At 44.8% G+C, this 71,937-nt stretch overlaps 1 protein-coding gene across 1 annotated transcript; it reads right to left on the reverse strand.

The window, feature by feature from the left end:
- Positions 1–32,470: 32,470 nt before the first annotated feature.
- Nalf2 (NALCN channel auxiliary factor 2) lies at positions 32,471–56,195 on the reverse strand. The gene is made up of 3 exons (XM_042694831.1): positions 55,338–56,195; positions 33,269–33,440; positions 32,471–32,856 (listed from the first exon to the last, which is right to left on the reverse strand). The coding sequence occupies exons 1-3, from the start codon at positions 56,193–56,195 to the stop codon at positions 32,471–32,473; spliced, it is 1,416 nt and encodes a 471-aa protein (XP_042550765.1).
- Positions 56,196–71,937: the final 15,742 nt, after the last annotated feature.

Raw genomic sequence — 71,937 nt, forward strand, 5'->3', positions numbered from 1 at the left:
TTCTTTCCCTCTTAACTACCACTGCTATTTTCTAAATTCCTATTTCATGTTCAGATTCCCTTCTTAGTTGCCTATGAACATCTCCACATGAATACCCCACAAACACTTCAATCTAACATTTCAAAGTACAACTCCCTATCTTCTCCCTGCCCCACACTGTTCCCTCCCTTTCCCACATTTCCTATCCTCCAGAGCAATACTAGCCTCTTCCCTCTTACTTGCCTTCCACATCCAATTCGATTCTCAGGTTCTGTCTTCGCTATAACTGTCTAATCTGTCTCCTCTTTAGCTCCATTTCCAATTAAGATTGTTAGACTTTCATCTAACCTCTCATCTTCAGGACCCTTCATATCAGCTTAAATATGTCTGCTATCACAAATAAATTACTTTCTTCATCAAAATCCTTCCAAAGCTGTGTACTGGTACCTCACGCCTGCAATACTAGCTACTCTTGAGGTTGAAATCTGAGGACCATGATTCAAAGCCATCTCAAGCAGAAAAGCCCATGAGACTTATCTCTAATTAACTAGCAAAAAACGGAATTAGAGATGTGACTCAAATGGTAGAGCTCCAGCCTTGAGTGAATAAAAGCCAAGGAAGAGCACAAGGCCCTGAGTTCAAGTTCTAGTACTGGCATATACACACACAAAAAAATCCTTCCACAATATGATCCAGAAGAAATATGTCTTCTTTGATTAAAAGAATACACATAATGTTATGGCAGTATTGAAGTAGATAGGCCTCTCATCCCTGTAGGGCTTGTACATGCTATTTCCTCAGCCCTAAATCCTTCCCAGAACTTTTCCACTGAGTAAACAAACCCTTTCTCCTCCTTCAGAGCCCAGATCAAAGCTACTTCCTCACTGAAGCCTTCCCAGACTTAGACTTGGTCACTCTTCTCCCATATGCTCATTGAGTCTACACACACACACCCTTACTACAGGCTTTCCTGTAAATGATGCTCCCGAACGTAGCTTCTTTTCTAGACTATAAGATTCTTGAAGGCAGCTCTGAATATATTATACAAAGGTGTGTATAGAGGATACTCAAGGACAACCTTTATGGCGTTTTTGACTTTGACCACCTACTCTGGACCAAAGATGTTAAATACTTTGCTTATTATCTCTAACCCTCTTAATCTTCTACTTGACATCATATTGAAATTAGGATGATAGGGTTTATGAACTTTAGGGAATTTTCACAATACCAGCCCCTCTGGAGTCAGTGTTTTCTTAGAGGTGAACCCCAACCTAAATCTTCACCAGTTCCACCTTGCATCCAGGCTAAAGCCCTGGAACAGAGACCACAGCGATCTCCATTCCCTGTCTAAGAAGCAAAAATCCGGGAAGAAACTTTGTTATCTGATAGAAATGTCACCACATATATTATTGGTACTGGGGCTTGAAATCAAGGCCTCACACTCAAGCTCAGTGTTTTGGTTCAAGGCTCACACTCTACAACTTGAGCCATAGCTCCCCTTCTGGCTTTTTGGTAGTTAGAGATAAACAACTCCCAGATTTTCCTGCCTGAGTTGTCTTTGAACCATTGTCCTCCAATCTCAGCCTCCTGAGTAGCTAGGATTAAAGGTGTGAGTCACTGGTTCCCAGCTATCATCTATGGATCTGACATGGCTCCATCCGTTTAATCTGAACTTTCATCTGAGCTCATCCTATCCTTTTTCATTCCTCCTCTCTGGGTGTTTGATAATCTTAGTTATCTTGATTCTCCTAGGGATGAATGCTTTGCACTGGAATTGATCTAAAATGAGACGACAATTTAAAAAAAAAAAAAAGAACTTTTCTCCAAAGCTGAGGGGAATACCACAACTTAAAAAAAATTAAACGCTAGAAGTAAATGCATTTACAAAGCACTGACTCTTTTTGCCTAATGGATCTCAGATCTTTCCACTGATGGCCTTGGTTGGCACAGACGATAGGGCACTCAATCCCTGTTCCTGTTCTTGGCCTCAGTCCTGTCTTAGTTGGATGATCTACCACGTTACTCAGACTCTGCCTGGAATGTTTGGGTTGGTGCCACATTAGAGCTGGTGGGATTCTTTGTTCTTTTCAGACTGTGCTTTATTTATCTTTGCAAGGGGAGATGGGAGCACTGAGCCTGGGAAACTGCACTTTTTCTGAGAAGCTTTACTGGACCCTGAGGGAAATTACCCTGGATCCTAGTCCCATGAGTATGGAAGGCACTACTTTATGAAGCCTTTCTTGCACTTCAGGTTGCCTAGCAGGTGTTTCTGCCACTCCTCAATGGTCTTAGTGGCTATCTTCCTCCAATCTATTTCTCTTGTCCCACTTGGGGTTGCCACATGTCTCTTTCAGTAGTGGCCTACAACAACACCCCAGGGGGCTGCCCCTGTTGATTATATTTTCAACAGCCATTGCCCATTGGACAAGTAAAACTAGTGGAAATACGTTAAGGCCTTGATGATTTTCCCAATCCCATGTCTCCCTAACCCCAGGGTGTGTTATTGATGAGACCAATGGATTTTCCTTGTAGTGTGCATTGCGTCATGGTATATGTTCAAATGCTCTTGGCTGAAAGCATCTTGATTTCTACTCAATGGAAATATCCCCATTCATAGACCCAGCCTGCAGTGACCTGTTATGTGATCTTGTCTTGTCTCCATAATTTATTCTTCTAGTATTTTAAAGTCCATTCCAGGTTAGCTCAATAGACTTTCCAGGTAACTTGAAACTGGTACTAGGAGATAAAGTGAGGCAACCAGGCACTGCAGCTGACTCTCATGAGAAGGAAGGACACTAATTTGTGTCATGTCTACAGATCAATTCTGGTTCTTACTCTTCCTGAAAGCAAGTCTTCTTTCTGTTGTTTGTACCCAAATGAACTTAAAGCCAATTAGATGTGAGAACTATAAATGGTCCTTGACTTGGGATGATTCAGCTTCCCATGGTTCAGTTTTCCATGACTTCTCAGCTTCGCAATGGGGCAGAAGTAATATGCATCCAGTGGAAACTGGATTTTGAATTTTGACCCTCTCTGGAGCTGATGACACGTAGTATGTTACTCTCTAGTGGTGCTGGGCAATGCTATAGTTTTCAGTCGCCAGGCTATTACAAAGGGAAGACAACCCATAATATTCCAAAGTGTACTGTGGCATACATGGCTGGCTATCTTTTCGTTGGTTAGATATATTAAATATATTTTCAACTGGCACTATTTTTAAATTAAGATGGGTTCAATCAAGATGGAATCCCATCATAATTTGTGCAATCCCCACTTAAGTCTACCTTCCTGTGACATGATATCTTAGGCTTGAAAATACAGATAATTTCCATTTTCCAGGGCAGGGCTGGCCCACTGAGAGTGGTTGCCTGTGTAATCTGTTAAGAAGGACTTTGAAGTAGACTTAGCTCAGAAATTAGCGTGCAATGTCCCCTCTGTTTGCCAAGAATTTCCAGACCCTATATAAGCTCTTACCTGAGCCTTATTGTCTCTAGTAGCCTGAATGGCCTCTTTCTGAAGCCTGTTTATCTGCTTCATTCATTAACTCTGTGACCTTGGAAAAATGACTTCCCTCCTCTGCAGTACAGTTCTTTGAGTGTAAAACAGAAGTTGGATCAGATGATCACAAGATCCTTTCTAGTTTTGAGACTCAGTTTAGCCCCCTTCAAAGTGCAGACTTCCTGCCTCTTACTATTTCAAAACTCCCTCCCCCTATGGCAGCACTCACTGAGTCCCAGTGTCTCAGGGATATGTTCAGTTCTAAGTCCATTGGCAGAGTGGAGAAGATAGACAGATCTTTTTATTTTATTTATTTATTTATTTATTTTTTTGGGTCCGGTGTTGGCGCCTGAACTCTGGGCCTGGGCGCTGTCCCTCAGCTCTTCAGCTCAAGGCTAGCGCTCTACCACTTGAGCCACAGTGCCACTTCCGGCTTTTTTCTTTTTGCTTATGTGGTGCTAAGGAATTGAACCCAGGGCCTCATGCATGCAAGGCAAGCACTCTACCACTGAGCCACCTTCCCAGCCCAAGATAGACAGATCTTGAGCCCAATGAATTTCTAGACCCTTCCCAGTTCAGATTATAAACTCCACCTGCTTCTGCAGGATTTTTCTGATGATTCATTCAGGTGCACCTCTCTTATCCTTGAGAATGACCTTCCAGAAGTTTCTCCCCAGTTTTGCAATTCAAAAACATATGTCACTTGCTGAGTTGTTATAACAGACACAATATCCATCAACAAAAAAAGCTTTGTTCTCTTCTACCTTCTCCCCTCTGCCCTACACAATGTGTGATTCCAACTAGGCCTCTCTCCCCACCCCTCAGCTGTCCCTATCCTTCCCCATAATTTTACTCTAGGAGGCCCTAACTGCCTACATCTCATACCCTGTCCTCACTAGGCTCTGGTCTTCCATCCTCTGTAGAAACCCAGCCATTATCATCTCCCCACCCTGCCACCCAGCTCCCTACTCATCATCCCCTCTTGTGGGCCTCTCCCTCTGCAGCTGCTGCAGTCTAATAAGCACCAAAAAAATTACCACATGTATTAAAGTGAAGCGCTTGTTGGACAACTGTGGATTTCCCTGGGCAGGATTTCAGTTTGATTTCCTCAGGGTTCCTACAGAGCCTGAGTTCTTGCCCAGACCAACCCTGCCCCCACCCCAGATGTCCAGGCCTGCAAGGAACCAGAGCGTCTTGCTTCCCTGGCTAGTTCTTCAGGACCAGACTCCCCCCCGCCTTCTAAGCCCCTTCCTTGTCTTTCTGTCAGGGGCCTAAGGAACAGAGGGCAGAGGAAAGTCAGCCAAATGGGGCAGTGTATCTCTCATGTGGGGTGTTGAACTCAGACCTGGGGCCTCAAGGGCAAGGAGCCAAGCTCCCCCTCATTGAAGCAGAAACCAGTCTTACAAATAAACACATAAACTGATTACCAGTGAGTCAAGAAAGGCTGCTATGGAGCTGGAGAACTGAACTGTACCTGGCCCCACCCCTGGCATTTTCCTCAAAGCTCAGGCTCCAGAGTTGCCCAGGAGGGCCTGAAAGAGGGACTGGATCTCCACAGACTAGGCCCCACCCCAGCATCTCTGCTGAGCTGAGCAGAGTTGGGACTTCTCCTTTTGCCTTTCCCCTTTCTCCCTGGCCTCTCCACGCAAAACACACTCTAGCTCTTTCTGCTTTACAGACCTGGGCTCTTACTCCTGTTGAATACCTCTCTCATTCTTGCCAAGCACATTCGTTACCATAAGCCTCCCCTGTCTTGGCTTCCTTTTCAAATGCCCACTTCAAAACTTGAAAATAGCTCCAAGTGATACTGACTTCAATCCTACCCAACCCTTGGCCCTCAACTCCCTCTTCTACTCCTCTTTCAGAAGCCCAAGCAGATCTTTCGATTTAAGTTGTTCGTACTTCAGCCTGTCCCAAGATGTTGAAAACACTGCTCAATCCCCACCACAATGCTTCTGGGGAATATCTACAACATGTAGACTTTTGGCTTTCTTCTCTCTCTCTCTCCCCCCCCCTCTCTCTCTGCCTCTCTCTCTCTTTCTCTCTCTCTCTCCCCCCTTCCTCCTCTCTCTTTTGTCAGCCATGGGGCTTGAACTCTGGGCCTGGGCGCTGTCCCTGAGCTCTTCAGCTCAAAGCTAGTGCTCTACCTCTTTGAGCTACAATGCCACTTCCAGTTTTCTGGTGGTTAATTTGAGATAAGAGTCTCATAGGCTTTGCTGTCTGGTCTGGCTTTGAACTGCAATCCTCAGATCTCAGCCTCCTGAGTAGCTAGGATTACAGGTGTGATCCACCAGTGCCCTGTGCCTTCTTGTCTTTATCTTCCTGCCACTCCTAGTATAGACATTAGAGGGTAGAATCAAGCATTTGGAGACTTAGAGAGACCAAAGGGGTCCTTAGAACAGGTCAGAGCACTCTACTGGAAATCAGGCTGCCCTTGGGTAAACAGAGAAAACACTGGCCCAGTCCTCGGGCTAGGCTGGATATTTCATAGATCCACCTATAACATAGGAGCCCTCAACAAATACGCTGAATTTGTTGGTACAGAAATAAATCTCATGGGAACATATTTTTAGGAATCTGCCATGGTTCTAAAATCCTAAATCTATGTGTTTGTTTTGTAGGCCTGCTGTAATACATTATCATAACGTTCAAAACTTAAAACACTTACTGATTGAAGTTCTATAGAGCAGGGGTCTGGGTGAGCTTAGCTGGTTTCTCTGCTCAGACTTGTTAATACTAAGGTTTCAGCTGGAAGCTGAATGAGAATCGTCTTGCAAGTTTATTTAAGTGGTTAGCAGAATCCTCTTCCCTCTTCCCTTTGGCTAAGGCTCCATTTCCTTGTGGGCTGGCGGGGCGGGGGGGGGGGGGGGCACTGACTGCTTTGACAGAGGTCACCTGCATTTCTTCTCAGACGTCCTTCTTTATCTTCAGAGCAACAACCATGCCTCGGGCAGTTGATGTCTCTCTGGCTTTCCCTTCTGCCCTTCTCTTCTGCTACCAGCTAGAGGAAAGTTTACTGCTTTTAAGGGATCCTCTGATTACATTAGATCCACCCAGATAATCTCCTATTTTTTGTGACAAAATACTGAAACTATATCATTAAATACCTATGTGTGTATGTGTATGGGTGTACATGCACGTGTATACATGTGTGTTGGTACTAGATCTTGAACTCAAGACAACATGCTCTCACTTAGCTTTTTTGCTCAAAACTGATGCTTTACTACTTGAGCCACACATCTACTTCTAGCTTTTTGGTGGTTTATTGAAGATAAGTGTCCCACTGCCCAGGCTGGCTTTGAACCATGATCTTCAAGCCTCAGCCTTCTGAGTAGCTAGGATTACAGGCTTGAGTCACTAGCACCATTAAAACATTTTGAAGTGTATAGTTCAATGGTATAGGCTTTTTCTATATTGTTAGGTAACCATCATCACCATTTGTTTCCAGAACTTTCTCATCTTCCTTCCCCCAATGTGAAACTCAGTAGTCTTTAAACAAGAATTCCTATTCCCCATTCCCTAGTGTGCCTGGCAACTACTGTTCTACTTTTAAGCCTTGTCAATTACACTATTCTATATAGCTCATATAAGTGGAATCAAATCATAACTATTGGTTTTATGACTGGCTTCTTTTACCTAGTATAATATTTTAAAGGCTTATTCATGTTGTAGCATGTGTCAGAATTTCCTTCTGTTTAAGGTTGAATGGTATTCCACTGTATCTCCTTTTTATAAGGTCAGCTGGACTATAAAACATAACAGCTGTGAGAGAGATAGCTTATTACATTTACAGGTTCCAGAAATTAGGACATGGAATCCTGGGGTGATTCTTGGAAATTCTCTGCCTACAGTAGCCTCCAATATAAGGATTCTGGTCTGGGCTGAGCAAAGAAGTTCAGAGTGGGTCATAGTCAGAGGATGCATTGGACAGGTGTGGGGAATGGGTATGGGAAATAGCCTGAGTGGTCCAAGAGGGAAAGGCTACTAAACTGTACCATGTATTTACCCTGACCCAGATGCTGACAGTGACTTTCCAATGCACTATTTTATATTCTGAAACATATGCATCTGACAGATGATCAAACCAAGGTGTGGAAACTTAGCCAAGATCTCACAATCAGTAAGAGTAAACATTTATTTGACACCAAAGTCTGTGCTATAGATGGAATCATTACAAATGAGATTGCTCTTGAGATGGCTCCTGCTCATGCCTCTCACTAACCTCACCCACCTGTACTAGAACAGAATTTGCAACTGCTTGTAGCACAGTTGATGGTGAATAGGATGATTGAAATATTGTGTCCCACCCAAATTCATATGTTAAAGCTCTAACCCTAACGTGACTCTATTCAAAGACAGAGATTGTGAGGAGGTGATGATAAAAGTTAAGTGTTTTTGTAGAGGTGGGGCCCTGATTGGATAGGATTGTTGCCTACCAGAGCAACCTTTCTTACTACCATGTCAGGATGTATTGAGAGGACAGCCTGAAAGCCAGGAACAGAATCAGCCAACACATACATCACGGACTTTCACATTCCCCCAGAAGTGTGAGAAAAGAAATCACTCTTGTTTAAAGCTATGCAATCTGTGGTATTTTGTTGTGGCAGTCCTAGCTGACTATTACAGCCACCATGACACACAGCAGCCAAAGCTGAGATGGAAAGAAAGCTTCCAGCCTATTTATGCAATTCTACTCTGTCTTTTCCCTTTCTGGCATTCACTAAGAGCCAGGCTGGGTGTCCTGCTGGCCCAGATCATGGTGCCTACAAGAAAAGGAGAAAGTGCCAGGGTCTGAGGCTCAGGCTGGCTCAATACAACTGCCTGTGAACTGGGTAGAGCTGCTAAAGCAGCTGGGACTCTGGATGCAAGGCCACCTCCCCAACTGAGGCCAAGAAAGTTGCAAAAGGAATTAGATCCAGCTGAAACTCTGCAGCAAGAAGCAGGGCAAGTGCATAGTGCCATCAATGTGCAATTCATTTGAGATTGTGAACAGCATATTTGGGATGTGACAGCAGACTGCAGGGTCAAGCAGCCAATAGAGCTGGGTTAGTTTGGAGGCAGTTCAAAACTCTGAAACTGAAAAGTCAGTTTTTTGGTGTGGAGGGAAACCATGAGCATCTGTTTCAACTCTGAGACTGGCTCCTCTCTCCTAATGTGGCTGCTTTCTTTTGTCCCAAATATGGCCCCCAGAAGCAAAGTTCTCAGTTGCTAAATGAGTTGCACAGCCTTTAGGGTTATGCATTAGTTGTCTATTGCTAAGGTAGTAAATTGCCATAAATGTAATGGCTCAAAACAATGCAAATTTATTAGCTCATGGTTTTCATACATCAGGAGTCACAGCACAGTTTAGCTGAGTCCTCTGCTCAGAGTCATTTCCCTGGGCTTCAAGTCATCTGGCTTGAGATTTTCCCCCCAAGCTCATTGGTTGTTGGCAGAATTCATTTGCTTGTGGTTTTAGAATCTAAGCCCCCATATTTTTCCTGGGTATTGGCCAAGGATTACTCTCTACTGTTCAAGGCCAACCTGAGATCATTACCACACTATCCCATCCTTAAACAGTTACAGAATGATTGTTTCTGCAAAGTCAAAAGGAGAGCATCAGTTGGATGCAGTGTTGCATACCTGTAATCCTAGCTATTCTCGAAGTGGAGGCAAGAAGGATTGGAATTTGAAGCCAGTCAAGGCAAAAGTAATGTAGATCTTCTTTTAAAAAGACAAAATACAAAACAAAAGGGCTGGGGTTGTCATCTTCCAGTGGTTGTCTAGCGTATTCTAGACCCTGGGTTCCATTTCCAATATTGAAGAGAGAAGGAAGAAAGGAAGGAAGGAAGGAAGGAAGGAAGGAAGGAAGGAAGGAAGGAAGGAAGGAAGGAAGGAAGGAAGGAATTTTAAAATAATTAGAATCACAGGTAATTGTAAAAGTAGTACCAAGAACCTATGAATTCTTCATTTCAGGTTCCCCAGTAGCTGCGCCTTGTATATCTATAACATTTTTTTGTCAGTTGCGGGCCTGGGCACTGACCTTCAGCTCTTTTGCTCAAGGCTAACACTTTGAGTCACAGTTCCACTTCCAGTTTTCTGGTACTTAATTGGAGATAAGAATCTCACAGACTTTTCTGCCAGGGCTGGCTTTCAACTGTGATCCACAGATCTCAGTGCCCTGAGTAGCTAGGTTTACAGGTGTGAGTCACCAGCACCTGACTCCTATATCAAATTTTGAAGATGGTGCTATTTCCTGGCTTTGGAAATTTCCCTGGTACCATTTTGTTGTGCTCACAACTACCTCTGCCACCCTACCTTCCCTAACTCCTGCCCACTACTCACCTACTTCATCATTGCGTCATTTTGAGAATGTTCTATAACATGTACTATGAAACCTTTTGAGATTGGCGTTTTCATTTTTTCAAATATTTTTTTTTTTGTGAAAATACCATGCAGAGGGGTTACAATTACATGGGCAAGGTAATGACTACATTTCTTATCAAGCATTGATGCCTCCTCCTTTGTTTCCCCTCCCCATCCCTTCCCATCTCCCACCCTCTCATCCCCTCCTTTCCTTCCCCACTCCCCCCCCCCAAAGTTGTAAAGTTTGTTTTTCGACATAACGACTTGTTTATCTCATTGTTGCAATGCATCCACACTATTCAAACGATTTGTTTTTTCCCTTATGCTCCCGAAATTATACCAACATCAAATACAGTGAAAACATCAAATACAGTGAAAACAGGGGTTATACCGTGGGGGAGGGACATACAAAGCAGCAAAGAAATCATCTTATAAATATTTAGAAACAATCACAAGAAAGAAAAAACATTTTAATACTTATCTTGGGGTTCATTTCACCTAACATCAACTTATCTGACCTTTTCTGCTTGTCTCAGACATATACTAGTTACTGCAAATAAGGGAAACCATGAGGCCTATGTTTCTTTGGGCCTGGCTTACTTCACTTAATATAATTTTTTCCAAGTCTTTCCATTTCCTAACAAATGGGGCAATGTCATTCTTTCTGATGGAGGCATAGAATTCCATTGTGTATGTATACCACATTTTCTTGATCCATTCATCTACTGAGGGGCATCTGGGTTGGTTCCATATCTTAGCTATGGTAAATAATGCTGCAATAAACATAGTCATGCTGGTAGCCTTAGTGTGGCCTGTTTGTGAACATTTGGGTAAATGTCCAAAAGTGGGATTGCTGGGTCATAGGGGAGCTCTATGTGGAGTCTTTTGAGAAACCTCCATATTGCTTTCCAAAGTGGTTGAATAAGTTTACACTCCCACCAACAATGCAGTAAGGTTCCCTTTTGTCCACATCCCCTCCAGCATCTGTTGTTATTAGATTTCTTGATTATAGCCATTCTAACAGGGGTGAGGCGGTATCTCAATGTTGTTTTGATTTGCATTTCTTTTATTGCTAGGGAGGTTGAGCATTTCTTCAGGTGTCTATTGGCCATCCTTCTTTCTTCTTCAGAGAAGTTTCTCTTTAAGTCTTTAGCCCACTTATTTATTGGGCAGTTGTTTCTTTGAGGATTTAAACTCCTCCAAGCTTTTTTGTATATCAATAGTTCATTCCTTTTCTGTGCTATGTCATGTTCCATAGAAGGAATGTGGCAGTTGATTTAACTATTCATCTAGTGAGAGACATTTTGGTTGTTTTTAATTATGGCTATTACAAATGTAATTGCTATGAACAATCATGTGCCGATTTTGATGCCAGCATAGGTTTCCATTTCTGTGACATAAATGTTTAAGAATGTGTTTGCTGGGTGTTAAGGTAATACCTTTGATCGTCTCCAGAGTAGCTGTTCTGTGTCTATTCCCAAGAAGCATGATGTCCATCACATCCTCACCAGCATTTGGTGTTGTAACTATTTTTTCACCTTTTTGGATGGTGTGTGTGTGTGTGTGTGTGTGCGTGCACATGCGTGCGTGTGCACATGCTTATCCTGGGGCTTGAATTCAGGGCCTGGGCACTATTGCTGGATATGTCTTGCTCAATGTTAGCGGTCTACCAGGAGCCACAGTTCCACTTATGGCTTTTTTGGTAGTTAATTTGAAAAGGGTCCCAGAGACTTTCTTGCCTAGGCTGGCTTTGAACCATGAACCTCAGATCTCAGCCTCTTTAGTAGCTAGGAATACTGGCATGAGCCACTGGCACCTAGTTCATCTCTATTTTTATTGGTTATTTATAGGATAAGGCTCATTTCCTGTCATGGTGAGAGCCTGAGCCATGTTCCTTATATTTTAGGCTTCTTGTTGTCAGTAGATTCACAACCATGAGCCACTGTAACTATCTGTGGAGGTGAAGCCTTGAAGACTTTCCTGCTAGATGTGGCCTTGAACCATAATCCTCCTGTTTTCAGCTAGAATTATAGGCATGAGCCATCAGTGCATCTGCCTTGCAAATCTATTCTCTATACTTTATCAAACTCAGTGTTCTGTCAGCTAGTAAAGATGAGATGTCTCTTAGTTGTGATTTCTTTGAGCCCTGACATTCCTCCTGTCCTGAATGCCTCTCTGAGATTCTAAAACATCTTTTCTGCCTGAAAGGATCCTTCTTGTGGAAGAGAATGCCCAAGCACAGCATTGTAGCCAGTGGCTCTAACAGCTTCTCAGAATCTGCTAAAATCAGGCTCTTCTTGGACACAGACTTTCTGTATAACCTAGTCCCTCCCCTACCTCTGGCAGTACATTACTTGGAAATGTTGGCTGTACCCCTAGCACCATTGTGACTGTTTCCATACAAATTCTATCTGGGACTGTGTATAATCTCTTCTTCCAGCTGAGATGAGCATTGTTTATCCTCCTCTGTCCATCACTGTTCTCCACTTTGTCTTCATGTTCACGAGATTTCTCCATTCCAATTCCTATAGCCACAGTAAATGATTACTTTCTTTCATTGTTTTTGTTTATTTTTTGTTTGTTTTTATTTTGTGTTGGCACTGGGACTTCCAAGCTGGGTTTTCTACCACTTGAGCCACACCTCCACTTCCAGCTTTTTGTTGACTAAATGGACATGTGTCTCACAGACTTTTCTGACTGATCTGGGTTTGAATCATGATCCTCAGATCACAGCCTCCTAAGTAACTAGGATTACATGCATGAGCCAACAGCACATGGCATAGTGTAATTTCTATACGTAAGTGGATGATTCTACCCAGATTTTTTTTTCATTGTTTTTCCATCTCCAATCACTCAGAAAAGTTTTTTTAAATTACCAATGCTTAGGACCAGCTCAAACAGACTGAATCCTGTTCTCTGGGGTAATGATCTGATTGCAGGTTTTTAAAACCCCACATAATTCTTATGTGCCAAGAGTATCATAAAGAATTATAAGATTTTCACTGCTACGTCATCAAAAGCTAAGGTTGGGGTCTACTGTTCTGGTTTCACAGATTCATAGATCCTGGATACTAGCAACTCTAAAAAGCATTTGTGGACCTCTTTCACACTATATAAAACTGGTTTAAACCAAATTGTCAACTTTGAATCCATAAGGAAACTTACCTTCCCCACTCTTCTGCCAGGACTTTCTAGAGAAAAATTGAATGCCATTCAGATGAGTGCTGCTACAAATCTGTTGTTTCTAATTTTAGTTATTTTCTAAATACTGGTGACCCTTTGACTTCTATTTAACTCTCTCCCAGGTCCCTTAGCAGTTAGACTAAACCTTTGTCTCTTCTTAAAAAATAGAGGCCATAGGATATGAACTCCCTTCTCACAATGACAGGCTTGTTTGCATCTCCTATTGTCCTTTTGCTCTTCTCCTGAACAAGAGTAATTATTCTTTCTATGGTCTGAGTCCTACCAACTTCTCTTTCTTTATTAAATCTTCAACTTCTGCCAGCTTCTTTCCCCTGAAAATACACACACACACACACACACACACACACACTTGCACACAGAGACACACATGCACAAGTCTCCCATCTAAAGTTTCTCCATTGAGCTTGCATTTCCCTTCAGCTATGCAAGCAACTTTCTCTATCTCCTCACCTTCTCATTACCAATCAACCAATCAACAGTTCCCAGGATATTCCATTATTTCTCTAACCATAGCAACACTGTTCAGGGCAGTCTGTATGGATATTTCCATGTCTTTCTTTGATAGAATGCTACACTTCCTTTGCAAGCCATCACTGCCCTTTCAAAACCAGCCCTAGTTTCCATGATTTTCCTCTATCATACCTCACTTTCTACCTCCCTGACTGGTTGCTTCAAAGACTTCATTGTTGAAAAGAGGCTGGCAAATATGACAGTCCTCTCCTTTCGTCTCTGCCTTCCCCCTAGATGGCCTCAAAAGTAAGAATTCCTCAAACTCTAAGTCCAGCTACATGTTTCAAACCAATGTCCTTTTCTTTCAGAATCTTCTGTGTTTGTTGTCTTTATTAGTAGCATTTTCTACTCTGTCTCTCACAATAGAAACTAATACTGAGTTATCCTAGCCTGGCCTCCTTCCCTGAACCTTCACATCCAATTAGTCAAGTCCAATCAGTTATTTTCCTACTCTTAATGTGTCTCCTTCTCTCCATTGTTCCTGCTTTCTTCTCTCACACCTTGTCTTCAGTTCTCTTTCTTCATGATTCCTCACAGCCAGTGTCCAGAGTGTATATAGTAGATATTCTGTGAAGTTTTGTTGAAAGAATAGATGTTCAAATGCTCTCAAGAGTGACATACAAAGCCTGTTCCTGTTTCTGATCTCATTTCTCCCCTCTCTTGCAATTTAGATCCTACCCCCTGAGTACAAGAGAAGATCTTGAAGGAGGTCTTCTGCTTCCAGGTTCTGTGTTTCTTTACAGACCACATGGTTCCCTTCACCTTCATTTTATGAAAGTCTTAAAAAGAAACTTTGAACTGGGTGTGATAGCTCACATCTGTAATCCTGGCTACTTGGATGGCTGAGAGCTAGAGAATTACAGTTCAAAGTCAGCTGAGGAAAAAAGTTCATGGAGACGCTATCTCAAGAAATAAAAGTCTCGATGCAATGGTGCACGCATACCATCTTAGTGGGAAGTATAAGTAGGAGGATCACAGTGCAGGTCCACCTCAGCTTAAACGCAAGAACATAGTTGAAAAATAATGTAAACAAAATGGGCTAGGGGCATGTCTCAGGTGATAGATACACTTTCTGCCTAGCAAGCACAAAGCCTCGAGTACAAACTCCAGTACAGAGAGGAGGAGTGGAGAGGGGAGAGGAGAGAGGGAGAAAGGAAGGAAGCAGCGAAAGAGGAAGGGGGAGGGATGTTGAGGGCAGGATGATGAAGGAAGAAAGGAAGGAAAGGAGGGGAAGAAGGAAGAAATGGAAGGAAGGAAAAAAAGAGAAAGAGAGAGAAGGAGAACAAATTTCTGCTTTGGAACATTTTCACATAGTCCCAACCAGACTTAGGAGAGATCATATGACCTCCTTTTCTCTTTTCCCATGAGAGAATCCCATGATGTTAGACCCATGACAGATGGAAGGAGCTGGATTCTGTGGAGGCTGACTGTACAGGAAGATTCATACTATAACTACGTTTGCTAATTTATTCATTTACTCAGCAGGCATTTTCTTGGTGTCACACCTTGAGGGTATGATGGTGGCTCCACTCCCTTGCATTGATGGGCAGTGACAGATACTTCTGGCATGTTATGAAGTAGAAGAAGATGGGCCTGTGGAGCAGGACCTGTGTGGAGATGAGCCAGTGGTTTCCATATGCAGTGACAATGGCAAGGAGCTATACCAGGACATGTGTTGGACCACTGAAGTCAAGGTGATGGTGAACAGAGAGGGAATTCTGAGCCTGCCAAAGCATTACTCCCACAGTCCCTTGCTCCTTGCTCTAGCTCTGCCTTTGGGAACTAATTAACCTACCTCTCTGGAGGTCTAGGAGGTAGCCAATCCCACTTTTCTGGCTCTTCCAAGATGGCTGACAGCATAAATTTCTTTGGGAAAAAGATTTTATGTGGAAATTGTCCAGGATGCCCTTCATTCTGATTCCCCTTAACACACACACACACACACACACACACACACACACACACGAATCCCTAGCTCTTTTCGTAACTCACTCCAGTGTTCCCAAGGGAGTCTCTTTTATCCAGAATCCTACAACTTTGACAGTATTTGAAACAAAAAACACTTTACATGCCAGACAATTGCTGCCAACACACACAATTGCTGGAAGAAGGCTGTTCCCTCACACAGCTGCTAGCCTATGAGGGTGAAGCAGGTGGTTGCGACCCTGAATGTCCCATTCCAAGACCCTCTGCCTTCTCTCCGTGGGTCTACTGGGCTGTCCTCTTCTAGACTCTTCCTCACCTACCCCCTTTTGAGGGCAAGGCTGTACCAGACCAAGAAGACACTGCCCCAGGGGCTCATAATCTGAGCGAGACAGTCCAATTATCTACAATTTATGGAGCTCAATTGGAGTGAGTTCAGAAACGAGCAACCTGAACAATTAAGGGACCAGAGGGCTTGGCTTCTGGGGCAAGATAAAAGGCAGGTCTCCAACAGCAGTAGTGGTTTCAGCAGGGAGTGGGGACCAAGGGGGAGAGCCTGTTGAGGAGGATGTCTGCCAGCAAGGGAGTGTCAATGGGGCAAACACCTTCAAGGGAAGGAGTGAGCGAGCAGAAACAAGGCCTGAGATGTATACCCCCAGGAAGTGCTCACAGGAGGCACACAGCCTCTGGGAGTCAAGCCATGTTGAGCAAGTAGGAAATTTCAGTTTTCCTGGCCCAGGCCCTGGCTTGAGGGAGTCCCAGGAAGCCTCAGAGAGAAGATGCCAACCAGGTGGTGCCTCTGATAGAAGAAAGCCTGGATGTGGGGCCTAGTGAAAGTTTAGGTTCCATGACATATTTACGTGCTGATGAAAAATGGTGTCTTCATTGGAACTTCAGAGTACACTGGGACAGTCACTCCAGTTCTGCAAAGACCCTGCTGGGAAGAAGTCCTTCACCCAACTTAGCTCTTCCTTGAAACTTGGTGTTAATACTTGGGGTGTCTACAGGTTGGGAAAAGTCCCTGGTTAAAGGCCAGGCTCTACTTCTGTCAGCTTGAGTGACTTTGAGTAAGACAGTTCTTTTCTGTGGATCTGTTTTCTCATTCATCAAACAAGGGGATGTTGGGTGTTTTGGTGTGTGTGTGTGTGTGTGTGTGTGTGTGTGTGTGTGTGTGTGTGTGTGTGCACATGCAGACACACATGCAATCACACATGTACACATGCATGTGCATGGGTGCACTGGTCCCGGGACTTGAACTCAAGATCTGGGCACTGTCCCTGTGCTTTTTCACTCAGGGCAAGCACTCTACCACTTGAGCAACAACTCCACTTCTGGCTTGTTGATGGTGAATTGGAGAAAGGAGTCTTATAAGAGTCTCATGGACTTTCTTGCTCTGCTAGTCTGGCTCTCTTTGAATCACAATCCTCAGATCTCAGCCTCCTGAGTAGATAGGATTGCAGGTGTGAGACCAGGGAATGTTTTGAACCATTTGAACTCGCCCCTCTTTACATAGGATCTTACTACACAAAACAGAATTTTTAAAACCCATGCTTTATTAATGGAAATATTTGCTGAGTTGCAATTAACACCACTTACCTTATAAGGCAAATCAGCTGGGTGCCAATGGCTCTTGTCTGTAATCCTAGCTACTCAGGAGGCTGAGATCTAAGGATCTCAGTTCAATGCCAACCTGGATAGAAAAATCCAAGAGATTCTTATCTTCAATTAACCACCATAAAGCAGGCAGTAAGTAGAACTGTACCTCAAGTGGTAGAACACACCAACCTTGAGTGAAAAAGCTACTGGATAGTGTCCAAGTCCTTAGTCCAAGCCCCCTGTACTAGCATAATAAGCAAATTGAATCAACAGAATCAAAGGACAATTTTGGCCAAACAGTGGTTGAAAGCTAGAGCTCTAGTTCTTGCTCGGTGAGCTCGGCCAGCATGTGCCACAACTGCTGAGTTCCCAAAGTCTTCCATGAAGTCTGAGGCACCATAGAACTCCGGGCAGAAGCTACTTTGTCTCAATTTCTCCATATTTTCTCCAATTTAGATTTTTTCCAGAATCTAGTATGGGTGTCCCTGAAGGATAGTCACTGTATCATTTTAGCTTGTGTCCACTGTGCCCTGGGGCCTTTTATACCAGTCCTGGGAGTTTTCAGAGTAGGTTTGTCTTCAAGTTTGTTGCATAGAAATGAGCAACTTTGTTCAGGAGAAAGATCTGTGCCTTGGTTAGAAGAGTGCCCTACCCAGGTGCATGACTTCTGCCTGCTTCATATTTCACTCCCCACATTACTGGGAGAAGCAGTTTTAGAGAAAAAGGGCTTAAGATCTGGTGTTTGGGCATTCTGTCTTGCCCAAAGCTCCTTTCCCTTCCTCTGAAGTCTCCAGAAGGGGGACTGGTAGTTACTGTTGCTAGTCAAGTACATGGCCTATGCCAGGAATTTCTGGAGCATGAATGAAAGCAATCTGACCACAGCAGCAGAGGTGGCCTGGACAGGAAGCAGAAAAGCAAACCTGACTGAAGTGCACTTGCATGTGGAAGGCTGACAATTACTATAACCTTACAAATCAAGAGTTTGGGTAGGACACCCAGGTGCTCCTCATGCAGCTCTCCTTGGCTGTCATGTAAGGAATATGAAGTCATATAGTCAAGAAGAAGTATGTGTCCTTCCTTCTCCAGCTGCACAATCATTTCTCCTCATAGTCAGCAAGTTCTACTGCTTTCTTCATATATCTAATCCTGGATATGCTAAACCTGTATAATATTCATAAATCCTTTCAGAAACATTACATATAGATGAGTAAATGTTATCTCTATGTTTATAGTTCTTATCCCCCTTTCCATAGAAATGAAAGTATGTTGTATACACTGCTGTTCACATTCTTTTTAGTACTTGTATAGTATTCCATGAAAATTCATATAAGTTATCTTCACTTGATGATATTTGAGGTCTTCAGAGACTTTCAATTATTAATAATACTGCAATAACTGTTATTGTACATACATGTGGCTATGTATATCTTACTATTGAATCTATAAGTCAGATTATAAACCCCACTATGAGGCTTTAGGAGACAATGCTCTGGAAGGTCTCATTTTGCCTTCCTTTACAAACGTTTTTGTTGGTTTTCTTGACCTTCAAGCCACTACGGCTAAGTGCCATTGTTGAGACAGTAAGAAGGCAAGCAGAAGTTTGTGACTGGCCTGGTGGGGGTCCCCTGAGATGGACCCACTGGCTAACAACTTCTTGGTGACATATCATGCCCCTTGAGACACTCGAGAAGCCAGAGATGACAGACTAGTTTTAGAAGGCCAGCAGGTAATGAAACCTCTGAAGCTAGTTACATGTACAATGATAAATGGCAGTTGACACCTGGCTTCAGTGTCAGGGAGCAAATGGGAATTTAAGGAACAAGGCTGACAAGGAGTCTGCACATCCCATCCAAGAGCATGAGTATACTTCTAGCTGGCCATGATGGCCACTGTTGTCAGATCTTTGTGCAGATTATTTTATGAAGAAATTTGGGCATTATATGAGCTCTTGACTCATATACAACAATAATAACAGTAAATAAACACCCACAAAGCATTCATCACTGTGTGTCAGGCACTGTTTTAAGAACTAAAGATATAACTTAACATTCATGGTAACCCAATGACATAGAAAGTATTTTTTTTCAAGCCTGTATTTTCTTTGTTTTTTCTGTTTGGGTGCTGGGTAACAGACCCAGGATATTGCACTTTCTTTTTTTTTTTTTATTGTAAAGCTACTATACAGAGGGTTACAGTTACATGAGTGAGGTTATGAGTACACTTCCTCTTGAACATTGTTACCCCCTCCATTGTTTTCCCCCTACCATCCCCTCCCTCCCTCCCTTCCCCGAGGTTCTTTTTTTTCTTTTTTTTTTGATTGTGATTAAATGATTACATAATTTCAAAGTCACAAGTTCATTCTAACTTCCCTGGAGCAAATTGTCTACCACAGTCTGTAATATATAACAGTGTTCACATGTTATATACCATATTTGTGATCAGCAGCATGAGGATATTTAGTAGTGGTTCAACCAGATGAGCGGGAGTTCTTTGTTTCTTAAGTCCTGTTAGTTTTGTCGTATCACCTAACCTTTTGGATTTAGCATCCACTTATCAGGGAGACCATGTACCGTTTGTCTCTTCGTTCTTGGCTTACCTCGCTCAACATGATTCCTTCTAGCTCCATCCATTTCCCTGCAAATGCCATTATTTTGTCATTTCTAATGGCTGCATAATATTCCATTGTGTATAGATACCACAATTTTTGGATCCATTCATCTGTGGTGGGGCACCTAGGTTGTTTCCATATCCTAGCTATTGCGAACAGTGCTGCAATAAACATGGAGGTGCACGTGTCCTTGTATATTGGTTCCTGTTGTTCAGGGTAGATGCCTAGAAGTGGTATGACTGGGTCGTAAGGGAGGTCAATCTTTAGCTTTCTAAGGACCCTCCAGACTGCTTTCCAAAGTGGTTGTATAAGTGTACATTCCCACCAGCAGTGTAATAGGGTTCCTCTTTCTCCACATCCCCTCCAGCATTTGTCGTTGGCTGATTTGTGGATGTGGGACATTCTGACTGGGGTAAGGTGGTATCTCAGGGTTGTCTTTATTTGCATTTCCTTCACCACCAGGGATGATGAACATTTCCTCATGTGTTTCTTAGGATATTGCACTTTCTAGGCAAGCAATTTCCACTCAGCTACATCCCAGCCTGAAAGCTGTTGTTTTTAATGTTCATTTAACAGATGAGCACAGAGAGTTTATGTAACTTTCCCAGGCACACAGATCAAGGGACAGAGTAAGGATGCAATCTTGAGTTCTGCATTTTTTTTTTTTTGTTGGTCCTGGGGCTTGAACTCATGGTCTAGGCGCTATCCCTGAGCTTCTTTGTGCTCAAGGCTAGCGCTCTGCTGCTTGAGCCACAGTGCCACTTCTGGCTTTTTCTGAGTAGTTTATTGGAGATAAGACTTTCATGGACTTTCCTGCCTGGGCTGGCTTAGAATCGTGATCTCCAGATCTCAGCCTCCTTACTAGCTAGGATTACAGGCGTGAGCTGCCAGCACCAAGCCTGGATTTTACTCTTAATAACTACACTATGCAACCATTTATTAATGAAATATAGCTCAGATTTAAACACTGAATAGATCAATGCAACCAAGCCAAACCAGTTGGAGACTTTTGCCATAGAAGAGGTCACACATGAGGCTGGCTATCACTGTAAGCATCCTACAGACCTCAACACTGACTCGAGTTCCTTTTCCATCATTTCACCCAGACCAAGTCTGGCTCAGAAGCTAAGAAAAGCTCTTCACTTTGCTTCAGTTTATTGTCTGATTTTCAACTGCTCTTGAGAACAAGGTGAGGCTACATTTGGCTTAAGTTTTTGTCTTCAAGAAGTCAGGATACTGGAGCTCATAAAACTGGAGATTACAAAACTAGAGTTCACAAATCTGGGTGCTGGTCTTGGAACAGAATTCTTAGTTTGAAATTCTGGCTTTTTTCCCATTGTGCTGGACATTGAACCCAAGCCTGGCATTTGCTAGGTAAGCAGCCTAGAGATGTTTATTTAAACAATCTTTACTCATGAGCACTTTGTCCCCAAGCTGAAGAAATATACTTTATGCCTTCTCTAGAGCAAGGGAGTACATTCCTGCTTACTCCTTTACCTAGTTTCTTATTTACTGTCCTCAGGATTGCCCTCAGTTACCATCTCCAGCTACATCCCCTGCCATTGCTTTTTGTGTGATAAGGTCTAGCTATGTATCTCAGACTGGCCTTGAACACTCAATACTCCTGTCTTGGCCTCCAGAGTCCTAGGGTGATAGGCACATGCCATACCTAGCTAATTCTGGCTGCCTTCTCTGTGGCCTGTTTGAGGTGGGTGGATCTTTTGGCTTCTCTCAAGTTTTTTCACTTGCAAACCCAAACTAGTGATCTCTATTGCACAGGTGTATTGTGAGGCTCAGCAGGACCCTGTGTATATCTGTGCAGCACACATTGAAGAGGATATTCTTAGCAGTAAGGCTCATTTGGGGACAGGAAGCTGTCATTTTCCAGGCAAAGCTACCTTGAGGTGGAGCCAAGAAAGATGAGCTGTCATCACACCTTTCTCAAAGCTGTATGTTTGATTCCAATCTGTTTCATTCACCAGGTCACTTACAGGGCCATGAATGGACTATATCTGACCCTGGGCATTGAGCCCTGTGATCCAAAAGGCCTTGCCATCTTGAAATTCACTATAAATGCTTTGTTTCTGGATAAATCTGCCAAGTTTCTTGTTCACTTTTATGCTTTCCTGCTAATTTGGAGGTTTGCATGCTGGCCTCAACAATGCAGTATGTGTGTGTGTGTGTGTGTGTGTGTGTGTGTGTGTGTGTGTGTGTGTGTGTGTGTGTGTGTGTGTGTGCGTGTACCTGTATGTGTAATATATAGTCTTTATAAAACTTTTCCTCATGAAAAACTACCAATGGTTTTAGAATCTGTAAATATTAAGCTTTAAGAAAAACAAAGTAACCAACTGGTGAAACCTGGTCATGCATGTCATCAACTGCTTTGTGACAAAATGGTGTGTGCTTGTTAAGACTAAGCCTCCTATACTACCAAGAAGGTCAGAAAGGACAAAGCAGAGGGGAAGATTGGACAGGAAGGTGGCAGGAGGACAGATTCAGGGACAGGGAATAGGAGAGTAAGGGATAGGATAAGCAGTGATGGGCTCCTGTGGTTTAGAAAAGACACTCATATATTCCCCACATCTCTCAAATCTGAGGATTAGGTGCTCTGTAGTGATGACTGAACAAATAGATGCCTCTTCTGCTCAGGACAACCCACCAGGAGGTAGGCCTTTGACTCTGGATGTGAGTCAAAGGGTGCTAGCCAAAATGGTGAGGTAAGAGTGTGGGAGAGCCTTGAACGCTAAAATTTGCTTCCCTCCCCCCCTCCCACTCCCCAAGCACCAGGAGGCATTGCCCAGGCAGAAAGCCAGATAAGTGCTCCTGTTCCTGCTCTGGGAGCTCCTGGCCTTGTGCCAGGCTGTCTGGGCTGCAAGGGCAGGAGGCAAGGGCCACAACAGCAGCAGCGGTGGAGGCATCAATTTAGGATGTAAGACATATAAACAACGAGGGGGAAGGGGGATATCTGGGCCATAAGCTGGGAGACTGGAAGGGGCCAGAGGGCATCCCAGGCGATGGCTTCCGGCTCTACAGCCCCGGAGGAAAGCCAAGCTGTTAACCCAAACGGTGAATTGGTCCCTTAATGGCTCTGTTTCCTTGGCACCAAAAGGCTACCAGTGCATCCTAAGCCCCTTCGTTAGAGCCTGGCTGGACGGGGCGGGGAGGCCTACAACCTGTGGTCCTAGTGCAGCAGGAGCCCATTCGCGTATCCACAGAGGCTGAGGAGACAGGGGCTAGAAAGAGGGGGCATTGCTGCTCCTCCTGCACCCTGCTACTGGCCAGCCTTTGGCTTGAGAGAGGCGAAGGGGAGCAGGCCAGGGCGGTCGAGCTGCTGGTACAGTGCGGGCGAGAATGGGCCTAGACGTTGGGGAAGCGCACGAAGTGCCAGAAGGCGTCCCTGGGGAAGAGTCCGCTCCGCAGGCGCCCACAGACACAGACCCTGTGTCAGGCCGGGTTAGTCTGCGGCTCCTCCGCCTCACTGGCGCCTCCAACACGGGTAGGAGGGCCCACAGCGCCACCCAGCGGCCGGTGTCGAGGACTGGCAGTCAGGTCTCTTCTGTGACCCCAAAAGGACAGGGGAGCTGGGTGGAAAGTGAACTCCTGAGAGAAAGTGAATATGAAGGAGACCTTTAACTGGTTGGTGGGCTCTGAGACCAGGCCTCCTATTGACTTCACCCACTAATTTGTGTGGCACGTGCTACTACACGAATCTTAATATGTAATAAATATATCAGCTCATAATATTCCTCTAGAACTCAACAATCTTCGCGGCTCCCAGTGAGTCATGACATAAAAGCTCAAATTCCTTGGGCTAACATTCTATGTTTTGATCTCAATCTTGGTTCATCTCTTCATATCCATTCTACAAATCCTGTACCACTGACTCCTGCCCAAATGAACCAACCACTTCTATAGCCATTTCCTCACTGAACACTGACTAAGACACTGGAGAGACAGTGAACTTGACACATAAGGTCTTCATCAGATTGGAGCTAACATTAAAAGGGAGAGATGCATGCAACAAACAAGAAAATTAATGAAAAGCAAGATCATTGCCGGGCTCCAGTGGCTCACACCTGTAATCCTAGCTAATCAGGAGGCTGAGATCTGAGGATCTTGGTTCAAAGCCAGCCGGGGCAGGAAAGTCCGTAAGACTCTTATCTCCAATAAAACACCAGAAAACCAGGAGTATCGCTGTAGCTCAAGTGGTAGAGCACTAGCCTTGAGCTGAAGAGCTGAGGGACAGTGCCCAGGCCCAGAGTTCAAGCCTCATGACTGACAAAAAAAAAGCAAGATCATTGTGAGTACAACTGCTACACAGTATAAAAAGCAGGTGGTGCACTAGAGTACCTGAGTACTCTTCCTTCTTTTAGGAAGAGGAAAAGAAATCAGGCAGAGTAGCTGAGGAAAATAAAGGAAGTAGTGTACTGGGTGAGAGGGGCAAGGAAAGAAATTTACAGGCTGTGCACATGGGCCTTGTGGGCCATAGGAATTTAGATTTCATTCTGATTCAGGTACAATAGTATATGAGAGGGTGTTGGTAGAGGAAAGACATTATGGTCTGGTTTTGCAGTTTTAAAAGATTGCTCTAAACCAGTCACGAGTGACTCATGACTATAATCCTAGCTACAAATGAGGCTGAGATCTGAAAATTGTGGTTCAAAGCCAGGCTCGGTAAGGAACGTGCATTACATGCTCATTGCCAATTAATCAGGAAAACCAGAAGTGGAGCTGTGTCCCAAGTGATAGAGTATGAGCCTTGAGCTTTTGGAAAAGCTAAGCGACAAGGCCCAGGACTTGAGTTCCAGCCATTGATCTCCATCTTCCAAGTCCCCCCCCCCCCCACCTGTAGTGGGGCTTGAACTCTGGGTCTGGGTGCTGTCCCTGAGCTCTTCAGCTGAAGACAAGTGCTCTACCACTTGAGCCACAGTGCCACTTCTGGTTTTCTGGCAGTTAGTTGGAGATGAGTCTCACCGACTTCCTTGCCTGTAATGGCTTTGAACCATGATCCTCAGATCTCAACCTCCTGAGTAGCTAGGATTACAGGTGTGAGCCACCGGTGCCTAGCCAAGTTCATCTTTTGATACCCACTTTACACATCCTATGACACTGTCTCCTGCCCAGATGAACCAACCACTTCTATAGCCAGTTGCTCAGTGGACATTCACTAAGACATTGGAGAGAAAATGAACTTGACAAAGTTTCATCTGCTTGGTGCTAACATACCAGCACGCAAATACATACATACATACATACATACATACATATTTCTGTAAGTACAGTATAAGGCTGGAAGTGGGGAGACCACTTGGGATGCCATTGCTGGGCCCAGGAGTTGATGACTGCCTGGACTATGTGGCCATAATGTACAAATTCTCAGATTTGGGGGGGGGGGGGAGGATTGGGTGGAAGGGCGGGGGGAGGCTGGGAAGGGATGGGAAGGGGAAACAAAGGAGGAGGCTACAATAAAAAATTTAAAAAATTCTCAGATTCTCGATTCTCCAAGTATTTTGAGTGATCTTGTTTCAGTGTTTTCTCCCAGTCCAACCTCGAGTTTCTTGAGGGTAGGTACCATGTCTGAGTGATCTGGATTTCCATCTTAAACCCGTAGACAATCCCATAGGCATTCATTGTTCAATGAATACATTGTACGACCTGCCATGGTGAATGTGATAGACCATAATGGCAGTAGAGTAGAAACCTGAGCCTAGATCAGTTCTGGGACTTCCTTCTAGTTGTTCTCACGGGATTTTCCCTTTTCCTTTTACCCTTTTCCCTTTTTTTAATCCCTCATCATCTTTTAAAAGAACCTAAAATGTTTGGAAGGAAAAAAATCAGGAGTTTAGTAGTTGCTTTCTGAGTTATCAACTGAGCTCAATGCCTTTGCATACTTCATTTGAGTAAACATCTTCAATCTTCATAACAATAATCCTAGCCATTCATTTTAGAGATAATCCCCAAAGAAAATGGGCTTCACAAAGCTGGGCAAAAAGGCAAAGTTGTGGACTAGAACATAGCTCAAGTGTCCAGCATGCATAAGGCTCAGAGTTCAAATTCTAGTACCATCAAGAAAGGCTAAGTTGTCATAAAAAATGTTCACTTTTGTTGTTTCTTTTTGAATTCATAATATTTGATGTATATCCCATAAAACTAGGAAAATTGAGGGGAAGGGTTGGGTTGGGAGGGATGAGGAGAATGATAAAAGGGGTGATATCAATCAAGATGCATTGTACTTATAAACTGAGTTGTTGAACAATAAACTCTTTGTACAACTACTTAAAGATCATGAAAATAGTATTTTTAGAGCTGGGCAACAGTGGCTTAAGACTGTAATACTAGCTACTTAGGAGGCTGAGATCTGAGGATTATGATTCAAAGCCAGTCCAGGCAGGAAAATCCATGAGACCCTTATCTCTGGTAAGCTATCCCAAGAAAGTCAGAAATGGAAGTATGACTGAAGTGGTAGAGCACTAGCTTTGAGCCAAAAATCTCAGGGATGGTGCAACCCCCAGGACAGTGCTCTCCCCCTCTCCCTCTTTCTTTCTCTTTCTCTGTCTCTCTCTCTCTATATATATATGTAGTATAAATAGTATATGTAATTTTTAAGATAATGTTTTCATAACATAAAAACCCTCACTTTTTGTTGTTTTGTTGGAACCAAGGGCCTCACACATGTTAGGCAAGTGCTTCGCCACTGAGCTTTGTTCCCAGCGCAAATATTCACCTCTTTAGTCCTACATATGCCCCGCCCTCCTCCCACTTAACACCTGAATTTTGCTTATCTACATCCATTATACTAAGGTCATTTTTAGTCTCTTTTAATTGGTAGTATTATACACTGCAAATAAATCTCAGAGTGAAACTTTAGGTCTTGAAAAAGATTCAAGATGTTATGAAGTCAATGAAAGTGATGTTGAAGACCATTTTAATGTTATATAAAGTCCTTGATAAATGAGAGTTTGGCAGAGATGGACCAGTTACCACTGGCAGAAGAGAAAATTGACCTGGGTAATGACAGGATCAAGGCTTCAAAGAGAATGATTCAACTCTCAAAGGCTTACAAGAGGTCCTCGGGATAATTGAAGCAGCTCTCTAATTTTGGAAAAAATAAAACAAAAACTCTGGTTATGACTGTGTTGCAAAAGTCAATATTCTGCTCTCATGCATTTTGGTCAGGAAAATTACATTATCTTCTCCTGTTTGATTCATCCCTTATTCATTCTAAGAGTTAGTGCATGTTGGCAATTATTTACATATTGTCTAAATGACACTATTTTTCTCACATTTCCAGTTTTATGTTTCAAGGTAAAGTCCTAATAAAGTCCTAGTTTCCCCCATTCTCCTATGAAATATTAGGCCCCATTTCAAGTGGCTTCATGGTAAGTGGCCATTTCTAGTACCACTTATTCTGAAATCACAAGGACCTTGTGTAGCTGCAAGCCTTTCACCTGGCGATTGCCAAGCCTGACTGCACATTAGAGCCACTTGTGGCATTAACCAGTACTGAGGCTGGGACTCTCATTCAAACTTAATTCAGTCATACTCTGCTGGTGGGGATCCAGCTGAAACTCTCCGGGTGACTCTGATATACAGCCAGGTCTGTGAGCCACTGAAGTGCTCACTTCTCTTTCATGCTGAGCTGGAAGAGATGGAGGCTAGCAGCAGTTGAAATGACTTGAATGAAGGAAGGCTGTTGGGGTTTGGGCCTCGCTAGAGCAAGGAGCTCAAAGAAGTAGCTGTAAGGTAATATGATGCTAGCTTTGTACAGAGGTCAAAAGCATGACACAGGCTCTCATAGGCAGCAATTTGCTTGCCACAGCCATTGTATTCTCAACACTGTAGATATATACCTTCTACTTTTGTGAGACTTAGAGAAAGTCCTTAGATCCCTCAGCTCTCGCCACTATACCCAAGTCCAGGAGATTCTGGCTTATTTCTCTTGGAAATAGAGAGAACAAAATAGTACTGCTAAGTGAACACATCATGGTGGCCCAATGCTAAAGGTTATGTGATCTATGTCCTGCTGCACTGCCAGCACTCATCCCAGTGTTTGACATATCATAATTGCTCAATAGCTATATTTTTGAATAAATGAACACAGCAGTATATAAGAAATCTTATGATCAAAGTATAGAGGGAAAAATGATTGTTTACAGTTTGTGAGGAGGGAGAATGTAGAGGTGTTCATTGTAGAGTTGGTATTTGAGCTGGCCTTTTGAAACCTATCTAAGCCATGGACAGGCAGCAATGGAGAGAAAGCATTCCATGCAGAAGAAACAAGGGTGAGAGGGGAGTAAGCACAGGGTGCCTTCAGGGAACAAGAATCTGGGAGATGGGCTGAGACCTGAGTCCAGGAGTGCTATGGTGGAAGATGACACTGGTAAGATAGGACCAGAAACAAAGAGCCTTGAGTGTTATACTTAGAACATTCCACTTGGTTCTCCAGGCAGTGTGAAACCATCTGATTTTGTGTGTGTGTGTGTCTGTGTGTGTGTGTGTGTGTGAGAGAGAGAGAGAGAGAGAGAGAGAGAGAGAGAGAGAGAGAGAGAGTAGTGTAACACATTTGCTTTAGGAAGATTAACTATGTTCTTTAGGAAACTCAACCATGGCAGCAGTTCTTTTACAAAGTACCTATTGCCTGCAAAGTGCCTGGCACAATGGTAGGTGGAGTATGGCTGGGAGCAAGATTAATTGGTCAAGAGGTTAACATTGCACCATAGTTAGGCTATTGTTGTAGTTCACACAAAAGCTATTGAAAGCCTGAAGCAGCTTAGTGGGAGGCAGAGTGGAGAGGAACAGGAAGAATCTAATACATATTACAGAGGGAGAATGATAGAATTTGGTGACCGCTTAAGGTGGGGGTGACGGAAGAAGAGTGAATGACTAATGACGATGATCATTATTGGCATTTGAGCCGTTCCTTTGTGCCAGCTGTCGTGCTAAGTGCTTATGGACATCATCTACTTCTCACAATAACCCCTTTGATAGATGAGCACACCCAGGCTTGGCCAGTCACAGAAGGAGGAGCTTGTGGTATTAGAATATGAATCAGACTCTAGCTATAGGAATCATATTCTAACCTCCATGCTCTGCTGCTTTTGGAGGGAAGAGGGAGGAACTTAGGTGTTTTTTGTTTTGGGCAAAGTAAGTCAGCAGCTCAGAGCAAGCAGTCTCCTTTTAAAACATACATACATTTATTTATTTATTTGTTTGTTTATTTACCTGATAATGGGACTTGAACTCAAGGTCTGGACATTGTCTCTTAGCTTTTTTGCTCAAGTTTGGTGCACTACCACTTGATCCACAGCTTCACTTCTGGTTCTTTTTTGGTAACACTCTTGGTGCTTGAACTCAGGGCCTGGGTGCTGTCCCAGAACTTTTCTGCTTAGGCCTACAGCTTTACCACTTGCGCCACAGCTCCACTTCTGCCTTTTTATTGGTTAATTGGAGACAAAAGTCTCGTGGATTTTCCTAATCAAGCTGGTTTTGAATCAGGATCCTCAGATCTCAGCCTCCTGAGTAGCTAGGATTACAGACATGAGATACTGGTGCCCTGCTCCTGCTTCTGATCTTTTGCTGGCTAATTATATATGAGTTTCATGTACTTCCCTGCCTGGGCTGCTTTGAATCATGATCCTTATATCTCAGCCTCCTGAGTAGTTAGAATTATAGGCATGAGCCCACCAGCACTCACCTTTGAACTTTATTTTTATTCTACTGGGGTTTGGACTCAATGTCTTGTGCTTGCTAGTCAGGTGTTCTACCAGTTGAGCCACAGATACCTTAGTTCTCCTTTCTCCCATTTTGTGGTAAGTATAGTGGCACAAGACCCTTTTAGCAGCCCCTACCCCAATTCTTCCTGAGTATCCCTCACTTCTGTGGTGGGAGATGAACTTGTTGCAGTAGTGTGGAGGTGGACAAGACTAGAACCAGAGGACATGACAAATGTGGAGAAGTAGGAGTCTCCAGGTCAGGTGGGACCTGCTGATCTTGTTCAGCCCACACTGAGGTAGATTGATTGGTCAGTTGCTTTTCAGACTTGAGCCATCACTTAGGACTTAAGGAGCTTCATGTGGAAATCCTGAGTCCTGCTTCACTTGAAGAATGAAAATTTGGCAACAATGGGCCCACATTCCCACTCTTAGGGCCAAGCTTCTTTTTTAACATGTACCCTTCAGACTCAATAGCTCCTGGTTGAGCCTGCACTTTTTCCCAGCCCAGCACACTTCTCTCCTTAATTATCTGCCTGCTCTCTGGTGGTGGTTGGCTTTGTGACTCATATGTAGAATGGCCTATGACATAGTTTACATTTTCTTCTGAGATCTGAGCTGATGGGCTGGGCACAAGGTCAGCAAGCTAGACTCCACAAAACAAAGCCACAAGGGGAAGGTTATCATCAAGTCTTACCATTTATTTCTTTATGGGGTTAAACAAGAGCAGAGAGGCCTCTGCCCCACAATGCAACGAAACAGAAAGCAGTACACATACAGAGACTCTCACTGGAACACAGAGGCAGAAGTAAGAGGAAGGGCAGAGACAACTGAATTATAGCCAGGTAAGGGAGGAAAGGATGGGGACTACTAGGAAACCAGCGTGGACTCAATCATAGGAACTAGTGCAAGAAAGTCCTACTCATGAAGCACAGTGTAGAAAATGGCATAAGAAAGCTGCCCGGCTCTGCTGCCTGTGATGGAGGGCAGGGGCAGCTGGAGAGGTGGTGGAAGGTCAAGGTGGTAGGGGTAGATGGGGACAGTCAGATGACTTTGAGGTGGAGTGTGGTGCCCCTTTCCCCTGCCACTGGGCAAGGCCTTGGGCTGGTCTGAGCCAGGGGTCTCCTGGGCACTTGGTGAGGGAGAAGGGAGGATGGGAGTCTCCAAGGGCCCATTCCCTGGGGCCGTATGGTCCCTCTTTGCTGCCCAGTCCCTTTTCCCCTCCTGAGGCTGCAGGAGTTAGAAGGCAGTAACTAGGGTCTCTCTGGAGCCCGAGTGCCTATCTTTCACTTATACATAAGCACATCTGGAAAGGAGCCAGCACCTCTTCCCCTTCCCAGCTGAAAAGAGCACTCTAGGGATGGGGTATGTGGTCAGGCCCGAAGTGCTGTGGGCCAAATGGGAGTGTATGGACAGGGCACAGGGCCGGGGGAAAGGCTTTGAGATATGAGAAACTGGCAGGGAAATACTCCCCAGGCTCATTAAGCTAACTTGGGACCCAGTCAAGGAAGTTCTTCTCTCGTAGGTAGGCTTCCTATTTGTCCCTGAGCTGAGCAAGTTCAGCTTTCTTCCCCTGCCTCAATCCCCTAACATAACTCTAGGACCACCCTTCCCCACCATAGGACACCATGTGTCCTTCTATCCCTTCTGGCATTGAAAGCCCCTGGCCTGTCCCACACACTTATGACTCTTATTCTTATCAGCTTTTCTTGGCTTTTAGATATCTCAGATAATATAATCCCAGCAGACCAGTGCAAGGCTAATAGCCTTCTTCTCTCATCTAGTCCCTAGCCTAACTAAAGAGCCTAAGAAGGGACAACACCACAATGTCTTTCATCAGCTTGTGCCAGCTTGTGAATTTTCTCCAGCAAGGACAAGGACAGGGATGTCTGGGGAAAGGGACCCACTAGGAGTCTGGTTGTTCTACAGTTGGGTTAGTAACCCATGGGGCCAGGGATGGGAAGGGATAAATACTCTTTGGTAGGCTGGGGATAGGGACAGGTAGGGATGGGGGAGGCTCATCTCTGGAGAGCACTGGGACAAAACCACCAGGCTCTCCTTCATGGAGGCCTGGGCTAGGACAAGGTAAGGGAGTATGAGGACCCAGGCCAGGCCTGACCCACTTGGGCTCAAGTCCCTCCTCCCCATGGAGATCGGAAATGAAAGGTCCTTGGCCTCAAGGCCAAGATCTCCAGGGCAAGAGTGGCCCTTGAGAGTGTGTGCACCTTCTGTAAGATATGGCCCTCCAGACAGCGGCAGTCCAACTGTTGGCCCTCAGCCTTCTGTTTTCCACCAAGCAACTCATCTCTTGTGCTCTTTCCCCAGAGGGATCCTTATGCAACTCTCTGATTTGGGCCAGGTGGCTGGAGCCAATTTGGCCATTTCTTCAGGCCCCCAGTTTGAATCTTGCCTGTCCTCTTCTTCCCCTATCTTCATTCTCTTTCACCATTCATTCCATACCCCAGCACTACCCCTCATTGCCTAGAGGGTTAAGGGCACAGCTTAACCAGAGCCCCAATACAGCTGCAACTGTGCGCACCTCATCTTCCAGTCTGACGCTTCACTTCTGATAGCCCCACATGGGCCAAGGGGCGCTGAAGTGGCAGGAGGGCAATTGCACTGTCTGCCGTTGCCTGTAGGGATATGGGCAGGAGGGAATTAAGGATCTTGGCAACAAAAGGAATGCTGAGGGGGAAAAGAGTTTCTCCTCTCTATGCCCCCCAACATTCCCTGCAGGGCTGAGATTGGGTGAGCAGCCTCCTTCCCTGGGGTCAGGGCTCTCAGCGGGGGTGGGCAATTCCAGCCCCCACTCCCCCTATTTTTTTTTGCTAAGTCCCATAGGTGGGGCTTGGGAGGGGGCACCTGCTGCTCCTATCTTTTACTCCGGGATGAATTTATAGCTCCCTGGGGCCCTCTGGCCATTCTGTTGGAGCTGCTTTGGGGGTGGGGGTAGGTTGGGGGCTAATTTGACCCCCTGTTTCCCCCACCTTCCCACCTGGTCCTGCACCTCCCATGGGAGGAGCTCCCTCCCCCCCACCTGAGGGGGAGCTGGAGCTGATGTCAGTGTGTGGTGGAGGTCTGTCCTCCCTTACCCCTGTCACTCTTCTTGTGTCAGGCCCTCCTCTAGGGCAGGCAATGTCTCCAACCCCAGTCCCCCACCACCCTGGTTGCTGGAGAAGGACACCATGGTATGGAGGAGCATGAGGACAAGGACACAGAGCCGGATCCTGCTGGGGCTGAGACGGGAGCCCCCAGAGACTGGCAGCAGGGAGGGCTTGTGGCTGACTCGGCCTGGGGGATCATGGCGGGGATAGTAGTGGTGGTACTGTTGGTGGTAGTGGTGGAAATAGGAGTGGTGGAATTGCTGGTGGTGGGTTTTGGGGGTCTCAGACTCCTTGAACTTCTTCTTCTCCGATTCGCAAGAGACCCACTGCACGTCACAGCACTTGGTTTCCGGCCGCTTTGGTGAAGTATCCAGCAACCCTGCCAATGAATAAGGAAGGTGGGGTGGGGTGCTGGGGGTGGGGGCAATGGTTCTGCCTTACCTGGAGAGGAGATTTGCAAAGCTGGGACTGTTCAGGTAACTGAATGCAACTTCTTTCTCCTTGGCACTCAGTACCTTTCCTTTCTGAGCCCTTCTCTCCCAGGTATCCTAGTCAGTTTCTCTGGGAAACTGACTTCCTGGCTGAGCATATTTTGCAGAGATGGCTATCCTGGTCTTTTTTTCCTATTCCATTTGGCCCCATCCCAACCTATGGATTTTGCTGCTTACTTATCCAACCACTGATCTCCTTCTAACCTATCTCCCTTTCTGTCCTCCTCACTCCCACTCCCCTGACCTGGTTCCTGCTCTGAGTTCACACCTCCTCCCTCTTCCCCAGTGCCCAGCCTTTACCTGTACAGATAAAACCTGGGAGCCCTCCGTATACCATTTCCTCATTGTCGGGGAGGATAAAGGGGCACCGGGTCTGCACCTCCAGGCAGTATTGCTTGCAGGGCACCCAGCGCTGGCATTCCTGCTGGGTCACACTGAAGTATTCTGAGCACAGCCAGGCCTTGTAGACAGCCTGTGGGAAGAGGAAAGAGCATCAGTCCACATATCTGCCCCTTCCTACCTTCAGAGCTGAGGAGAAAGTATTTTTGGTCTCTCAAGAAAGCCCTGGCCAACTAACCCTAGGACCCAAGGAGGTGAAGAGGAAGAAAGGTTTGCATCATGATCCCTAATCTTCCCCTAAGATCTCTTATCTCATAGCCAGAAGTCCCAAGTTCCCCAACATACAGTCATCCAAGACAGAATTTGCTTCTTGGCAAAAAATCACAAAATTAGTCCTATGTCAAAGCTTTACCAGCCTCTACTTCATCCTACCCTAGCATCTTATGTTCAGTTCAAAGAGGTGTTTTGATTTATCTAAGGTTACCCATATATAACAAGGCAAATTTCAGTTGCATTCTGTTTAGCAAACATTTCCTTGGCTGATTGTACTGTTTCTAAATTCAAGAAAGAAATGGAGAGACTAATCTTGCTCATTAGGGTATTATGTGGATCAAATAATATGGTACATAAGAAACTGTTTTGTAAACTCTAAAGGGCAATACAAATTTGAGGGGTTATTTTAATAAAAACCAGAATCTGCCATACCAGGCACCACATGTGCTTTTGAGCTCCACTTAATCCATGCTCTCTCTTGTTGGCTTCAGCCCTGATGTAAGTGCAGGCATCATGGATACAATTCCATTGCTTTTGCAATCTTTCTTTTGCAGTTTCACTTTCATGGATCTACTATGTGCCCTTCATCTAGCCCATTGCTACCAGATACTGGGACCTAGTAAGGAAGCCCCCCTGCTCCAAACCATAGGTCCTATCAAGCCCCGGGTTTCTCAGCAGCAATACTATAGACATTTTGAGTCAGACAATTCTTTGTTGTGGGGGTTATCCTATGTGTTGTGGGATACTGAGAATACCACTGTCCTCTAGATGCCAATAACATTTTCTCTTCTCCATTGTGAACAACAATAAATACCTCCAACCATTGCCAAATGTACTCTTAGTGGCTTTGTGTAGGATACTATCATGTTTTCCTGTATGACAGTATCCTTCTCATGTTTCAGGTGTCAGTTTAAATATCACTTCCTCAGACTGGGTCTCCCTGACCACTTATACCAGAGGATGCCATCCTCACTATTCTTTTTTCTTTAATCCTTATTCACTACAAAAAACAAGTATTAATTTGTCTCCACTTTTGTTTTGTCTCTGTTGATTCCACTGAAAGGTGAGCTGCATTTGGGCAGACATGGGTTTATCTATTTGCCATTGTCTATTAGTCATTATGTCTTCATACAGTATCTGTGACCTGAATGAAGAGGATGAGTAGATGAGAACCGTCTCTTCCCCATGGAAACTCACATCACATAAGTAGATCACATCTAACTTGAATAGCTGGCATATGACCTGTACTATAGATGTCAAACTGTGTATCATTGGCTGGAAGCAAATAGAAAAGCTGGGAAAGAGTCCAGGGAAGTACTAATAGTTGAGCCTGAACTCAAAGGAGGATTTTACATATAAGGTAGAGATGAGACAAAGGGGCATTCCATAGTGAGGTTACAGCTTGTGCAAAGACATTGAGAAGAATGATTACATGGTATACCAAGAGAACAGAGAATGGTTTTGTATGAATGGGATGAGAAGCTACCACTTGCCTGTCCATGGATATATTTAAGTTGTTGCTGTGGTTAAACAATTCTCCACTGAATACCTTTTTATCACTTACACACTTGTCTCCAATTCTACTTATATAAATTCTTAAAGAAGATATTATTAGGATATAATATACCTGAAAAAGAATGAGAACACAATAGAGGAAGGGTGAAAAAGAATGGGTGAAGGTCAGAGGCAGTCCAAGAGAGAGCTAGGGGTAAAGGAAGCAGTAAAAGGAGCTTATAGGACAAGAGGAAGTGAAAGTGGGTGGGATAAGGGAATAAAAGAGAAATGTGTAAGAAGGTACTAAAGCATAGGGAGTAGAGGGCTAATGAATGCTGGCAATTATGTTGGTAGTGAAAAAGCAGGGTTGTCCGGTAGAAGACTGGAGAATAAGAGGGGGTTGTAAGGGCGGTAAGGGGGTGAACTATGAGTGAAAAAAATAAGAGGGGAGTTGAAGATGAGAGAAAGGTAAAAAGTAGGGAGATAAGAGCAGGTGAGGGCATAAGAAGGGGTAAGGTGAAGTTGGATTGCTAAGGCAAGAGTAAGAAAGGGAGGAAGACAGATCAAGGGTGGATGAGAAGGAATCAGGATAGCTGAAAAAGATGGAAGTATATAGAAAGAGGGAGAAGAGTTCAGAAGGGTTGGAAAAATAGAAATAAGGCAGGAAAGAGAGTAAAGTCTTCTAAAAGTAAATGGCCCTAATACTTCAAAGACTGCCCTCTGTCTTCTAAGCTCCCAAGTGCCAAAAAATTAATTGAGTCTCTGTCTACATTTGTTTGTGCATCTCTTCCAGCCTGGGCCTGGAGTCTACCTCGCTCTTAACCCAAATTGTGGAGGATCGACCCTCCACTCCATGTCCATGAGTGGAGTGGGGGCTCACAGGAACACTGGAGAATGGCTCTGGGCTCTTTCAGGTTAATATTCTTGCTCCTAGATAAAGAGGCCCTAGTGGCATTCCTGGCCTCTTCACAGGCAACTGCAATTAGCCCAGTAACAAGCTATAGTGGCTGGGCACTCCCTTATCTGCTCCCAGAGGGAGGGAAGAAGGGAGAGAGAGAAGGCAGGGGAGGGGAGAGGGGTGGCCTGACAGTGGGAGTGCGGGCCTTTCTCCTTAATTAGATGACCCCCCAGTCTCCACACCCCCAGCCAGAGTCACCATGGCAACAAGTGGGTGAGCAGATTGCCTGGGGAGGACACCAGGCCTGTGGGTGGTGAGGCAGGAACAGGCAAGGAGCTAATGAGGAGAATGGAGGAAGAATAATGACATGGATCTCAGAGGTAATCCAGTTTCTTGGCCCCACAATAGGCCACCTGAGCCATTGCTGGTCCAAATGCTTGAAGGTGGCCTGAGGTCCTTTTCAAGTAAAAGGTCTGGCTCTCAGTGCTACTCCCATCCAGGGCAATAACCCCACCTTAGATTCAATGTCTCTGTTCTCTAGATAGTCTTTTTTTTTAATTTTGGCTGTACTGGAGTTTTAACTCAAAGCTTCAAGCTTGCTAGGTAGGGGCTCTACCACTTAAGCCACATCTCCAAACTCTCAAGATGGTCTTAACCTGAGCTTGCCCTGTTTCATCAGTATAAGACCTGAACCAGGGAACTGGCTGGCTGGGATAGTCACAGGGTCCTGGGCACTCATCTGAGAGGACAGGGAGTGGGCCAGAAGGGCCAGGCTTAGGAGGGTTGTAGGGCATATTACAAGGAATAGGAGGAAATGTCTTAGAACTAGATAACAGTCAGTTGGGAGACCTGTGAAGATCTTTTATTCTCACTTTCTCAGCTCTGTGTGCATGTTAGAATCACTCAGAGAGCTTTTAAAATGCCAAGCTTATTTCACCCCTGGACCAACAAAGTCAGAGTCCTTGCAGGTGGGGGCCCACATCTACAGGTTCACAAAACACCTCAGGCAATTTTAGTATGCAGTCAGGGTGAAGAACCATTTATAGCTGGCAAAACAGATCCAGAAAGGGGGAAGGCCTCATTCCTCTACAGGTATATAAAATAGTGGCAGAGGGAAGAACCTAAAACCTGGTTTTGCCACTCTGACTCTAGGGATCTTCCTAATGAACCACCCTACCAGCAACTAAAGTCTAAACTAGGGCAGGACACAGAGGCCTGGGGGAGGGGACAGGAGCTGTGGAGAACCAGGCCTGCTCTGGGCTTCTCAGAAGCCTGGCAGTAAGGTTTCTCTATCATGCCTTATTTCTCTGAACTGGACCATCCTAAGCCCTTAAAGAAGTAGGGGGAGGCATGGGTGGGATAGGAGGCCCTGACCTAGCACTGCCCGCCTTTCCCCACCTTAGTCAGGCCACCGCTGGGCTCAATCAAGTTCTGGCAGCTACAGCCCAGTTGCTATGGGAACTGGGAGGGGAAGGAAGTAGGGAGTAACTAGAGGAAACACCAATTAACCCAAAAAGGAAGCTGGGAAGGCTGTCCCACTCTCCCTCCTAGCTGGGTGTCAGAGCCACTCCTGAAACAGGCAAGATCAAGGGGACCCCCCACCCATCTTAGGCTCTGCTGTCACCAGTTTAGGGAGAAGTGGGAAGACCTGGCCAGCCTAGCCCCGCTTCTAGGCTTGCAGCCTTAGCCAGGGTATGCTTTCTACAATCTAACACACAGAAATGCCAGACTTCACTGAGTGTTGCATGAATGCACACTCACATCCCAAAGCTGGTACTCTGGGTCAGAGAATTTAGAAAGAGGAGGCCATTCTAAGTTTCTTGGTATTGGAGCTGGTAAATCCTCCAGAGAGGAGAGCTACAAGAAGTATATAGTTTCCTTCTTGAATTCTACCTTGCTTCCCTCCCTTGGGCTGTTTCCCCATCCAAATCCTCCCTATAGGCCTTCTCTTCATGGCTGCTTGTCTTCTTAATGTACTCCTGGGACCCTTGGCCAGGAGCTATAGCAGTAATGCTTGTGGAAGCATAGCAGACATGGGGGCTGGGCCTAGGATGAAATCCATTGTCTACTTTAGTAACCACTTCACCCCCAATTTTACCCCTGGAGAAACTCAGGCCCAGAGAGAGGGGTTGTCTTGGCCACGTTAATCCCTCGCAAGCTTGTTTCTTACCAGGGGCTGACAGAAGAGGCACTTTGAAAGATAACCCGATGTCACCTTATGCTGCATTGACCAACATGCCTAGAATGATGTGAAGGACACAGTTGGCAAGTTCTGAAAAAAAACAAGTACCCCTATTCATGACTCTGGGCTTTCAAAGTAAGGTCAGTATCATTCTCTCCAACCAGAGGAAGAAGGTCATGGATATAATTCTGGGCACAGCAATTGTTCCATTGGCTTTGGCAGAATCAGAATAGGATTAGAAGCATTATAGGGCAAATCCATGAAGATGGTAGGGCTTTATTTAAGTGGCTATAAAAATAAGCAATAGCAGTACTGTTTCTTAGAAAGAGCAGTCCTGAATCAAAGTGGCCTAGTCTGGAGGAGAAAGATGGGAGAGATGAGTAGGGAGATGGGTGAGAACGTAACACCAGCCCAGTTCCAGAGGGCCTTTGTGCTGTCAAGACTTCTAGGGCAACAGCCTGAAGGCTAGCTAGGCTCAGGTTGGCTAGGGATTGAAAAGTAGTATTAGGGCAGTAATGCAGGTATGCTTCCAAAAGGGCCTTAATGACCCATATCAATTAGGTGAGCAGAGGAGACAAGTTCCTAACTGCTTCAGAATGGAAAGGACTAGGAATGAGAGCCATCAGTCCACTGCTGTAGCAATTTCCACTCCAACATCACTGAAAAGTGCTACCTAACTCCTGACTGTAAACCTTGTTACAGAAAGCTCATTGTCTCCTAGGGAAGCCCATATCTTTAGACAACCCTAGCAGTTAAAGACATTCTTGCTTCTTTTAAGCTGAGTTAATGCTTCTTGTGGCTTCACTCATGGTTCTTACTACCTCATACTTCTTATCAGAGGTCATTCAGAACAGTTACCTTCTTTCCTGCCCCAGGTCAGCACTGAAGGCATTTATGAATCTAGTCTCCTCATTCATTTTTCCATGCAATGAACATACCCGGAACATCTTCTGAGTGCCTGGCATTGTGCTGGGAGTTATAATAGGGATGAGTCAGATAAAATTCCTGTCTTCAAGGAGTGAGGAGACAACCATGTGAAAAATAATCATTATAAATTGCTATAAATTGCCTGGTACAGTGGTATCATAATGAGAGGAGTTATAAGACTGTGTTTTGAAGGCTGAAGACTGAAGGACAGGAAAATACCTACATATGAGAGAGTCGAGTTAGAACTTGAAAAAAAAGGAAACATTCAGTAGGTGGGTTAGGGAGAGAATAATGTACATTTCAAGAAAAAGGAATAAACACGTGTAAAGTCAAGGAGGCATGAAAGAGTTCTGGATTCAGACACTGTAGATAATTCAGTATAATTACAGGGTGCAAAAGTGGGGCATAGTGGAACATGGGGTTACACAAGAAGGCCATGACCATATCAATATGCTGTGATGCTGAGGAGGAAATCACTTCTTCTGGAAGGTAACAGAGAATGTTAATAAACTTTTAAGAAATGTATAATTAACAATAGTCTATGCTAAGTGTGGTAGCACAAGCCTGTAATCTCACTACTTGGTAGGCTGAGGCGGGAGGATTGCAAATTTGAAGCCAGCTTGGAACACACAAAGCAAAACAATGCCTCAAAACATAAGTGATTGTGTGTGTGTGTGTGTGTTTGTGAGAGACAGAGGGGGGGGGGATCTTAAATTCAGGAACTGGTGCTATCCCTGAGTCTTTGTGCTCAAGGCTAGCACTCTACTACTTGAGCCATAGCGCCACTTCCGGTCTTTTTTTGGTGGCTAATTAGAGATAAGAGTCTGATAGAATTTCCCCTCTGCCCAGGCTGGCTTCAAACCGTGATCTTCAGAGCTTAGCCTCCTGAGTAGCTAGTATTACAAGCATGAACCACCAGCTCCTTGACAAATTTTATTTTAATGGCTTACATTTGTAAATGACTTTTTAGATTTCTATCTGAATGGAAGTATGGAGGATAAAATATAGACATTGAAACTGGAGGCACGGAGATCAGTTAGGAAACTACTGTAACCATGTGAGTGAGAGATGAAAAGGGCTTCACTTGAGGCAGTAGCAGCAGAGGAAATAAATTGGAAGAAAAATGCAGATATGATCATAGATGTTAAGGAGATGGAACTAAAATGATTACTTACAAATGTGGAAAATGAGGGAGTTGAGAGGGTCTTAGGAAAAGTACCAGATTTCTAGCTTGGTTGACTGGATGAATAGTAATTTCATTTTTATAAGGAAACCAGAATAGAAGAAATGGTAGATTTGAGAGTGAAGATGAGTTCAGGTTTCGGTAAGATTGACATTAAAGTGCACACATGCATACACGCACGCGCACACACACGTCAGCTACATGGAAATATCAAGAGGAGGCTTGCTAAAAGGAGGCTCTAGATAAAAGTTTGGGAGTTATCAGGAGTTAAGGGGTTAGGAACATAGTAGGATTCTACTTTTCCTGTCTGAAGTTAAGAGTAGCCATATGACTTACACAAGCCAATTAAATGTGACTTGAAGTGATGCACTGATCACTTCTGGGAAGAAGATTTATGGGACAGTATATGATTTCCCACATTCTCTTTCCTCTGTTTCTGACTATGGCAGCAAAGTTGAGATGGACTTATTTTTTACTATGCTAGGTGTTTTGTTGACTGTCATAAAGAGGTGCTTCCTGCTGACCTAATTTTAGACATGTATCATGAACAAGCAATAACTATTTGTTTTGTCAGTCCTCTGGTGTTTGGTGGTTCTTTGCTACTATAGTATAACCTAGCTTACCCTGACTGATAACAGCAACACTGGAAGCCAAGGGAATAAAGAGTAGAGAGAAATAAGGATCAACACTAGAGGAAATCAGATTAAGTTGGAAGAGTAGTTTAAGAGACTGGAGAAGAGCTGAGGGTGTATCAGTGGTAAAGTATTTGCCTAGCATGCATGATGCCCTGTATTGGGAGCCTTTGTACCACAAGCAAAACAACAACCAACTCCCCCCCCCCACCCCAGATTGGATGAGAAATAGAAGAGAAAGGCATTCTGTAATTAAGAGGGGAAAGAATTTCAAATGGGGAGTAGTCAGCAGATAAGGATTTACATAGATAAGAAAACATTGGTTTGAGTCACTATCATTATGGTCAGAATAGTTTCAATGGAGCAGCAGGGGTAGAACCCATACTGCAATAAATTGAAAAGGTAATGTTAGAGAAGAAAAATGGAGATAGCTATGTATAGACTCCATTTCCTTGAAGCCAAACATCCTCAGCTTTTTGACAGTTTCATGTAGTTTCTAGTATTCACTTTTATATGGTTATTAACATTCATAAAAATTCCCATTTTCTTGTTGTTATTTTGAATGTATGTCCTATGAAAACAATCCTTAGATAGGGTTTATCAATACAGAGTATAATTGAAGTACCAACCCTCATGTCCTAAAAAACAGTTTCTGTTAATGCAGACTGAGATCCCATTTGTTCTCCAGGGGACTGTGTAATAACTCATTAAAGATAAGGAGAGGGAGGCCTGCCTAGAGTGTGAGACCAAAGAAATGGCCTAATTCCAAGTCCCAGGACAGAGTCCAAGCCTTCTTCTGGCAAGACCTCTGCATAATCACATATCCATAAGACTGTAGGCTCTTAGAGGACAGGGATTTTACTCCACATACTGCTTATATGTGCATTTTCTTAGGGTTACAAAGGAAGGGAGCTGACATACAAATAGAAGATATACACACATGAAGGTGCTTGACAAGCACATTAAAACTAAGCTTCCAGCAATTATCTCAGACTAAAGAGCTCAAGGGAAAAAAATGAGAAAAATGTGTTATAGATGTGTTTTCATGAACTTTTATAAATGATGGAGAAAAGGCATAGAAAACCAAGCAAATAGCAAAAAAGAAAGGCTGTTATTATTATTATTAGTGTATGTGTGTGTGTGCACGTGCGCATGTGTGCCAGTACTGGGGCTTGAACTCAGGGTCAGAGCACTGTCCGTTAGCTTAATTTTTGCTTAACAGTAGTGCTATACCACTTGCACCACAGTTCCATTTCCCATTTTTGGTAGTTAATTGGAGATAAGAGTCTCATGGACTTTTCTGCCTAGGCAGGCTTGGAACTGTGATCCTCAGATCTCAGCCACCTGAGTAGCTAAGATTCCAGGCATGAGCCACTGGCATCCAGCAAGAGAAGCAATTATTAACTTTAAGAAAACAAGTTGACCTAGGAAACAAATGTAATCACAGTAGTCTGCATGACTCAGCTATAAATAATATTTATAAACCTAATAATGTAAATAAATTAGACTGTTGAAACCAGAAATTGTGATATGCCAATTCTGCATGTATGAAGCACCATATGATGCTGCAGGTAATAATAGCCAAATCCTCTTCTAATCAGATAATCAGATAGGCTGGACATTGAAGGAGTACCTGCCATCCCAGCTACAAGGGAAGCATATGTAGAAGGATCAAGGTCCAAGTCAGACTGGACATAAACTCTAGACTCTAGTCAAAACATAACTAAAACAAAATGGCTGGACATATGCACATACACAAACACATAAAGATTTTTAAGACAGAAAAAAAGAAATTACAATACTGGCAGAACATTTAAAGTGTGGAGGTACGTATCAGAATACAGAATTTCAAATTATTTTGAAAATTAGGAACATATATTACTTGATAAAATAGAAACAACTCAAAATCTCCAACAGTTGACCTAACTTGGCCAGATTCAGCCCACATGGTCCTACCCTGAAACATCTACACTAGCACAAGTGTGTGAACTATGAACTTGGGCTACATGAGCTTAGCAGGGTAACAGGGCTAATGAGACGTCCCAGAGACAGAGAAATGAACTAAAATGAAAAGAGGGAAGCTTCTGGGGCTTCTCTGTACAATGGCACAGTGTTAGTGAGACAGTGGCAACTTTAGCTTCTTTAGAGTTGCATATACTCCTCACCTGCCAGGCACACCTGTTTGCCCAGAAAGCCATCTTCCGATTTCAGCAAGTTCACCATAAAACCAGCTCCTTGCCCCTGCTTCTCTTCCTTTCCCCAATACCATGCCTTACTAGGTAGATGAGAGGCTAAAAAGAAGAGACTTGATCAAAGGTGACTGACAGCTGTGCTTGTTCTTCTTTCCTAAGCCAGCTAAGCATTGTTAGCTCAAATACTGTCACTCGAATCTCCCTAGTTGCCTTCTAACCTCCAATTCTCCTCTCCCTCCCCAATTCCCCTCTCCCCAGACACTTTGCCTTCTGTTCCCAAGATATCTTTCCCTTCTCCTAAGCAGCCCAACTCAGTGTTGTGAATTTCAATAGGGTGTTAAGCAATCAGTTGGATTAAACACACCTAATTATGATGAGAATAATAGCTACCATTTATTAAGTGCTTACTATATGCCAGACTCTGTTTTAAGCACTTGATCCTGACATTTATTAATTCATTTAATCCCCACAATCACCCCCTGAGGTACAGGCAGATCTTTACAGATAAGGACAGGGAAGACCAAAGAGTTTAAATAACTTGCCCAAGGCGCACAGCCAGTAATAATATCGCGGTTATTACGGGAGCACTTCTCATCTCACAGGCACTGTACTCCTTAAGATTGGCATGATTTGTCATGTAAGCCTCATAATGACCCTATTTCTTAGCTTTGAATGTGAAGAAAGTGGGGGTACCAAGACAGTTTAAGGAATACATTCAAGTCCTCAATAACTACAGCAAAGGCAGATTTCAAAGTAGATTTTGAGTTCAAGTTTACCTATACTTCAGTGTTCAAATTCTTTTTTTTTTTTTTTTTGTCGGTTGTGGGGCTTGAACTCTGGGCCTGGGCGCTGTCCCTCAGCTCTTCAGCTCAAGGCAAGCGCTCTACCACTTGAGCTACAGCGCCACTTCTGGTTTTCTGGTTGTTTATTGGAGATAGGAGTCTCACGGTCTCTCCTGCCCGGGCTGGCTTTGAACCGAGATCCTCAGATCTCAGCCTCCTGAGTAGCTAGGATTACAGGCGTGAGCCACCAGCGCCCGGCTAGTGTTCAAATTCTTACATCCCATACTGCCCTTGGAATAGTTCCTTCAACCTGGCACCACTATGGAAGGCTATCATTCAAAAAAATTTGTTTTTGGTAGAAGTTCAAGCCAAGTTGTAAAGAGAACTCTAGACTTGGTTAGAGAGGGTGATTTTCTTAGTCTATTCAGAAAATTTGTGTGGGGAGGGGTAGCGAGGGACACTTGCATACTCAGAACTACAAACAATCATTTCCTTTCTCTTATCAAAGCACTCCTTCTTCTATTCCTTCTAAACACATACAGAGAGAGAGAGAGAAAGAGAGAGAGAGAGAGAGCGCTTTGCTTCTCCCACACCCATTAGCTTCCTACCCAGAGTTTGAGGCTATAATTTATGTGAAATCTATGACAATCCACAATTGGTATAGGAAGAGATGATGTCTCAATTGAAGTGTCGTAAGACACTTAAGACTTAGCTAAGATGAGTTCTCCTGTCACAAATACTACTATTTGCGTGTTTCTAGAATAACCTTACCCTGAAAGACTCCCAATGTCACAGACTTTTCCTTTGGAAACATCTCAGAGCAGCTACACATCTCACAAAATTGTCCCTTCTCCACAGCTTACTCCATAAATGGTCTTCAAGAATCCTTTGCTCCAGCCATATGGACAGATAGAACAGGATTTTGATTCTGCCTCTTCCACTAACTGGCTGTGTGAACTTGGACATGTCATCAACAAGAAGACAAGGACTCAGTTACTAAATCTCTGAGGAGCCAATTACTTTCCTTCTCTGTACCTCAGTCTTGATCCAATGAGATTGTCTATAGGTAGTGTTAGCCCAAAGCGCTCCCTTCCCATAGCTTAGTATGCTCCTTCCCCTCTCCACAGCTTAGCATGCTCCCTTCTTAGGCAAATGCTAGGCCCAAGTAGTAAAGGCAGTAAATAATCAACCAGTAAATAATCAGCTGCCAACCCCCCTTACATTGGGATGACACTCTCTGGGACAGCAACCACCTTATAAAGCATCAAGAGCCCCTTAGAGTGACCTTCAGGTCTGGGCAGCTGCAGGACCCCTTATCTACTATTTGGACAGCAGCCGTAAATCCTAGTCTGCCATGATGAAGTCCTGGCCCACATGTCCACAGCAAGGTCTCTGCCTCCTAGCCCCTTGTAGCCCCTCCTAAACCTCCTAGGTAATATAGATCACTTCAGACAATAGCCAGTGCTTCTTTTCACTTCTCCCTTGTGAGAAGGGGTCTTGCTGCCCCTTTCCCAGCAATAAACCTTTCTTTGTTCTCTGTACCTGGATGTCTACATGGTTCTCTGGGAAGTCCAAATAATCTAACAGGTAGACAATATAGATAGTAGGAAAACAGAGTCACACATTTTTAAACTCAGACAGCCTTGCAGTCAAAATCCCCAATTGAGCTCTCATTAGTAATACCTCAGACAGTTTCCTTCTTTGAACCATACTTTCCATATCTGCCAAATAAAGGTAATAGGAGAAACTACCCTTCCGTTTTTGTAAGTGATGTGTGTAAGCCAATAGCACAAAGCTTTACCTATAGTGTAACTCCACCAGTATATATTGGGTACGACCACTATCATTCTAGCATTCAAATCCCTGGATTTGACCTCCATTCAAATCTAAGCTCCAACTCTTATTAGCTGGATGACCTTGAGATAGTCATTTGACCTCTATGAGTCTATCTACTCTATCGGATAATGAGAAAAATGTGTATGCATTTCACAGGGCAGATGTAAGAATTAAATAAGAAAAGGGTATGAAATGCCTGGGATAGATTCCTTTCTTTTCATTCTCTCCTTTCAGCTCTAAAACACAAATAACAAATGTGATCTGGAAAAGGTCAATTTTCATACATAGAAAAGAATACATAGAAATCACTACGAAAAAGAAACAGACAATTTCACAAACAGGCAATACAAATAGTCTATAAACAAGAAAAACAAATGTCTGACCAAAGGAATGCAAATGAAAAACCAAAGCGATATCGTTTCCCAAGTAAATTAGTCTCACATTTTTGGCAAGGGCATAAACTAGAATAATCTAGTAATTTGAAAGAAATTTATAAATGTATGTCAAGAGCATTAAAAAGGTTAATACTCTGAATCTGTAACTCTAGTTTTAAAACTTCATTCTGCAGAATTAATGTTTATGCTATTTGTATGCAAAACAAAGGAAGACAAAGTCATTTTGTGTGTAGATGTTTATGTAAGCCTAGAGAGAGGGGTGGAAGAATGCACATAAAATTGTTAACATCAGTGACCTCATGGCAGTGAGACTAGGAGTGAATGAATAGGAGGATTATTAATATTTTCTTTATAGCCTCTATATTGTCAGATTTGATACAATGAACATGCATTATTTTGTGATTTGAAAAACTCAGCATAGAAAAATAAGAAAAAAATGATCAAGATAGCATGTAGTACTAAAAACTTCATAGATCTGATACAAATTTATGAACAAAGATATGTCTTATATCATTATTCATAATAATAAAAAAACTTGGAGGTAAGCTGGGCACAAGCCTTTGGGAGGATGAAGCAGGAGAATCATGAGTTGGAAGTCAGCCTAGGGTCCATAGTGAGTTCCAGGCCAGCTTGGGCTACCTAGTGAGACCCTGTCTCAAAACCAAAACCAGTCCAAAAAGTCAGAATTAATGTAAATATCTAACAGTAAGGGGACCAGTTAAATAAATTATGTAATATGTGACACAATATTGTATACTCATCAAGAATGATGTTTGCGAATATCTAATTATATGGAAAGTTACTTAATGTATAAGCCAGATGCAAAACTGTCTCAACTACGTAACAACATGTAGCCACACCAGGATGGCTATGGTAAAATGAACCCAGAAAATAACAAGTATTGCTAAACACATGAAGATTGGAACACTTTTACATTGCTGATATATATGTAAAATGGTATAGAATGTAAAGTGTAATATAATTTAAATTGGTGCAATCACTATGGAAAACAGGACTGCAGTTCCTCAAAAAGTTAATCATAAACTGAGCATTGTGTCACACACCTGTAAGCCTAGCACTTGGGAGGCCAAAGCAAGAGGACCATGAGTTCAGGGCCAGTTTGGGCTACCCAATAAGCCCTTGTCTCAAAAAACAAAAAATTAAAGCATAGAATTATATGATCCAGTGGGTCCACTCCTGAGTATACCAAAAAAGCATTCAAAGCAGGGACTTAGATATTTTCATTTATGACAACATTATTCACAATAGCCAAAAGGTAGAAATAACCCTAATGTCCAACAAGAAATGAACAAACAAAATGTGGAATATTATTCAACTACAAAAAAAGAATGAAGTCCTGACAGATGCAACAACATTAATAAACCTTGAAATCATGGTACATGAAATAAGCCAGTCAGAAAAAAATGATAGATAATATATGACTCCATTTTTATGCACTACCTAGAATAACCAAATTCAGAGTTGGAGAGTAGATTAGTGATTACCAGGGATGGAATAAAGGGAGGATTGGAGAGTTATTGTTTAATGAGCACAGAATTCCTATTTGAAAGGATAAAACATGTTTTAGAAGTGGATAGTGATGATTTCTTACAACCCTGGAAATGAACTCCGTGCCACTGAACAGTGAAAATGTCTAAATAGATGTTGCATATAATTTAACACAATAAAACAAACCTTGTATCTCATAGACCTCTTTTCCTGTCATGTTTTATGTCTTCCAAAATTTCTCAAAGATCATTTTTTGTAATTAGGAAAAAAAGATACTTGAAAAATTCAAAGTCTATAATAATTCTGAAATATTAACATGATTGGAAGATTTAGTTGAATTCAACACTAAACAGATGTGCTCACCTTTCACAAATCAGTCAGGTAGCATTCTATCTGCTTCAAACCAAGTAGGACAGGAAACGGTAAAACTCCTACTACCAAATATCCTTCTCCAGGCAGAACTTGATGGGTTGGCCCTTATTTTGAACCTCAGGAGAAGCTTAGCAGTCTAAACTTAAAAACATGGTATGGGAATTGGGCATTCAAATCCCAGGACAGGCCTCAGCAGGCTGAGGTGATAAGGTCTCAGTGCTTTTGTTTTGCCTTCCAGCTCCACCAGCACATGCTGAGGACAGGATAGGGGTCAGGCTTGCATTAGATCTGCCTAGGGCATCTTATCCCTTATTTCCCTAGTTGATCTTTTCAGATTGGAGTTGAGAATATAACAGAAACACTGTCTCTCCTGGCAAGAGGAGCCAAGAGGCTCCTCCCTTCTTTCTTGCAGCGCCTATAGTACAAGGACAGAACAAATATCTCCCATACTCATGACTATATTTCCATCACTTTCCCAAGATATCAGTAATTATCACAGGGTCTCAAGGAAAAAAAGTCTGAGATCCATAACAAAAAGGATGCTGGTAGATCCTCACTCTGGATCTAAGCCACGTCAAGCTGCCAATAAGCTTTGCTGAACCGCCCTCCAGTCAGTCCAGCTTCTCAATCTAGCCACCTGGGAATTGCATCTGACAGCTGGAGGGGATTATTAATATCTACTTTACAAATCCATGCATCAGGGAAAGTACAGAAAGACCTGGGTTTGTATCCTTGCTATCCTTCCTTTTAGTTACGTAGCCTAGGGTAGGTCATTTCCTCTCACTGAGCTTCAGTTGTCTCATTTGTAAAATGAGGATAATGATAGTACTTGTCTGCTAAGATAATTGTCAAGATTAAATTACATATATATACACATATATGTATATTCTTCGAGTGTGTGTGTGTGTGTGTGTGTGTGTGTGTGTGTGTGTGTGTGTGTGTGTGTGTGTGTGTACTGAGGGCTTGTACTCAGGGCCTAGGCCTTATCCCATAGCTTATTCACTCAAGGCTAGCATTCTACCACTTGAGCCATAGCTCCACTTCTGGCTTTTTGGTGGTTAATTGGAGATAAGAATCTCATGAACTTTCCTGCCCTAACTGGCTTTGAACTATGACACCCAGATCTCAGCCTCTTGGGTAACTAGGATTACAGGCATGAGCCACGGGCATCCAACTATATATTCTTTTTCTCTTCCCTTTTCTTAACCTTTCTTTCTTTGAAGCCAGTTGGCTTCATCTTCTGGCCCAAAGACTTATAGTTCAGGCTCCAGTTTCTCTGTCCAGAATCCATTCAAGCAGGAAAATTGGTCCTGGCAATCCCTGTCACTCCACAAGGACAGTTTACCTGGTACCCTTGCTCTCCCCTCTAAGCACCTACTCACCTCAAAGTCTCAGGACTTCAGGCTACTCTGAGCCCTCTCTTATGCCTAGAAACAAAAGGCTATCCCAGCATCCCTTGCCACCTGCCCAGATTGTGGTCTATGCACCTTGTAACCATAAGAAACCAGATATACCCATTTCCCAAATCTACCAGGTCAACATAGAAGAATAGTGTTTCTGAGCTCAGACTTATCCTCAGAAGCTGAAGCTAACTCTAGATTTCAGCAACTGGAGTCCACGTGTGACTGAGAGGAGGGCTGGATGTTGTTTGATGCCCAGTATGTACAAGCACACCACAAGTAAATAGCCTCGGAGGATGGGAAACACAAAAGAACTGCCCTGAGGGAGGAAGTTTTTCTAGGGCAAACTCCCACTCATGAGTCTGAAGTGTCAGTCTGCATCCCCACCTCACCCCACCCTACAATAGTGGGTGTACCTTTTCCTGAGGTAGATGTCTGCAGAGGGCACTTGAATATACCCCTCATGGCTTAGAAGCACCCTCTCTTGTTTGTGATGTGTTCAGAGATCATTGGCCCTCTTTTGATTACAGCCCCACCCTTTATCTGCCTTTTCCTTACTCCACCTCCTCCATGTCCAGCAGACTCTTCTAGTCAGACCAGGATACTGGGTTGGAGGAAGCAAGGCTTCCTTCTTCCCTTTAAGTCCCCCCATCCCCATCTTCAGGAGATACCAGTATATCCTTCTGGAAGTTCCCGTTGCTATGGTGACTATAGTAGTCAGGCACCAGCCTGCGGGAAGGATGGGAAGTAACCATGAGGACTGGGGGATAAGTGTGTGTGTCTGTGTGTCTGTGTCTGTGTCTCTGTGTGTATGAGTATCTATGTGCCTGAGTGAAAAGGAAGAAGGGAGGAAAAGAGACAAGAACAGAGAGGGAGAAGGTTAGAGGAGGAGGAAGGAGAAGGGCAGGAAAAGAGAGGATGAGATGAGAGGGGTAAGAAGAGAGATGGGGATGAGTAAAGGAGAAGTGAAGTGAGAGTAGAAAGTGAGGGATGTGAGGACTGTAGGGGCTTGGAGGTGTGAGTGCAGGAGGTGTGCTAAGGAGGTGAGGTAGGGAAGCCAGAAGATGGTGTGGAATTTGGGAGAAAGGGTAGGAGGAATGGGAGTAGAAGATGGAGTAGTGGCATGGGAGGGACATACACTTAGAGGGGAGCATGGTGCGAGGATAGAGGAGGAGCAAAAGACTATGAGTGCAGTGGATAAAGAAAATAAGGCGTGAGTATTGTTTGGAAAGGGTGACAAATAGGAAATTAGGCAGGTTGTGGGTCATTGGTATATGGATGGGAGTGTTGGGTATGAGCTAAAATGGGGGAGGAGCACTGTGGGAGAAGGTTGTGGTAGGAGTAGTTCAGAATGGGAATCTGGAGAAGTGTATTTCAGCATGAGACTGCTTTGCCATCCCCAGCATATGTTCTATACTAGCCATGCGCATTGCCTCTTCTCTGTGTCTGCTCTATAATTCCTGGCTCCTGGTCCTTCCCAGAGCCCCATGCTCATGATCCTCAGTAATGAAAGGATGAGTGCCTATGGATCTGGAGGCCTCTCTCACAGGGCTGGATTTGCCAGGGTTCCTAGGCGGCTGGCTGCTTATTGACTGCCTCCATCTTCCTCCACCCCTAAACAGAAATCAGGGCACCACTTCAGCTTCAAGAGCTCTGGATCAGAAAGTACACTTGTAGTGCAATGCTTTCAGTGACAACAGGGACCACTGGTCAACCTGAGGCTCTTTCCCTTTGCCCACTACCCTGAACTCTCTGCTCTCAACACCTCTCATTCCCACCATTAGACCAGAGTCCTGCTTGGCAGGATAGCTGTGGCAGGTGGGAGGAGAGAAGGCAGTGAGGCAGAAACAGCTGCTAGCTGGAGTGGAGGAAGAGCAGGGCCCCAGCGGGTATGGGCAGAAGGCGAGGTGTTGGCTCTGGCAGCCCCCACTCTCTGTGTGTGGGTGTTGAGGCTCAACCACCTTGTCAGACCTCCCTATCCAATGCCACTGTTCAGGGAATTGGCTCTATTCATGTGCCTAAACTCTGTACTGAGAGAGATCTCAGAGGCTACTTGGTCCAATGGCCACATAATCCTACTCCCATAATCTGGTGGGAATCACTTCCATAGCATGTCTAGCCAGGAATCAGGCCAGACCTTTCCTGAGATCAGGAATGAACCTCCTCCTAAGGCAGCCTGTTCCTTGTGAAGGAAAATACTGTGAAGTATGTGCCTCTAATGTGCCAGACCTAGATCCTATACAGACTTCTCATTAATATTGATCACGTAGGACTGTTTTGATTAATTATCTCCATTTTACAAATGAGAAAAGCAAGGCCCAGAGAATTGAAGTACTTAGCTTGAGGGCACACCAGTAAGAAATGAGGAAGCTAGAATGGAAGGCAAGCCTTTCTAACTATGAAGTCTGTCTGAGTACAATTAGGACATGCTTCTTCATTTGTACCAGAACAACTCTACTGAAGTGTAGGATCTGAGACCAGATTGTATCCTCCTGAATCTCTTCTTGTCCAAGTCAAACTGCTCTCACTTTCTCTAGAAGAACTTGGGTTCGAGGCTCCTATGTGACCTGGCCTGTTTGAGTCCCAGAATCAAACAGTCTGGTAGATGGGTGTGGATCAGTTCAGAATTGAGCAGAACTGTTACATCTTCCCTCGCACTAACCATTATCAATACTAGCCCCTCTTGGATGAAGAGCTATGACAGAAGAGGCTATGAGTTGACTCCCACTTTTACCACTCCTCCCAGTCTGAGTGTTCTGAATTGAGAGTAGGAAAGAGGCAGAGGTGGGGGGAGGAAATAAGAGACAGGGGCATGGCAGGATTGGGAAGATGGAGAGCTGGAAGAATTAGGTGATTGTCCAGTACTCCTAGGCACAGCTAAGGGATAGTTAGAACTTTGGAGTGCATGAGGAAATAATGCAGAGGTCAGGCATGGTTCTAGGAGCTGGGAGAGACCAGGATGGGGATGGGCATCAGACTGCCTGAGCTAACATCGCCCTGCTGAGCGAGAGGAAGTCAGTCGCACATTAAGGAAATGTTGCAGCTGGTACTAAATTGGGAGGTGTCACAGACAGCAGTGAAGACAGGTATGATTTGCGGGGCCCTGTGGGGCCCAAAACAGGGGCAGATATCTCAGAGGGAGGGAACAAGGTTTCTGGGGCCACCTAGAAAGGATTTGACTGAGGTGCTGTAAACAAAGGCTCTGGGCCCTGGGCCCTGGGTCACGTGGCTCAAAACTAGGTTCCAGGCTCGATTTTCAGATGAGAGGAAGCCTCTTCATCCTGGCCTTGGTCTGTAAGCTCTCCACTCAAGATGAATGTGAGGCTGGGGCATCTTCTGCCAGCAATTCCATTTAGGGTAGGGGCTGGACAGACAGGCTCAGAGCTTGGGAGCAGGCTCAGGGATGGGCAAAGAAGTCTGTGAGGGAGGTTGGATGAGGAACTGTGGGAAAAGGGAGCTGCAGAAAAAAGCAGGACTGTCTCTCCCATCCACTTAGTATTCATAATACAGCTGGATTTGAGCGCCCTGTGGTTCCAGGCCTCAGTTGAGGAAGAGAGCTTTGGAAGAGGTAAGAAAGACAGGAAGAGTGCTGAATAGCTGGCACTGCCCTTCTGTCTGCACAGCAGGCAGGAGTTTACTTGCTCACAGGAGAGAGACAAGGAGACAACAGAGAAGAGGGAGGGCTTTAGGGAACTTGACAGGAGGTCATGCACTTAGCACTGAAATATACAAGTTGGAATCCTGGAACTTCTGCACATTGGTGGAGTGACCTCATGGCAAAATGCCTAGTCCTTCTGCACCTCAGTTTCCTCATCTGCAAATGAAGTAATGATGCTAGCTAGTATCACTAACCTTCCTGGGTAGTTAACTTCATAACATATGTGAAAGGGGTTGAAATCCCTACACATTACATTAATGTTAGATGTTAAATTCTTATTACAAAATACTATTAGTTACCTCTTTCCACTTAATTATCACAAAAGACTCAGAACGTGGTAGAACAAGGATTGTGATTCTAGTTTAACAAATGAGGAAATGAAAGCTTAGGGATGGAAAGTGACTTGTCCAAGGTCACACAGCTAACAAGTCATAGAGGCCTCCTGAATCAGAGATAAGTTGTCTTCTCCTACATCAAACTGCTTGGTAAAAATAATCAGTGTGAGAAGTTACTATTGAGTATGGGATCAGATGGGACTTGGAACCAACTATAACATAAAGAAAATCCCATGGGAAAGTTATGATGTGGCTCTCATTCATCCTGATGATTGGGAGGGGAGAGAGTGGTACACAGTTGGGGCTACGTGTTTGGAGAGAAAAGAACAAGAACCTGAAATCCTTTATTCCATCTCCTAGAGGACTAAGTCCTTCTGCTCTCACTGAGTGAATGGGTCTGTGTTGGACATTGAGAGTATGTCTCTGTATGACAAAATGTGTCCTTCTTCATGTTACAGCACTTCTGCCTCCCTGACACTGACACTATGGGGAAACGTGTGTGTGTGAGAGTGAGAGAGACAGAGACAGAGACAGAGAGTCTGCATCTGTGGCACTGTTGGAGGCTATAATGACCTTTCTGGATCTCTATGTGACTTTGCCTGGGGTAGTGGTGGTAGTGTTCTGGCTCTGTGTGTATGTGTCTGTCTATACACCTTTAAGAAGTGGAATATCTCATTTGGTAGTGTGAGTGAGGCAGTGAGTCAGCTGAGGCTGAGGGAGGCGGGAGGGAGACTGCTAGCTTACGAGAACAGGAAAAGGGAGGAGAAAGTGAAGTCAGGATCAAGGAGCTACCCCTTTCCTCCACAATCCTCTGCCCCAAATCCAGATGGAACCCACCAAGAGATCTGGAACCTTGCAGAAGTCTGTAAGGGTCATGGTAGCTGGAAGAAGACAATTTCTGTTCCTCCCCAAAGCCTTGGAGGGAGATGAGGTAGGCTAGGAGGCAACGATCTCCCCCTCCAGCTCTTGGCCCCAGCTCGAGAATGTATGAGGCCACCATCCCACCTAGTCTCCTTGTCACTTGACCCTTTGACCTTGCTTTTTCTGTTTCCTTCCCAAAACAGACTACCTGGCCAGGTGAGGAGAAGAGGGAAATAGCATCAGAACCCAGATATTTACAGCCCCCACACACATACTATTCAGAACAACCTTACTGGGGGTGAAGAAGTTTCTCAGCACTCAGCTCTTCCCTGGGCAGGCATGTTCTGCAGCTGCTTCGCCTCTTGCTTCCTCTGGATGCTTGTGGCTAGCAGTAGGAAAAGGTATCTCTCCCCACTCCCCCTCCCTCATCCAACACCAACCTGGGATGCTGGGATGGAAGGCAGGGGGAATTTTGTATTGCACCAACCTTTAGTGGCCCTTTTACAGCTGGAGTGTTCTGTGTCCCATTCATTCCTTTGTTAAAGGACAGGAGCCTGCAGGTTCTGTCCTAAGGAGAAGGTAGGCACCTCTGGGCTCTACCTGCCTAGGCTGTGGTCAGCTACCTCAAGTCATATAAGGTCAACAGTATGGTGTGCCCTGCCACCAGGAGTGACAGGAGCCAAAGGGCATGGGTTCGGTTGCCAAAATGTTTTTGTGCCACTTTTGGCCTTCCCCTGCACTGGCCATTCCCAGGAAGTTCAACCCTGGCTCAGTAGGTAGGCAACCTGGCTGAGGATTGGGGGAGGGGGGAGTTAAGTCTCTGGGGCTGGCCAGCCTAGGACCCAGGACCCCTCCCCCTCCTTCCTCCTGCAGGGGTGGGGCTCCAGGGAGGCCCAGCTCTAAAAAGCCCACACCTGAATCAATAGAAGTTGGCCAGCTGATTGATTACCTATTCCGAATCCCTTGGCCTCGTCCCTCGGGAGGGGCTCCGGGCGGCACTTACAGTGCTGCACTGGAAATGGTGAGTAGGGAAGGGAACCGTTTTGCTCCCTGATCCCTTGCCCGAGCCCAGTCTTCCTGGCCGCGGTCGCCTGTTCCTACCTTACAGCCTTTTGTGCAGGACCGGATGGAGTACTCTTCTGCCTGTAAATATTTATGCAGCACGAGGTCGAACTCGTCATATTTTTCCTGAGCATGTCGGTCCAGTCTCTGGTAAGCCTCGATACAGTTGCTACATGCCTCCCAGGTCCCGGAGCCTGGGCTGGCCACTACAGCCAGCAGGTCCCCCAGCAGGGTATCCAGACTGCAGTCCAGGCTGTCGGGGCGGTCCATGCCCAGCAGCAAGTCCCAGACCGAGTAGGTGTCGCAAAAGGAGAGAGTGAAGTTCCGAAAGTGGCCTTTGAGCAAGTTTTTCTTGGCGGAGGGGAACTCGGCCGGGGCACGGGAAGGGGAGTCAGGGGGCCGAAGAGGGGGGGCTGGGGTAGTCGGTTCGAAAAGTCTCTGCAAAGATTCCAATTTGGTGCAAGCTGCATCCAGCCCCGTTGGCTCGGGGATGCCGCCGCAGACCGGCCCGGGGCCGGCGGCGGGGGCGGCTTTGGTCAGGTTGCTGTATCGGGGGCTGCAGGAGCCCGGGGGTGCTCTGGGCTCACCCAGCGACGACGGCGGTGGCTGCAGCGCTCGAGGAGGCACCGGTGGCCGCTCCCGGCCGGCCCCCCAGGGCGGCCGCATGGTGCTGCTCAGCTCTCTGGCCCGGGGCCGGGCCCCCGCGCACAGCCACAGATGGTCAGCGAGCAGCACGGTGAAGAAGAGCAGGGACGCCAGGGACAGTCGCCATCGCTGCGCCCGCTCAGAGTCGGCGCAAGGTTTGTCGCTCGGCCTGGGAGCCCAGCAGCAGCAGCAGCAGCAGATAGTCAGCGCGGCGGCGTCTTTCTCGGGCCACATCCAAGCGCCCCAGAACATATTTCAGGGGAGTCCGGGCTGGAGGGAGGAGGCAGGCGCGAGGCCGGACGGCCGTCTCGTCTGAAGCGAGCGGGCTGCGCACCGCTCGGCGCTTCTCGGCGCCGTCCAGGCACTACCTCGGGGGCCGCATGGTGACACAGGCCGGCCGGCCCCGGGCGCTCCCCACCCCTCCGCTGAGGCCGGAGTAGCGGAGCGCTCTCGTGCCGTCCCCGCGCCCCTCCCGCGCTCTCTCGCTAAGCCCGGGGCGCCGCCGCTCGGCCCCCGCTAGGCGCTGCCCAGAGTCCCGGCGGGAGGCGGTGCGGGGCACTGGGGCGGTGGCGGCTGCGGCGGCGGCGCCGCACTCCTCATAGTGTCGCTGCCCTCAGCTCCGCACCACTTCACTCCGCCTCGGCGGGCCGCCCGCCTGGCACTCTGTTCCAGCCGTCTCGGCTTAGCGCAGCTCTGCGCCCCTCAGCGCCGCCCTGCGGGCCCCACCGCCGCGCACGGCTTCTCTCCGCTCCCCTCGCCCGGCCGCCCCGCGCCCGAGCGTCCGGCCGCCCACTGTCCGCTCCGTGCCGCTCCCTGCCTCGCCCGCCCCCTTCTAGGCCATCCAGCCAGTCCACTGGCCAGCCCTTTGGGCTTCTCTCGTGCTCCGCCCGTTGATCCGGGTCGGTCCCGGGCCGGCTCCGGTCTGGCTCTGCACCCTCTGCTCCCGGAGTACCGGCTCGGGCGGGCCACCTGGCTCCCCGCAGCGCCACAGGCGCCGGACGCCGACACCCAGCTTTACTTAGTGCGCCTCTAGCTTCCGCCTCTCGTTCACACCGCTGTGGCGGCCGCCCAGAGGCACGGCCCCGTGGCTCCCGCTGGCCATGCCCCCTCAGTCTGTCGCCATCTTCCGCTGTGCGGAGAACACCTTGAGAGCCCGTGTGCGAGTGTGTTTGGGGGGAGCGGGGCGGAGAAAGAGGCACCGAAGAGGAGGAGGGAGCGGGTCTGGGGCCCCGACTGCGCCTGCGCCTCAGGACTACCCCCCCCCCCCTTCACCCCCCCAACCCAGCCCCCGCCGGCCGCAGCCTGTGCTGTTTGGGGATGTTTCCAGTCCACCCCCAACTCCATTCACTTCAGCGCCTCTGTTCATCCGCCCGCTCCCCGCGTGCACACGCCACACGCTGAGTCCCAGGCCCAGGAGCTCCCCCTCCCCCACCAACCCTGGCTCCAGCCTCCCTCCCCAGGGCGCCCCCCCCTCGCACTACCCCCGCCCCCGAGGGCGAGGAGACTTCTGAGGGTTATTCTAGGAGCCGGGTGGCAAGAGGTGTCTCCCTAGCGTTTCACTGCCTCCATGGGTAGCTTCCCTGTCCCCATGACTAGGAGACACCAGAGCCGGCTGCCGCCAATCGGACCAGTCCCATGTTCCTAACTCTGCGTTTGCCCTCACTGTCTTGCCCGAGGCCAAGGCGGCCCCCGGTGCTGAAGGACAGCTCCCATCTAGTTCGGCTTAGGTAGAGGGCTGCCCTTGGAGAGCTTCCTCAAGGAAGCCTGACAGTGGGGCTAAGATGGGTAGTAGTGATGGGGTGTCATTTTTGCCCTTAGGAAGATTTCCAGCAGCCTCTCCCCCCCCCCCCCCCCCCCCCCCCGCCACAACCCCGGCACTGGCTTTCTGGCTCCCCCTACAGGTTGCTTAGAATAGCTGTGCAAGAGTTAGGCAAGCTGCGCCGTGCTGCCGGGATGGAACCATGTGCTTGGGGCCCTCCCAGAGTCACATGGCACTAAGAACTGGGATAGATAAACGTCCTGCCGCGCCACTAACCTTGTTTGGACTCCCCCAAATCTCAGATTGTTCCTTTCATCTACTTCCTACTCCCATTAACTCTTGCATTTTAGTTTTTTAACCAACTATTACTGGCAAAGATTTATTAATATTAAGAATACTAACAATAAATAAAATAGCCTTTATTGACCAGACAGTATATGCTGGATACTGTGCTAGGTACTTTGTGTGCATTACTCACCTACTAATGTTCACAATAATCCTATGACATAGGTGCTACTCTTATCTTTATTTGCAGAGAAGGAAACTGAGATTTAAAGTGGGTTACATTGCCTAAGGTAAAAGATACAGCTAGATAGAAACACAGGCTATAAGAGCCCTCTTAACATTCAAACAAAATCCTGGAAAGATAGAAGGGTAGGTGACATGGACCTGCTTTAAAGGAAATCACAGTTTATACGACTAATTCACACATACATATCTACTGGCTAGTGGAAGGATTCATGGAGTGAAAACATACAGATTCCATCTCTGATTTTGCTATGGTCTCTGACTTAAATCATTTGCCTTTCAACCTTGCTTTTTCCCTGAAGAACATGACAATATGCCAAAGATAAACAAGACTAGTGGGAATACATAGGCCTATTAAGAACTTATTCACTATGGTGGGGGCATGAAAGGTTTCTAGAAGAACAGGAGCTGGTTCCTGGTGAGTGCCTAGATTATTCCAGGTAAAGAGGATGTAAGTGAAGAAATTCATGAAAAGCAACTTTGTATGTTTGTGAGGCCATGAATGTGACATGAAACTGTTACAGTTGCTGCAGGTCATTAATGGGGAACTAGAGGGAAAGGAGACCAGAAGCAAAACTGTCAGACATTAGAAGCCTATTCAAACACTCTCATGGAGTTGGCAAAGGACACTGAGGTGGACCAAACATAGTTTTGTCTTTAGGACATTGATATGAGATTTCCCTTCCATGAAAAGAGGAACAAGTCAACTCTTCTAGCTTCCCTCAGAGGTGATTTTGCCCATGATCACCTGAGTTGAGATATTCATTCTTTCATTTGACAAACATCTATCAAGGATCTTTTATACTCTGTATGGTATACTAGGTAGGTAGGCATCAGCAATACAGACACGGGTAAATCAATAATACAGACATATTGAGACTGAAGGAGATGAGTTGGTCTTAATTAAAGGATGAATGGAAACTAGCAGTGTGGGCATAGGCAACTCATGGGTAAAAAAAAAAAAAAAGTAGCAAAGCCAGGAAAGGCATCTTCAGAAACCTGCCAAGTAGTTCATCGTGACTAGAAGTGAAGTGGGAGCACTGCCAAATACAAGCATGAGGATTTGGCAGGGGCCAAATCATGCAGAGCCCTGGGTGCCATGCTAAGTAGTTGGAGTTTATTTCAAGGGTACTACGAGTCATGGATGAGACTGTAAAGTTCTCAGGAAGAGGTGACAAGATGACAAGATGAGCTTTTATTTTTAAAAGATTGATATGGATGCTACAGGAAGACTAGATTGGATGGGGTCTAACCTATCTCATCTCACCAGCTTCCCTGGCTTTCACAACTGCTGATGGAAGCATGAAGAGGAAGAATTGAGAAGGTTGGTCAGAGCCTATCAATTGCAAGAAGCAGCAGGCAACTCTAGCACCTCTGCTCACCTTGACTGTTCTTCCCCAGCCAGATTAGAAGCTGAGAAGCAACCTAATGCTGAGATTAGTAGGCAGGTTGTGTGACTATAATCTTTTCTTGCTTATGATAGATATAGCCTACAGACAGGAGGAAAGTTCCTCCAACTATGGGGACAGGAAGGGATGGAGGATGACATCTAGGCAGAGTACAAGGAGCTAAAGTTTAGGTTGCCTTTAACCATCCTGATACTTATCTTACAAGTTCTTAGGTTATCACTTTATTATATGCCCTTCTGTTGATCTTTTGCTAATGCCTTTTTTGAGGAGAGGATAGTAGCAGGGCCTGGGCACTGTCCCTGAGCTTTTTACTCAAGGCTAGTGCTCTACCACTTGAGTCACAGAGCCACTTCCGACTTAAAAAAATATTAGAGATAAGAGTCCTATGGACTTTTCTTCCCAGGCTAGCTTTGAACCATGATCTTCAAATGTGTCCTAAGTAGCTAAGACAGCAGGCATGAGCCTCTGGCACCTGCTTGCCCATGACTCTTAAAGACTTGGATTTGAGCGTGATGCCGGTGGCTCACTCCTGTAATCCTATCTGCTGAGGAGGCTTAGATCTGAGGATTTCAGTTTCAAGTCAGCATGGGCAAGAAAGTCTATGAGGCACTTATCTCCAATTAACTAGCAAAAATCCAGAAGTATAAAGTGGCTAAAATGTACAGCACCCACCTTTAGTGAAAAAGCTCAGGGACAGTGCTTAGGCCCTGAGTTCAAGCCCCAGCACACACACACACACACACACACTCACACACACACACACACACACACACACACACACATACACACCACATGGAGAATGGTTAGGAGACAGGTTTGATTAGTCCAAGTGAGAAGGGTTGAGGGATGAACAAAGGCAGCATAGTGGGAATGGAGAGACTAAATGCATATGGAAGGGAAATGAAAGTTAGAACTTAGGACTGGCCTAGATGAAAGCAACATAAGACAGGGACTGTAGAAGGGAAAAGCCAGAGTTCTAGTTAGTAACATTGGAACAACTGTCCCTGCCCATTTAGGAATTGTCTTTTCTGAGCCATTCTTTGTTTAGTCCTTAGAGATTTCAGTGTTCTGTTTAACAAAGAAGTCTACTAGCTTACAGATATGTAGTTTAAAGATGATTGGCAGAGCATCTGTGATTGTCACCCTTGAGTGCCAATGAAAGAGCAGCCTGCTAGGCCAAGGAAGGTTATGAGCTCTGAGCACCTCTGAAGCTTTCTGTGACAAGTCACTCAGGCAAGACTCCCTCTCTCTCCCCAATACACACAAGGTAAAAAGTGTATCACAAAAGACCATTTATCATAGAAGTACAATGTAACAATAACTTACCCACACAGTACCTGCTGCACACAAAGGAGAACTGGTAACATACCAGCGGTCAGAGAAGGCTCTCATTCTCTCACTCTTGGGGACACAAGTAAGTGGGATGAGGACAAAGAGAACGTTGGCCTCTAATGCATGGCTGGACAAGAATGGACAAGGGAGGGGAGTGGAGTGGTCCATTGCTCCCTGTAAATGGTAGGCCCTGGCCAGCCTTGTTCTCACCCTTTCCTTTCCACATGTCCCCCACCCCAGCAGAGGATAAAGGTGAGTCACTCTTCAGACACCTTACATAGCCCAGGAAGTACACCTTCAAACCAGACAGGTGAGGAGGTAGACAATTTAGAGTAGAAGGAAGAGGGGAAAGTTTTCCACAGTGAAATACTGACAATTAGGAAGACAAATTGGTAGCTGTTTGGAGACCAGTGTGGATACACAAGAGCTTTCTACTAAGCCCAGGTCTTTAAAGGTCATGGGTAAAATACTAAAAGAAGGGCATGTAATAAAGGGTGAATCTAAGAACTTGTAAGTGTAATGGCAGCTTGAACTGAAACTCTTCAGGTGCTGTCTGGGTGCCACCCTCCCTCCAGACATGGAGTAACTTTCCTCTTGTCTACAAGTTACACCTGTCTTAAGCAAAAAAAGACTGAAGATGCCCTAACTTGCCCACTGAACTCAGTATCATCAGGTTGTGCCTTTGCAGCTGGTCTGAGACTGATATCAGGTTCCCATTGAGCATCTACCTCAGTCCTCACTTCTTATACCTTAGCCTTCAGTCCCCTATCCTAAATCTAAATCCCTGCCTGCCTACCTATCCCCTGGCAAGGCCCAGGACTTGCTATTCTCTTTTAGTTTACCATCTATGGAACCAGAACCACCACCCAATGGCTGAGAATCACTGAGAAATTCCTCTGATTTCTACTCCCACCTGTATTTCTAAACATCTCTCCTGATTGCTATAGTCACATTTGCGCTGTATGTGGATCCCACATTTTCTTGTTAGGAATGCTTTTGGCCACCAACAATAGACACCTTTACAAATCTGTCAAACAGATAAAGATATATGTGTTTCATTCAACAAAAATTCCCTTAATAGCTTGGTCCAGAGCTCATATAGCAATCCAGTGATATATTCATGAATTTGGCTTTTGCTGGGCATGGCAGTATTCACCTATAATTCCACTTATTTAGGAAGCTGAGGAAGGAGGATTAAAAGCTCAAGACTAGCCTGGGTTACATAGTGAGACCCTGTTTCAAAAAAAAGAAAAAGGAGAGAGAGGTGGGGGAAGAAGGGAGAGAGAGAGAGAGAGAGAGAGAGGGAGAGAGAGAGAGAGAGAGAGAGAGAGAGAGCGCACCTGGCTTTTTATCTATACTATCCTTAAGGTAGTTTTCCATTCACTCATTTTTTGACTGAGTGAATGGTTGCAGCTCTGGGTTTCATATCTTTGTTATAGACAGCAAGAAAGAAATAAAGAAATAAACCAGGGGACAAGAAGGCTGAGAACATAGGACATTGCAAAGAAGGTTTACCTGTTTATCTAGAAGAGAACACTTTCTCTGATGACATTGTCATGTGTCTCCTTCACTAGAACTGTCATATGGACATTCCTAACTGCAGAGGAAACTGGGAGATACAATACTTTTGATTGAGCACAATATTTCTCTGAACAATGTTGGGCATTCTATAAGTAGAGGCAGGAAACTAGTGGCAATTATTATGATCCCCACCCCCCAATAGTGTCTGGACTACATTTTTATGTTTAAGCCCCCTTAGATACAGTGCTTTGATTGCTGGACTTGAATGCAACTGCAGCTGGGTTTGTTCCTCTAGCACAGAGTAGAAGAGACCTGTCTGATTTAACAACAGCATATGTGAAAAAAGATCTTGATTTGATTGCAAAGTCAATGAAAGCCAACAAACTGATGATGCTGCCAAAAGAAGTAATTAGATTTGAGGCGGCATTAATAGTAGTATAAAACCAGAGCAAGGGAAGTGATGGTTTTGTGCTTCTCTACACTTGTCACATCCCACCTGGAGTCCTGTGATCCATTCTGGACAATCCATTTAAACTAAGATACACTGATGAAGTACAAGGTGTCCAAAGGTGAGTTACTCAGCTGGTATAGCAGCAGCAACATCACATGAGAAACAGTTGAAGGCCCTGGGCTGATTTGATCTAGTGGTAAACAAACCCCAGTTAGGGGATGGTTCAGAAGTGCTTATTCAGATCAGGTTCCAAGCCAGAGAGATTACAGCAAGTAGAGTAACATCAAGTGATTAAGTGGGAGGATAAGAATAAATTATAATCCAAATAAATACTTAAAGAGTATTTACACATAGGCTCAACATGTACCAGGTACTGTGGTAAGTATCTATAAAGTCATTTACTTTTCTATGACAATATTCTATTTGGTGTGCCAGTCCTAGGGCTTGAACTTAGGGCTTGGCACTGTCCCTGGGTTTTTTTTTTTGTTCCAGCCTAGCACTCTGCCACTTGAGCCACAGCTCTACTTCTGGCTTTTTGCCAGTTAATTGGAGTGGACTTTCCTGCCCAGGCTGGCTTTGAACCTCAATCCTCAGATCTCAGCTTCATGAGTTGCTAGGTTATAGGCTTGAGCCACCTGCGTCCACCTCTATAACAATAATTCTGTAAGGTAGTAATATTATTGTCTCCATTTTTCAGATGAAGAAATTAGCAGCTTAAGTCACTGGTCAGAGATCACACAATTAGCAAGGACCTGTGACAGAATTCGAATTCATGTAGTCTGGCTCCAGAGTCCATGTTCACCTTACCTTGCTTCCTCTGAGAAGAAGAGTTTTAGCTGGGCACAAGTGGCTCAAACATGTATATCTAGCTACTTAGGAATCTGAGACAGGGAGCATTGGTGGTTCAAAGAAATCCAGACAGAAAAGTTAATGAGATCCTTTCTCAGTTTAGAGCTAGACACAGTGTGCCTGTCATCCTAGCTGGACAAGAAATCTAAATAGGCAGATTGAGCCCAGGTGTGCAATTGGGCAGGAAGTAAGACCCTATCTAAATAGGCAAAGATCAAGTCAGGCACTGGTAGTTCATGCCTATAATCCTAGATATTCAGGAGACTGGGATCAGAGAACCTCGGTTTGAAGCCACCCTTGGCAGGAAGTTTCATGAGACTATGTTCTTCAATTAACTAGCAAAAAGCTGGGAGTGTAGCTGTGGCTTTAATGATAGTTCTAACCCTTGAGAAAAAAAGGCTCAGGGATAGTGCCCAGGCTCTGTGTTCAAGCCCCAGGCCAAGAAAAAGAAAGAAAGAAAGAAAGAAAGAAAGAAAGAAAGAAAGAAAGAAAGAAAGAAAGAAAGAAAGAAAGAAAGAAAGAAAGAAAGAGAAAGAGAAAGAGAAAGAAAGGAAGGAAGGAAGGAAGGCAGGAAGGAAGGAAGGAAGGAAGGAAGGAAGAAAGAAAGAAAGAAGGAAAGAAAGGAAGGAAGGAAGAAAGAAAGGGAAAGGAGAATTAGAGAGAAGAAAGAAAGAAAGAAAGAAAGAGAGAGAGAGAGAAAGAAAAAGAAAGAAAGAGGAAGGAAAGGAGAGAAGGAGAGAGGGAGGGAGTGGAGGGAGGGAGGATAGGTAGGAAGGAAGGAAGGAAGGAAGGAAGGCAGGCATAAAGACAAGTAACTGCCTAGGAAGTAGAAGGTCCTGAGTTCAAACCCCAAGTATTGCCAAATAATCAGGAACAAAGAAAAGTCATGATTCTGGATAATTGCCTATATTCAAAGACCTGATAACCCTTTCCTCTTCTTGATTGTTTGGATGTGGGTGAGATGGGACAGAAGGGGCTGTGAGATAGAAGAGGTAACATTTTAAGACCTACAAACCCAGGGCATTGCTCCTAGATATCTTGATACTTTGTCAGTAAAATGTAGAGAAGTAAATGTCTACACATTCATCCACATGTACTTGAAATTAACTTCTCAAAAGAGTTGTCTGCCTTCCCTTTACAGCTTACTTTAATGTCATTTCCACCTCATCACCACCCTGGAAGTGCTTTCACCAGGCCCACCAATGACCTTCAGGTCACTAAATCCAAAGGACAGTTTTAGTTCTTTTATTACTTGACTCCTCATTGGCATTTGACATTATTGACTACCTGCTGTTTATTGAGACACATCTAGTGGCTTGTTTCCTTTGTTTCTCTCCTGCCTCTCTGAGAACTTTTTATCAGTCTCCTTTAAGGGTCTATTTTTCTCTGACTGCCTTTTAAATGTTGGAGGTCCTCAAGGCTGTCATTTCCCTGGGAAAGCTCATTCAGTCCATCACTTGCATCTAGAGTTTATATCTTTATTTAAACGACAGAAGAACAATGCAAATTCAATAAGAAGACTAAACCAATGTTCTTTTCTCTTCAATCTGATTTTCTGCCTTTCTGCCCCCTAAATATGCAGTCATGCCATTCAGAAAACTAGGAATCATCCTAGGCATCTCTTTGTCCCTATATGCAATCTACAAGTAAGTTTGCAGTATTTTACTTTTTTAAAGGCGTTCTAGTCCATCCTCATCTTTGGCGTTACATTGCCAGCCACCATCTTTGACTACATGATTATCATCTTTCATTTTATCTCCTACAATAAGCTGTCTCTCTACACATACACACTGCTTCCAGACTTTTCTACATTTTCTACTTTTCTCCATTGCAAAATTATTTTTTCTAAGCTCATTCTGAGGGCTAGACATGGCTCAAATGGTAGAGCATTTGCCTAGCAAGTGTGAGGTCTTGAGTTCAAACCCCAATATCAACAAAATAAAACAAAAACAAAAGTTAATACATCTAATCATATCATCTTAATTTCCTATGACCTTTGAAACGAAAAATTATTAACATGGACTATAATGTCATATAAGATCTTGGCTAAATTTTGCTCCTCCAGCCTCAGCATATAAAACTCTTTCTCCCTATGCACTGTCCTTTAGCCACAGTGTCCATCTTTCAATTCCAAATATTTCTTGTAAAAAACCTTAGAAGATAGGTTGGAAGTGTGGCTCAGCTTGTAAAGCACCATCCAATGAGCAAAAGCCAGGGTCAGATACTAAGTTCAAGTCCCGGTCTCAGGGAAAAAAAAGTCTTGGAAGAATCACTTTAGAATCCTAGCCCCATGGATCACTTCATTCATTCTTCATTGGCCACAGAACCTTTGAACATTCTCTTTCTCTTATATGGAACATTCTCTTCATTCTCCATCCACTTTGCTTGTGTCTTCCAATACTTAGTTCTAGCGCCATTTCCTCAGGGCCAGTTTCCTAAACTGTTCTTCCTGGTGAGGTCAGATTGCCTCAGTCTCTCTCACACAGAAATGTCTTCCTTATTTGCATATTTTGGGGTATTGTATACAGATACTTCCCATTGCCTGCACCAGGCCCGGGGGGGGGGGGGGGGGGCCCGGGAGGGGAGAAACTATAAGCTTCAAGTATCTCTCAGATTTCACATATATTCAGGGCTGTGTATGTTACAATAGAGATCATAAGATGCCTGTCAGGCAGGCACCAGTAGCTTGAGCTGTAATCTTAGCTAATTAGGAGGGTGAGATATGAGGATTGTGCTTTGAATCCAGTCTTGGCAGGAAAATCCGTGAGATTCCTTTCTTGGAGGCGGGGGGCTGGGGGGGTGGAGGTTGGGGGAGTGGGGTCGGCCATGGGGCTTAAACTCATTCCCTGGGTACTATGCCTGGGCTTCTTTTGCTCAAGGCTAGCACTCTACTAGTAACTTTGAGTCACGGCCCCACATCATGTTTTCTTGTGGTTAATTGGAGATAAGTCTCATGGGCTTTCTTGCCCAGGCTGGTTTCAAACCGTGATTCTCAGATCTCAGTCTCCTGAGTAGCTAGTATTACAGGCGTGAGCCGCCAGCACTCAGCTTCCATGAGATTCTTATCTCCAAATAACTACCAAAAAAACAGAAGTGGAGCTGTGGTTCAAGTGTTGGAGCTTCAATCTTGAGCAAAATTGCTCAGGGATAGCACTTGGGGCCTGAATTCAAGTCCAAGGACTCTCTCTCTTTCTCTCTCTCTCTCTCTCTCTTTCTCTCTCTCTCTCTCTCTCACACACACACACACATACACACATACACACACACTCACGCACACACACACGTAGCTTGTCAAGTCATAAAACCCTATCATGGAGCCAACTCTGTGAATATTGGGAGCTAGAACTTCCCTCCTGTATGTCCTCATCCCCAAGATTTTTGTACTCCAATCTGGAAGACTGTTTTACCAAAGGAAAGGCAGTGGTAAGATTAGAATGTGACCTTGGGCCCTTAGGGGGGAAGAAGATATTCAAAGGGTCCAAACTGGAAGTTAAAACCCAGCCCCTTCCCCCAAGGCAATTCTTTCTTCAGTGTAGTAGGTTTCTTCTCTCTAGGGAAATGGCTTTGTTCTTCACTGGATACTTCATGGGACTGGATACAGTTGGTAGTGAGAACTTGGGGATCCAGCACTGATCTTCTGATCATCTTCAGAGCCAGTTCCGAGGCAGAGCAAAACCTTGACTAATAGGCTCCTCATCTGAGACCTGGTGCAGATAGTTTGTGAAGGCAAGACAAACCCCTGCTCACTTCCCTGTATTATCATGCCTAGGTATGTTGCCTCATGGAGATGGTAAAAGGATGACTTGAGGAGCAAGAACTCCATCTTCTATTATCACTTTGCAGTGATACCACTGTTGGCCTCACCCTCCTGCGTTAAGCAGAGGTGAGCATAGAGGGAAGCCCAGTGGAGGTCTCAAGGCTGCAAACCCTGACAGGCACTACCATTGATGCCATTTTGGATACTGATTCGTATGTGCCCTTAGACTTTGAGTTCAAGACAAAACCAAGCTTGGTTTGCTTAGACTCAAAGGCTTCTCTTTCAGGGCCTCTAAGATCCTGCATCTCCAATGCCAATTCAGAGCCTCTAAGAACCTGCATCTCTAATGCCATTGGGAAGATATGTGGTATGTACTTTGGCATGTGCTTCACTTTGGCTCTGAGGTTGTCATTTCTTCCTTCCTTCCTTCCTTTTCGTTCCTTCATTCCTTCATTCCTTCGTTCGTTCGTTCCTTCCTTCCTTCTTTTCTTTCTTTTCCTTCCTTCCTTTTCCTTGCTTCCTTCCCTCCCTCCCTCCTTCCTTCCTTTCTCTCTCTCTTTCTTCTTTCTTCCTTCCTTCATTTCTTTCTCTTCCTTCATTTCTTTCTTTTTCTTTCTTTTCTTCCCATCCAAGGCTGGGATTGAAACTCAGTACCTGATGCTTTCTCTCACTGGCTATCACTCTTTCAACTAAGCCATGCCTCCAATCCCAACCTGAGGCTGTCCTCTCCCCTGGAAGGTTATGGTTCTCCTGCAGTTTGGGTCATGGTCCACTGATCTTATGAATGGCCTTATGGGGCCAAGCCAATGGGTGTGGAGCCCTAGACACCTCTCCCACACCTTCAGGTATTGTCTATTGATACTAGAGACACCATCCAATTTTGAGTCACACAGGTATGGCTTTACATCCCAGCTTAGTATCCCCTAGTACACATGATCAGAGCTCATTTCCCTTTCAGTCAAATGGGGCACACAACTGCTTCATAAGACTGTAGTGTAGATGAAATATCTCGATGGCTCTCCAATGTCTTCTACATGTCTACCTTGTTCATTCCGCTTTGTTTTTCTCCTGGTATCTATTTTGTTCTGCTGCTAGAGACACATTCATGGGCAGATTATTAAGTCTGACTCTCTGCTAGGAGAAAAATCCCAGAGGGAACCATTTCTAAGTATAGCAGAGGGTTGTGGGTTGGACACTTCTCACCACCCAGGGTGAACATCCCCAGAGATGTGGTTTCTTCAAGCAGAGAAACAGGGCCTGAATGTCTTTGCTCCAGGAGTGGTTCAGAGGAATATGTGTGTTGTATTAGGGTGGGTCAGAGATGGAAAGAAGGGACAAATAATCCCTCAGGATAAGGAAGGGGAAGGAAAAACTTCAATGGCCATATTGGAGGGAAGTTAGGAGCTATCTAAAGATTAGAAGATGGAGCCTTTGTCATTTTATGTTTATTCAACTCTTAACAAATCACAAAGCTTTGCAGGTGCAATGCATAGCTTTTCTTACCTGTCCTGTTTTACCTTGATGTGGTCAACAGAGCCCTTTCTCTGAGGATTGTCTTTAGGTTTATTTTGGGAGAAATGTTGGGATGACAATATCTCACCCAAAGAAGAGGCATACTCCCACCCAAAGTGATGGAGTGTTAACAGCAGCTTTAAGGAGAAAAGGAAATGAGTTCATCCGTAGGTCTGCAGGAAGGAAGCCAGATCCTTGGAGTGGACCCAAACCTGATACATGATCTGGAAAAATAGGAGGAAAGCAAGTGAGGGTCCCACAGGACATTCCCCAGGGAAATCTCAGTGCCTGCACTGGATGATCTGAACTCATGTCTGAGCCAAATTCTATGAGCTGTATGCTATCTGGAGTGGATGGTGTCTCACCATAGTTATGTCAGCAGGCGTTTTCTTTCTGTCCTGAAGTATGAGCTCGCTTTTGGAACTCCCCTAGTTCAGGAATTTTTCTGACTTTCAGCTCACTTTCAAAATGCAGATGTCCGGGTTTGAGAGTTTAGTAAGTAATTAAGCAGACCCAGCTTATTGGTCTCATCCTCTTCCTCAACAAATTATTGGTAGCCTAAGGTAGAGGGAATGAACTTTTCCCCAGAATCCATGAATTGCCTCCTTACAATATCTAAAAACCCTAAATTCATGGACGATAAAAGAAAAAAGGTGGCTTTTCCCTAGGCCACAGAGGCTAGCATGGAGGACATGGGAAAAAGTCATTGCTGGGTGATCTGCAGGAGTTGTAGCCACTTTTCTGAGCAATTCTGGGAGACATCTGCATGGAATATCAAACATGGTAAAGAGTGTACTTATATGAGAGTTAATGGGGCAAGAGAGATTTCTGTGCATAGACAGGAAGGACTGGAGTAAATTATATGTAAATAATAGCCTCTTCTCTTACCAGGGACTTATCTGTGAGGACTATTTGGGTCCTCAAGACTGTCTTACTGGCCTGGAAACTTTCCTTTATTTTGGATTTCTCTGGTTGCTGTATGGATTACACCTTCCCTCACTGGGCCAAGTCTGTCCTGGCTTACAGAGAAGTGAGGCTGGTATGGGATTGAGTTGACCATGGTTATAATTTAGTACCCAGTTCCAAATATTTTAACCCACAAATTCCTAATCTAGGCTCAAGGATCTGTAGCCTGGCCTCTGCTGCCCCCCTATGGCAACTGAAGTTACTTTTTCTCACCTGAGGCTTGAAGAAAGGCTGTCAGATTCTCAAATTTTTGACCACTTTCCCAAGGTTTTTAATGCATCCTCTCCCCTCTGGGCTTCCAGGAGCATGGCTGTTCAGGACAGGGTCAGAACACAACTGAGTCACATCTGAGGTTGGTGAAATTTGGGGCATAACCGAGAAACCGTTTTCCCTTTGATTTTATATACACATTTCTCAGATCAGTGTTCTGAGGATGTGGGAGGTGAACAAAGGGGATGGGTTAATTTCTCTTATATGATTTCTCTTAGTGCTCCTGCTCCAAATCTCCAGCCAGAATCCTCTAAGACACCCAAACACAAATCTCAAAGAAAGCATGTTCCTTCACAAGCATCCCTCAATTTAACCCAGAAACTATGACTCAGATTCTACTGTGCTTTACCTGGTGGCTCTGACAAGGTAGAGGTTCCCTAGAGCCATCCACAGAGTTCTGCAGAACTTTGTGCATGAATGGAAGGGGAAGCAAGAACTTGATAAGATAGAAAGATGTAGGGTCTGCTAATACCTAATGAAATGTCCATTGTTCTCACAGAGGGTACCACTCCGTCTGTCCAGTCAGAGGAAGTAAATTCAAAGCCAAGCTTGATAGTACAGGTAATGATAAGAAGTTGAAGGCTGTTTATCCCTGAGTAAGGATGCTAAGAGGATCTCACTCTGTCTACTTAAGAATCTTATGCAGAGCCTGACACATACCTGTAATCCTAGCTACTCAGAGGGCTGATTAACAGATCACAATTCAGTCAGCCTGAACAGAAAAGTCTGTGAGACTATCTCCAACTAATCAGCAAAAAAGTCAGAAGTGGAGCTGTGGCTCAAGTGTGGAGTCAGCCTTGAGCAGATGAAGCTAACCAAGAATATGAGGCCTCAAGTTCAAGCCCCAGTACTGACACCAAAAACAAAGAAAGAGAAAAGAATCTGACAAAGAGATGATGACTCCCAAGTGTAGAACTAGTAAATTTGTCCCTAGACTTCAAGTCCAGCTCTCATCATGCTATGAAATGTCTGCTCATCTTTTCTCTGGCTATCGTCTGTACAACTCCTTTCTATATTCAAGACTGATCTCATTCAGAGTTGGGGCAATGCATGTGGGGGGAAAATTTAGAAATCTGGGCATCATAATCCTCATAAAATCTCATGAAAGAGACATTGTTATTTTTATACTATAATATGAATAAACCCAAGAAAGCTTGAAGAGGTGAGATGATTACCCAGGGCCTTGGAAGAGTTCTTTATCTAACTTTCAAGTTGGGATTCTCTCACAATATTATTCTTCTACCTTTTATTCTTGCAACCCATTTCTCTCTCTCTTATCTTTTCTATCCAACCAGATTCCAAATCTACAGATTCTATTCTATGAATATTGCTTAAACCTGCTCCACCTTTCTCTCTCTCAGCTTCTCTCTTCCCCCTTTCTGTTTCTCTTTTCTTCCTTTCTCCTGTCTCCACGTTCAAATATAATGAAACACATATATCTTAGGTGTACAAAACCAATGAGTTCTAGTGAACATATATACGTATATACCTGTATATATGCATATACATATGTCCTATTTTTCACTGTAAATCAAGATGTAAAATGTTTCTACTACACTTGAAAGTTCTCTCATTTTCACTTTCAGTTGGTAACCATGGATATATTTTTCTGACACTGTTTTAGTATATACTTAAGAGTT

This window comes from Dipodomys spectabilis, unplaced genomic scaffold (assembly GCF_019054845.1).
Source record: "Dipodomys spectabilis isolate Male_0828 unplaced genomic scaffold, ASM1905484v1 ptg000176l, whole genome shotgun sequence".
NCBI classification, from domain to species: domain Eukaryota; kingdom Metazoa; phylum Chordata; class Mammalia; order Rodentia; family Heteromyidae; genus Dipodomys; species Dipodomys spectabilis.

Excerpts from the sequence above, each read along its gene's own strand:
- Nalf2 (XM_042694831.1), bottom strand. The coding sequence starts at position 56,195 with ATGTTCTGGGGCGCTTGGATGTGGCCCGAGAAAGACGCCGCCGCGCTG. Across the intron at positions 33,441-55,337 it reads CCTGCACAAAAGGCTGTAAG|GCTGTCTACAAGGCCTGGCT; the intron begins GTAGGAACAGGC and ends CTCTTCCCACAG. Across the intron at positions 32,857-33,268 it reads CCCAGGTTTTATCTGTACAG|GGTTGCTGGATACTTCACCA; the intron begins GTAAAGGCTGGG and ends ATTCATTGGCAG.